Genomic DNA, 72,089 nt, shown 5'->3' with positions numbered 1-72,089 from the left:
CAAAGGTTAGTGGCTTATGGTCCACAAAGGCGGTGAAAGGACGCCCTTCCAGTAGGAACCGAACATGGCGGATGGCCAGAAAAAGGGCGAGCAACTCCCGGTCGAACGTGCTGTATGCTCTCTCGTTCTGCCGTAGTGGATGGCTGAAGAATGCCAATGGCTGCCACATCCCATTCACCCACTGCTGTTGCACGGCACCGACTGCGTAGACTGACGCGTCGGTGGTGAGGGCGATGGTGGCTCCTGGCAGCGGGTGCGCCAACATAGTTGCGTTGGCTAAGGCGCATTTGGTGTCGGCGAACGCTCGGGCCATGTCATCCGTCCAGTCTACCGGGTTCTTGCCAGTCTTGCCCTTGAGGGCCTCATACAGGGGCTGCATGAGTAGTGCCGCCTTAGGCACGAAACGGTGGTAAAAGTTTACCATGCCTAGGAATTCCTGCAGGGCCTTTATGTTCTGCGGGTGTGGAAAGGTTGTCACCGCCTCTACTTTTGAAGGTAAAGGAACCGCTCCCTCTGAGGTGATGCGATGCCCCAGGAAGTCAATTTGGTGCAGGCCAAACTGACACTTGGCCGGGTTGATAATCAGGCCGTGTTTACTGAGGCGTCAAAAAAGGATGCGTAGGTGACAGGTATGTTCTTCCTTAGTAGGACTGGCAATTAGAATATCGTCTAGGTAGACGAAGAGGAACTTGAGGTCCCGCAGCACGGAGTCCATCAGGCGTTGGAAAGCCTGGGCGGCATTCTTTAACCCAAACGGCATTCATAAAAACTCAAAGAGGCCGAATGGGGTGATGACTGCAGTCTTCTGGACGTCTTGTGGATGAACTGGAACCTGGTAGTAGCCCCGGATGAGGTTGACTTTTCAGAACACGGTGTTCCCTGCCAAATGGGCAGAGAAATCCTGAATGTGGGGGATCGGGTACCGATCAGAAGTGGTGGCGTCGTTTAGGCGTCGATAATCGCCGCATGGCCGCCATCTGCCGCCAGGCTTCGGGACAATATGGAGGGGTGAAGACCAGGGACTATTTGACCGGCGAATAATCCCTAACCGTCCCATGGTTGCGAACTCCACCTTTACGACCGCAAGCTTGCCAGGTTCCAGGCGCCGGGCCCATGTTTCGTGGCTGTAGAGGAGAATGTGGGTCTTGTCAGCTCCGGTGTCGCACAGAAAATGACGACCGGAGAGAGTATCAGTGATGCACAGCAATTTTCTCGCATTGCCGATCGCCATCGTGGCCACAGGGTGTCCGTTAGTCCCGTTCCTCGATCGTTGCAGTGTCCATTGTGGTTTGTTTTGTTGGGGAAAACTGCAGGGAGGGCGGCAACATTTCACCTTCACGCTGAAGTGCGCGTGGTAGAAACACAGCCCAGCAGGCTGACGAGCTGGGGCGGCGTCTGCGGGGGATGGGTGTCTCGTGGTGGCGCAGTGCCGCCGAGTTACAGCAAAACTTTTGTCAGCCTCCGCAGCGAGTGTTGCGCAGTCTTCAATTTCAGAACTGGCCAGGGCAGCTTGTATCTGTTCAGGCAGTTGGCTGAGGAAAATCTCGCGGAATAGGAAACATTCCTGTTCTGAGCCCAGGAGTGTGAGCATTTGGCTAATCAACTCTGAAGGCTTGGAGCCCCCGAGCTCGGGCATAGCGAGTAATCGACGGGCGTGCTCCGATTTTGTGAGCCCGAAAACCTGCAGTAACCGTGCTTTGAGGGTTTCATACTTGCGCTCCGTTGGGGGGTTATCGAGGAGGCTGATGATCCGAGAGGCGGCAGAGCTGTCGAGTGCGGAGACCACATAAAGATACTTGGTCTGATCCGCATCGATGTTCCTCAGGGTGAACTGGACTTCGACCTGGATAAACCACAAGGGCGCTTGCTGCTCCCAGAACTGCAGTAGCTTTAGCGAAACGGCGTTTGCTTCCATGCTGTGCTCTTCTTTTGTGAAAACGTTCACAAAAACGGGGTCATCAATGTAGGAATTAATGAATTCCTACGAATAACGGAGATCGATGCAAGAGAACAATTAAACAGGTCTTTAATCAACGGAGATGCCACGAGGACTGCCTGGGCAGCCCCGTTGTTTGCAATGTGACGTCATCACATTTACCTGCGTTTTCCCACGCTCTTAAAGGGGCCACGCCCCGTACATGTAAACTCTATCGGCTGAAAATTCAGTAGCCTTAGCGCCTCATTTGAGGCGCTAGAGGGCCTTGCGCCGGAGTTATGGCCAGTAGTGAAATTCCCTGGGGCCCTAAATCGGCATTGCTCCGGTAGCGCTGCGCCGGCACCGATGACGTCATCGGTGTGCGCAGCGTCCCGGTTGCCGTGGTCACCCGCCCGAACTCCGAAATTGAGTTGCGGCCGCCTCGCCCGTGTCAGCCGCAACCAGCGTTTTGTCAGAGGTGCCTTACTGCAGTTAACGCCGGCGCATTAAAGGCCCCGCGACGGCCGGCCGCTTTCCCGCCGGCCGCCTGCCCGCAGCTCCCTCCCCGGACTTCTCTCCCCCCCCCTCCCCGGAACAGATGCAAGCCTGGCAATTGTCCGAGGTGCCGGGCTCATTTTTAAGCAGATTTGCGCGGGCCGCGGCCGGGTGCACGCAGCTCCTCCTTAACGGAAGGAGGAGGCCTGCACTTCCCCAGCCTGCCGCACCACATCGGGTGCCGCAGCGCCGGAATTGCAGCGCGAAACGGCAGTTAGCGCCCTTTTCCAGGCACTAAGACCCTTCAGTAGCGCCGGCAGCCATTTGGGCGCGGCGCCACTGAATTTTTGGCGCGCGCAGGGGACTTAGCGCCGGCACTAATTTCCGGCGCTAAAGCCCTGGCTAAGCCAAAACCCAATTTCTAGGCCTATATACAAAACACAGTAATGCCTAACACAATGATACAGGTTTAGGCTGGTGTTCGAACATCGTTAAAGAGAATTATATACAGTTAGCCAGAGTCATTCAGTGGTTCTGCCACAATGTTCTATATTGAAGATACCAATAGTGTGTTCTATATTGAAGATACCAATAGTGTGTTCTATATTGAAGATACCAATAGTGTGTTCTATAATGAAGATACCAATAGTGTGTTCTATAATGAAGTTACCAATATTGTGTTCTATAATGAAGATACTAATAGTATGTTCTATAATGAAGATACCAATAGTATGTTTTATAAAGAAGATACCAATAGTGTGTTCTATATTGAAGATACCAATATTGTGTTTTATAATGAAGATACCAATAGTGTGTTCTATAATGAAGATACCAATAATGTGTTCTATAATGAAGAAAAAAATAGTATTTTCTATAATGAAGATAGAAATAATTTGTTCGATAATGAAGATACCAATAGTGTGTTCTATAATGAAGATAACAATAGTGTGTTCTATAATGAAGATACCAATGGTGTGTTCGATAATGAAGATACCAACAGTATGTTCTATAATGAAGATACCAATAGTATGTTCTATACTGAAGATACCAATAGTATGTTCTATAATGAAGAGACCAATAGTATGTTCTATAATGAAGATACCAATAGTGTGTTCTATAATTAAGATACCAATAGTGTGTACTATAATGAAGATACCAATAGTGTGTTCTTCAATGAAGATACCAGTAGTGTGTTCTATACTGAAGATACCAATAGTTTGTTCTTTCATGAAGATACCAATAGTATATTCTATAATGAAGATACCAATAGTGTGTCCTATAATGAAGATACCATTAGTGTGTTCTATAATGAAGATAGCAATAGTATGTTGTATAATGAAGATACCAATAGTGTGTTCTATAATGAAGATACCAATAGTATGTTCTTTAATGAAGATACCAATAGTATGTTCAATAATGAAGATACCAATAATGTGTTCTATAATGAATATACCAATAGTATGTTCTATAATGAAGATACCAATAGTTTGTTCGATAATGAAGATACCAATAGTGTGTTCTAAAATGAAGATACCAATAGTGTGTTCTATAATGACGATACCAATAGTATGTTCTTTAATGAAGATACAAATAGTATGTTCTACATTGAAGATACCAATAGTGTGTTCTGTAATGAAGATACCAATAGTTTGTTCTATAATGAAGATACCAATAGTATGTTTTAATGAAGATACAAATAGTATGTTCTATATTGAAGATACCAATAGTGTGTTCTATAATGGAGATAGCAATAGCATGTTCTATAATGAAGATACCAATAGCATGTTCTATAAGTAGTCCTGGGACTAGGGATAGGGTCACTGGCAAGGCTTGGAAGCTAAGCAAAGCCAGGCCTGGTTAGTATCGGGAGGGGTGACCATCAGCGAAGACCAGGTGTCGAAGGTCACGGAAGGAGCCCCAGGAGGGGCAGCTGGTGAGCAGGCCCAGGCGTTGGGCTGAAGATTGTCGGAATGGTGGAAATGGAATGGCGGCGCGCACAGACGCAGCGGCTTTGCTTCTCCCAGGACGGTGCTATTTACGTTAATGTTATTTGTACTGGACTCATGGGAGCTTGCAAGATCACATTTCGTTGTAATTGTGCAATGACAATAAAGTTAAATTATTATTAATGAAGAAACCAATATTGTGTTCTATAATGAAGATACCAATAGTGTGTTCTATAATGAAGATTCAATAGTGTGTTCTATAATGAAGATAAAAATAGTATTTTCTATAATGAAGATACCAATAGTGTGTTCTATATTGAAGATACCAATAGTATGTTCTATAATGAAGATAACAATAGTATGTTCTGTAATGAAGATACCAATAGTGTGTTCTTTATTGAAGATAACAGTAGTGTGTTCTATAATGAAGATACCAATAGTATGTTCTATAATGAAGATACCAATAGTATGTTGTAGGAATTAACAAATTCCTACGAATAACGGAGATCGACGCAAGAGAACAATTAAACAGGCCTTTACTCAACGGAGATGCCATGAGGACTGCCTGGGCAGCCCCGTGGTTTGCGACGTGACGTCATCGCGTTTACCCGCATTTTCCCGCGCTCTTAAAGTGGCCACGCCTTGTACATGCAAACTGTATATACAAAACACAGTAATGCCTAACACAATGGTACAGGTTTAGGCTGGTGTTAGAACATCGTTAAAGAGAATTATATACAGTTATCCAGAGTCATTCAGTGGTTCTGCCACATGCGCTCCCCAGAATTTGCTTTAACGGACAAAGTCAAATGGTGAGGGGGGTCTGACGAGCCTGTCAGAATGACTCCTCTACTCTCGAGGCGGAGGCTGCTGTCAGCAGGCGGTCTGGCCGGCGGTCTCACTTGGTCTGCCGTAACGGCGATGGGTGGCCGTCCCCGTCTCGCCAGTTGTGCTGTCTCGACGGGGCGGTTGAGGTCTAAATATGCTGGCATTAAGCGGTCAACCGAAATGTGGTCCGGTTTACCACCGACATCTACCGTGAAGGTTTTGTCCCCTGCTTCCAACACATGGAAGGGACTGGTATATGGGGCCTTCAGCGGATCCCTATGTGCATCATGGCGAATAAAAACGTATTCAGCCTTGTGAAGCTCCGTGGGAACGTGTGACCTCTGCAGCCCGTGGTGCAAAGTGGGCACCGGTGCGAAACATCTGGCCGCCTGTTGGTGGCTAGCAAGCTGGACAGACGTCGACCATGGCTCCGTCGATGTTGGTAGGAAGTCCCCTGGGACTCGCAGTGGCTGACCATACACAAGCTCCGCTGATGAAGAGTGAAGGTCTTCTTTGGGGGCCGTGCGAAGGCACAACAGGACCCACGGTAGCTTGTCTGCCCATCCAGCGTCCTGGAGGCTGGCCCTCAGGATGGCTTTTATTGACCGGTGGAAGCGTTCGCAGAGGCCATTCGCCCATGGGTGGTAGGCTCTGGTACGGTGCAATTTGACATCGAGTCCTTGGGCCACTGCATTCCAGATTTCGGAGGAAAACTGTCTGATGAAATATCTGCGGGCACTCTGAATCGTGCGATCCAGGAGGAAATGAACGCCCTGGCCACGTCCGCCGAAGTAGTGGATGACAGGGGGAATGCCTCCGGCCATCTGGTGGTGTGGTCAACCATGGTCAGGATGTGTGCAAAACCATGGGAGGGTGGGAGTGGTCCTACCAGGTCCACGTTGACATGGTCAAAACGTCGCTCCGGAACTGTGAAGGTGGCCAATGGAGCATTGATGTGGCGCTGTACCTTGGCCTTTTGGCAGACCACGCAGGTGTTGGCCCAGTCGCGGACATCTTTATGCATGCCATGCCATACAAATTTCACTGAAATCAGTTTCTGAGAGGCCTTCATTCCTGGGCGTGACAACCCATGTATGGCGTCGAACATTTTGCGGCACCAGACGACCGGCACGACAGGGCGAGGATCCTGTACGGAGACATCACACAACAGCGTGGTACCTGCCGAATGGAACTTGACGTCGGCCAACTGGAGGCCAGTGATGGCCGTTCGGTAAGCTTGGACTTCCGGGACTGAGGCTTGGTCCGCTGCCATGAGGGTGTAGTCGATGCCCAAATGAACCGTATTGACGATCGCGTGGGAGAGGCAGTCTGCCACCAGGTTATCCTTACCGGCCACGTGCTGTATATCTGTGGTGAATTTGGATATGTAGGTCAGTTGACGCTGCTATCGGGCTGACCACGGTTCGGCGGTCTTGGCCATTGCAAAGGTTAGTGGCTTATGGTCCACAAAGGCGGTGAAAAGACGCCCTTCCAGTAGGAACTGAAAATGGCGGATGGCCAGAAAAAGGGCGAGCAACTCCCAGTCGAACGTGCTGTATGCTCTCTCGTTCTGCCGTAGTGGACGGCTGAAGAATGCAAATGGCTGCCACGTCCCATTCACCCACTGCTGTTGCACGGCACCGACTGCGTAGTCTGACGCGTCAGTGGTGAGGGCGATGCTGGCTCCTGGCAGCGGGAGTGCCTACATAGTTGCGTTGGCTAAGGCACATTTGGTGTCGGCGAACGCTCAGGCCATGTCATCCGTCCAGTCTACCGGGTTCTTGCCAGTCTTGCCCTTGAGGGCCTCGTATAGGGGCTGCATGAGTAGTGCCGCCTTAGGCACGAAACGGTGGTAAAAGTTTACCATGCCTAGGAATTCCTGCAGGGGCTTTATGTTCTGTGGGCGTGGAAAGGATGTCACCGCCTCTACTTTTGAAGGTAAAGGAACCGCTCCCTCTGAGGTGATGCGATGCCCCAGGAAGTCAATTTGGTGCAGGCCAAACTGACACTTGGCCGGGTTGATAATCAGGCCGTGTTGGCTGAGGCGTCAAAAAAGGGTGCATAGGTGACAGGTGTGTTCTTCCTTAGTAGGACTGGCAATTAGAATATCGTCTAGGTAGACGAAGAGGAACTTGAGGTCCCGCAGCACGGAGTCCATCAGGCGTTGGAAAGCCTGGGCGGCATTCTTTAACCCAAACGGCATTCGTAAAAACGCAAAGAGGCCAAATGGGGTGATGACTGCGGTCTTCTGGATGTCTTGTGGATGAACTGGAACCTGGTGGTAGCCCCGGATGAGGTTGACTTTTCAGAACACGGTGTTCCCTGCCAAATGGGCAGAGAAATCCTGAATGTGGGGGATCGGGTACCGATCAGAAGTGGTGGCGTCGTTTAGGCGTCGATAATCGCCGCATGGCCACCATCCGCCGCCAGGCTTCAGGATGATATGGAGGGGTGAAGACCAGGGATTATTTGACCGGCGAATAATCCCTAACCATTCCATGGTTGCGAACTCCACCTTTGCGACCGCAAGCTTGCCAGGTTCCAGGCGCTGGGCCCATTTTTCATAGCTGTAGAGGAGAACGTGGGTCTTGTCAGCTCCGGTGTCACACAGAAAACGATGACCGGGGAGAGTATCAGTGATGAACAGCAATTTTCTTGCATTGCCGATCGCCATCGTGGCCGCAGTGTGCCCGTTAGACCCATTCCTCGATCGTCGCAGTGTCCTTTGTGGTTTGTTTTGTTGGGGAAAACTGCAGGGAGGGCGGCAACATTTCACCTTCACGCTGAAGTGCGCGTGGTAGAAACACAGCCCAGCAGGCTGACGAGCTGGGGCGGCATCTGCGGGGGATGGGTGCCTCGTGGTGGTGCAGTGCTGCCGAGTTACAGCAAAACTTTTGTCAGCCTCCGCAGCGAGTGTCGCGCATTCTTCAATTTCAGAACTGGCCAGGGCAGCTTGTACCTGTTCAGGCAGTTGGCTGAGGAAAATCACACGGAATAGGAAACATTCCCGTTCTGAGCCCAGGAGTGTGAGCATTTGGCTCATCAACTCTGAAGGCTTGGAGCCCCCGAGCCCGGGCACAGCGAGTAATCGACGGGCACGCTCCGATTTTGTGAGCCCGAAAACCTGCAGTAACCGTGCTTTGAGGGTTTCATACTTGCGCTCCGTTGGGGGGTTTTCAAGGAGGCTGATGATCCGAGAGGCGGCAGAGCTGTCGAGTGCGGAGACCACATAAAGATACTTGGTCTGATCCGCATCGATGTTCCTCAGGGCGAACTGGGCTTCCACCTGAATAAACCACGAGGGCGCTTGCTGCTCCCAGAACTGCGGCAGCTTTAGCGAAACGGCGTTTGCTTCCATGCTGCGCTCTTCTTTTGTGAAAACGTTCACAAAAACGGGGTCATCAATGTAGGAATTAATGAATTCCTACGAATAACGGAGATCGATGCAAGAGAACAATTAAACAGGTCTTTAATCAACGGAGATGCCACGAGGACTGCCTGGGCAGCCCCGTGGTTTGCGATGTGACATCATCTCATTTACCCGCGTTTTCCCATGCTCTTAAAGGGGCCACGCCCCGTACATGCAAACTCTATATACAAAACACAGTAATGCCTAACACAATGATACAGGTTTAGGCTGGTGTTAGAACATCGTTAAAGAGAATTATATACAGTTAGCCAGAGTCATTCAGTGGTTCTGCCACAATGTTCTATGTTGAAGATACCAATGGTGTGTTCTATGATGAAGATACCAATAGTGTGTTCTATATTGAAGATACCAATAGTGTGTTCTATAATGAAGATACCAATGGTATGCTCTATAATGAAGATACCAATAGTATGTTCTATAAGGAGGATACCAATACTGTGTTCTATAAGGAAGATACCAATGAAATGTTCTATAATGAGTTACCAATAGTGTGTTCTATAATGAAGATACCAATAGTATGTTCTATAATGAAGAAGCAAATAGTTTGTTCTATAATGAAGATACCAATATAGAGTGTTCGATAACGAAGATACCAATAGTATGTTCTATAATGAAGATACCAATAGTGTGTTCTATAATGATGATACCAATAGTGTGTTCTATAATGAAGATACCAATAGTATGTTCTATAATGAAGATACCAATAGTGTGTTCTATAAAGAAGATACCAATAGTGTGTTCTATGATGAAGATACCAAAAGTGTGTTCTATAATGAAGATACCAATAGTATGTTCTATAATGAAAATACCAATAGTATGTTCTATAATGAAGATACCAATAGTGTGTTCTATAATGAAGATACCAATAGTATGTTCTATAATGAAGTTACCAATAGTGTGTTTTATAATGAAGATACCAATAGTATGTTCTATAATGAAGAATCAAATAGTATGTTCTATAATGAAGATATCAATAGTGTGTTCTATAACGAAGATACCAATAGTATGTTCTCTAATGTAGATACAAATAGTATGTTCTATAATGAAGATACCAATAGTGTGTTCTATATTGAAGATACCAATAGTGTGTTCTATAATGAAGATACCAATAGTGTGTTCTATAATGAAGTTACCAATAGTGTGTTCTACAATGAAGATACCAATAGTATGTTCTATAATGAAGATACCAATAGTCTGTTCTATAATGAAGTTACCAATAGTGTGTTCTATAATGAAGATACCAATGGTATGTTCTATAATGAAGTTACCAATAGTGTGTTCTATAATGAAGATACCAATAGTATGTTCTATAATGAAGAAGCAAATAGTATGTTCTATAATGAAGATATCAATAGTGTGTTCTATAACGAAGATACCAATGGTATGTTCTCTAATGCAGATCCCAATAGCGTGTTCTATAATGAAGATACCAATAGTGTGTTCTATATTGAAGATACCAATAGTGTGTTCTATAATGAAGATACCAATAGTGTGTTCTCTAATGTAGATACAAATAGTATGTTCTATAATGAAGATACCAATAGTGTGTTCTATATTGAAGATACCAATTGTGTGTTCTATAATGAAGATACCAATAGTGTGTTCTATAATGAAGTTACCAATCGTGTGTTCTATAATGAAGATACCAATAGTATGTTCTATAATGAAGATACCAATAGTATGTTCTATAATGAAGATACCAATAGTGTGTTCTATAATGAAGATACCAATGGTATGTTCTATAATGAAGTTGCCAATATTGTGTTCTATAATGAAGATACCAATAGTATGTTCTATAATGAAGAAGCAAATAGTATGTTCTATAATGAAGATATCAATAGTGTGTTCTATAACGAAGATACCAATAGTATGTTCTCTAATGCAGATCCCAATAGCGTGTTCTATAATGAAGATACCAATAGTATGTTCTATAATGAAGAATCAAATAGTATGTTCTATAATTAAGATACAAATAGTGTATTCTATAATGAAGATACCAATAGAATGTTCTATAATGAAGATACAAATAGTATGTTCTATAATGAAGATACCAATAGTGTTTTCTATAATGAAGATACCAATAGTGTGTTCTATAATGAAGATACAAATAGTATGTTCTATAATGAAGATAACAATAGTGTGTTCTTTAATGAAGATACCAATAGTATGTTCTATAATGAAGATACCAATAGTGTGTTCTATAATGAAGATACCAGTAGTGTGTTCTATAATGAAGATACCAATAGTATGTTATATAATGAAGGTACCAATAGTATGTTCTATAATGAAGATACCAATAGTGTGTTCTATAATGAAGATACCAATAGTATGTTCTATTATGAAGTTACCAATAGAGTGTTCTTTAATGAAAATGCCAATAGTATGTTCTATAATGAAGAATCAAATAGTATGTTCTATAATGAAGATATCAATAGTGTGTTCTATAACGAAGATACCAATAGTATGTTCTATAATGAAGATACCAATAGTGTGTTCTATAATGAAGATACCAATAGTGTGTTCTATAATGAAGATACCAATAGTATGTTCTATAATGAAGATACCAATAGTGTGTTCTATAAAGAAGATACCAATAGTGTATTCTATAATGAAGATACCAAAAGTGTGTTCTATAATGAAGATACCAATAGTATGTTCTATAATGAAAATACCAATAATGTGTTCTATAATGAAGATACCAAAAGTGTGTTCTATAACGAAGATACCAATAGTATGTTCTCTAATGTAGATACAAATAGTATGTTCTATAATGAAGATACCAATAGTGTGTTCTATATTGAAGATACCAATAGTGTGTTCTATAATGAAGATACCAATAGTGTGTTCTATAATGAAGTTACCAATAGTGTGTTCTATAATGAAGATACCAATAGTATGTTCTATAATGAAGATACCAATAGTATGTTCTATAATGAAGATACCAATAGTGTGTTCTATAATGAAGATACCAATGGTATGTTCTATAATGAAGTTACCAATAGTGTGTTCTATAATGTAGATACCAATAGTATGTTCTATAATGAAGAAGCAAATAGTATGTTCTATAATGAAGATATCAATAGTGTGTTCTATAACGAAGACACCAATGGTATGTTCTCTAATGCAGATCCCAATAGCGTGTTCTATAATGAAGATACCAATAGTATGTTCTATATTGAAGATACCAATAGTGTGTTCTATAATGAAGATACCAATAGTGTGTTCTCTAATGTACATACAAATAGTATGTTCTATAATGAAGATACCAATAGTGTGTTCTATATTGAAGATACCAATTGTGTGTTCTATAATGAAGATACCAATAGTGTGTTCTATAATGAAGTTACCAATAGTGTGTTCTATAATGAAGATACCAATAGTATGTTCTATAATGAAGATACCAATAGTATGTTCTATAATGAAGATACCAATAGTGTGTTCTATAATGAAGATACCAATGGTATGTTCTATAATGAAGTTACCAATAGTGTGTTATATAATGAAGATACCAATAGTATGTTCTATAATGAAGAAGCAAATAGTATGTTCTATAATGAAGATATCAATAGTGTGTTCTATAACGAAGATACCAATAGTATGTTCTCTAATGCAGATCCCAATAGCGTGTTCTATAATGAAGATACCAATAGTATGTTCTATAATGAAGAATCAAATAGTATGTCCTATAATTAAGATACAAATAGTGTATTCTATAATGAAGATACCAATAGTATGTTCTATAATGAAGATACAAATAGTATGTTCTATAATGAAGATACCAATAGTGTTTTCTATAATGAAGATACCAATAGTGTGTTCTATAATGAAGATACAAATAGTATGTTCTATAATGAAGATACCAATAGTGTGTTCTTTAATGAAGATACCAATAGTATGTTCTATAATGAAGATACCAATAGTGTGTTCTATAATGAAGATACCAGTAGTGTGTTCTATAATGAAGATACCAATAGTATGTTATATAATGAAGGTACCAATAGTATGTTCTATAATGAAGATACCAATAGTGTGTTCTATAATGAAGATACCAATAGTATGTTCTATTATGAAGTTACCAATAGAGTGTTCTATAATGAAAATGCCAATAGTATGTTCTATAATGAAGAATCAAATAGTATGTTCTATAATGAAGATACAAATAGTATGTTCTATAATGAAGATACCAATAGTGTGTTCTATAATGAAGATACCAATAGTGTGTTCTATAATGAAGATACAAATAGTATGTTCTATAATGAAGATACCAATAGTGTGTTCTTTAATGAAGATACCAATAGTATGTTCTATATTGAAGTTACCAATAGTGTTTTCTTTAATGATGATTCCAATAGTGTGTTCTATAATATAGTTACCAATAGTATGCTCCATAATGAAGATACCAATAATGTGTTCTATAATGAAGATACCAATAGTATGTTCTATAATGAAGATACCAATAGTGTGTTCTATAATGAAGATACCAATAGTGTCTTCTATAATGAAGATGCCAATCATATGTTCTATAATCAAGATACAAATAGTATGTTCTATAATGCAGATACCAATCGTGTTTTCTATAATGAAGATACCAATAGTGTCTTCTGTAATGAAGATGCCAATCGCATGTTCTATAATCAAGATACCAATAGTAATGTTCTATAATCAAGATACCAATAGTGTGTTCTATAATGATGATACCAATAGTATTTTCTATAATGAAGATACCAATAGTATTTTCTCTAATGATCGTGGTAGCTGCAAGAGCCTCATTGTAGCTGTGTTCTCTGTCTGTTTGTGATCGCCACATTAATCAGGATCGAAAATGGCAGCCTTGGTCTCTGATGAGCCGCCCTGCAGTGTCACTTCATCTTCAAATAAGCCTGGCACCAATGATTGTCAACAACAACAACTTGGTTTAGTATAGCGCCTTTAACGTGGGGAAGAGCAAAACTGGAGGCCATCTATATAAGATATTCACCAAGAAATCCAATAGGGAATTCAGTAGAAACATCTTTACCCAGAGGGTGGTGAGAATGTGGAACTCGTTACCACAGGGAGTGGTTGAACTGAATAGTACAGGTAGATTTAAGGGGAGGCTAGATAAGCATATGAGGGAGAAGGGAATAGAGGGTTAGATGAGGAATGATGGGAGGAGGCTCGAGTGTTGCATAAACAGTAGGGACTGGTTGTGCCGAATGGCCTGTTTCTGTGCTGTATATCCTATGTAATTATAGTAATCTCGGATGTAATGCTTAAGTTATCCACCAGAGGGAGATGAATATTAAGGGTTCATTTACCAGTGTTTTAAGGTAATGTTGCATTGTGGGTATGACTCATAGGATCCTCCATCTTAAATGCATCGTGCAGTAAGAATTAGAAGTGCATGCCTGTAGCTGTAAGAGCTCTGCTCTCTCCTAAACTGTGTAATTAAAAAGTTAAGTTTTGGGTTCCTGAAGTCTCACTCCTCTCAGTTATTAGACCTTACCACTTGGATATAACATTTGGCGACGAGAATAAACAGATCTCATCTTGAAGAAGGGAAAATAGAAGAAAAGCACTGAATCAAGAAATCATGGCTGCTATGGTAGGACAGATCTCTGCTTTTGATGTTCAGACACAACTCTGGAGCGAATACTGTGAGTTACTAGAGCATTTCTTTGTGGCAAATGATATAGTTGATGTTGGAAAAAGGAGAGCTATTTTGCTCACTTCTGTGGGAAGTCTGAAGTACAGTTTACTGAGAAACTTATGCAGTCCTGAAAAGCCTGGAGACGTAACATTTGCTAACTTAGTGGCCTTGCTGAAGCATCATTTCAATCCCAGACCGAGTGAGATTGTATAGTGCTTCAAATTCAATTCGCGGAACAGGAACCCAGGAGAGTCTGTATTGGATTATGTAACGGTGTTGAGAAAACTGGCACATGAATGCAATTACGGGAACAGTTTGAAAGACATGCTGAGAGATAGGCTGGTTTGCGGAATAATGGATGCTCGAATGCAGAGGAGATTATTGTCCGAGACTGGGCTTACGTATGAAAAAGCGTTGGAACTTGCTCAATTAATAGAGACAGCTAACCGTGATGTACAAGAAATACAAGGTTCAGGCTGGTCTACTACGAAGCAAGTTGCAGGTCAGATGGTTGTGCACAAGTTAAATATGGGTCCGAAATCACAACGTGAGCATGTAAAAGCATGTTATAGATGCATTGGAGATCACCTGGCAAGGGAATGCAGGTTCCTGGAGGAAAAGTGCCACACGTGTGGGAAAAAAGGACATATAAAAGGTGCATGCAGAGCAAAAGCTACCCTGGGGGTATACAAACCTAAAGGGGGAAAAAAGAAAAACCTGGTAAGAGAAGTGAAAAAACAGGGAGCACATTACATCAGTGGAGAAGCTGAGAAAGAAGACGACGTGTTCTAAATGCATAGTATGGTAGAGGACATTCCTAAAGTGGATCCTATCACTTTGCAACTGATAGTAAATGACACTAAGGTCAACTTTGAGGTGGATACTGGATGTGGCGTTACCATAATGAACAGGGCGGAATACTCAAAATTGTGGAACCGTGCAAAAGTTCCAGAGTTAAAGTTTTGCTCTATGAAGCTTAAAACCTATACCGGTGAACGAGTGGTAACATTGGGTACAGCTATTGTAACTGTGAAACACAGGGACACCGTGGAACAGCTACCTGTAGTTGTAGTATCGGGTTCTGGACCAAACTTGTTAGGTCAGGGCTGGATACGAGAACTTAAATTAGATTGGGGAGCAATAAATCAAATGGAGAGAGGCAAACAATTGTCTTTGCAAGATGTGTTGATTGAACATGAGAATGTGTTCAAGGAAGAACTTGGAACATTTAATGGGCCCCCAGCTAAGATTTATGTCGACAAAGCGGGCAAGTACCATGGGAACGCAGGTGCCTTGAGCTATCTTTCACTACCAGGTACACCTATCCGTGCAGCTCCAGAAGACAGAGTTTTGATGTTGGAGGAAACGGACACGGTAATTGTGACCGCAGAACAAGTAAGGACTTGGACTGGTAAGGATCCAGTACTGTCTAGAGTCCGAGAATATGTAATGAGGGGTTGGCCACAACATCCGGAAGGGACTGATTTCACACCTTACAGTGTCAGGAAGACAGAGCTGAGTGTGCAGGATGGTTGAGTGTTGTGGGGAACTCGAGTGATTATTGCACAGCCAGCACGACAGTCTATCCTAGTGCAACTACATCAGTGTCATCCTGGGGTTTTGCATATGGAAGCATTGGCAAAGAGTTACTTGTGGTGGCCAAAGCTAGATGAGGAGATAGAACATCTAGTCAAGGCATGCAGCACTTTTCAAGAACACAGGAAGGCACCAGCAGCAGCTCCACTCCACCCCTGGGAGTGGCCGGATAAACCATGGAGAAGATTACATGTTGATTATGCGGGTCCATTCATGGGAAAGATGTTCCTCATAATCATTGATGCACATTCCAAATGGATGGATGTGTATCCTGTAAATTCTGCTTCATCTACTGTTACTATAGACTGCCTGCGTAGGAGTTTTAGTAATCAAGGGATACCGGAGATCGTAGTAAGTGACAATGCCACATGTTTTGTGAGTACAGAAACAAAAGAGTTCATGAGAAACAATGGCATAGTGCACGTGACTTCAGCTCCATATCATCCGTCTTCAAATGGACTTGCAGAGAGAACCGTACAAACATTTAAGGAGATGATGAAAAAAAGTGCAGAAGGGAGTTTGACAGCAAAGGTGTCACGAGTTCTGTTCAGCTACAGAATAACACCTCAATCTACCACAGGACTCTCTCCTGCTGAGTTATTGTTAGGACGTCGACTAGGCTCCACTCTTGACCTGGTTCACCCAGATCTAAAAAGGAAGGTGGAAAACCAACAAATCAAAGAAAAGGAGAACCATGACAGAAGGACAAAGAGCCGCAGTTTTGGAGAAGGAGATGCGGTCCTTACCAGAAATTTCAGTTATGGTCCAAAATGGATTCCTGGCGTCATAGACTCAATGACCGGTCCAGTTTCATATACGGTCATGTTGGGAACTGGTCAGGTAGTACGCAGACATATGGATCAGATACTGACCAGACAAAGGGAAATCGAACTGGAGGTTCCAGAGGAAATGTTGGAGGACAAGTTGGTCCCCAGTTATCCAAATGCCTTGGTGGTACCAACACCACGAACAGAGACAGTTATACCTGGACCCCTTCATCAAGAGGAAACCATCATAGCAGAGTCAGATACTCTGAGTACTGCTCAGGAGCAGCAGGTGGCTCTACCACAACCAAGCAGGGACTTGACTGTAAGACGTTCAACAAGGACTCACAAGCTGCCAGAGAGATTGATCATGACCTGCTAGATTCGTTCAGGATGGACTATCATTAAAGGAGTTTGCTTATGGACTTTTTAAGAATGTTGTTAAGAATTGTTGTAACTTAAGAGGGGGGGATATAGTAATCTCGGATGTAATGCTTAAGTTATCCACCAGAGGGAGACAAATATTAAGGGTTCATTTACCAGTGTTTTAAGGTAATGTTGCATTGTGGGTATGACTCATAGGATCCTCCATCTTAAATGCATCGTGCAGTAAGAATTAGAAGTGCATGCCTGTAGCTGTAAGAGCTCTGTTCTCTCCTAAACTGTGTAATTAAAAAGTTAAGTTTTGGGTTCCTGAAGTCTCACTCCTCTCAGTTATTAGACCTTACCACTTGGATATAACAGTAATCTGATGTAAAATGTCCCACGGCACCTCACAGGAGCGTTATCATAAAAAATTGACAATGAACCACATAAGGAGATATTAGGACAGGTGACAAAAGTCTTGGTGAAAGAGATAGGATTTAAGCAGTGACTTAAAGGAAGAGAGAGAGGTAGAGAGATGGAGAGGTTTAGGAAGGGAATTCCAGAGCTTTAGGGCCTAGACTGCTGAAGGCATGATGGAGCGATTAAAATCAGCAATGCACAAGAGGCCAGAATTAGACGAGCACAGAGATCTCAGATATACAGATATCCTTGGATGCCAGGATGTAGAGACACTAGCAAAGGTGCAAAAAAGATTTACAAGGATGACACCAGAACTAAGACGATATACCTATCATGAAAGACTGAACAGGCTGAGGCTCTTTTCTCTAGAAAAGAGAAGGCTGAGGGGTGATCTGAGAGGTCCTTAAAATTATGAAGGGGTTTGATAGGGTAGACGTATAGAAGATGTTTCTGCTTGTGGGGGAGACCAAAACTTGGGACCATAAATCTAAGATAGTCACTAATAAATCCAATAGGGAATTCAGGAGAAACTTCTTTACCCAGAGAGCGGTGAGAATGTGGAACTCGCTACCGCAGGGAGTGGTTGAGGTGAATAGCACCGATACATTCAAGGGGAGGCTAGATAAACACCTGAAGGAAATGAGTAGAAGGATATGCTGATAGGGTGAGATGAAGAAGAGTGGGAGGAGGCTCATGTGGAGCATAAACCCCGGCATGGACCTGTTGTCTGAATGGCCTGTTTCTGTGCTGTAAATTCTAAGTGATTTAAGAAGCCTATCCGTGGCCTTTGGAAAAGACCAAATTGAGACACTGTAGGATTTTCCTGAATCCATCCCAAGAAGCCCTCCTGCCGTTCGTGTGTGTGGCTTTGATTTTCCAATTTCAATATGCACGTTTACATTAACTCAGTGACTAATACAGACATTCCACAGATTTGTTTAGTTGACCCTGGCAGAACTCCAATGAGAGCTGCACCAGACATCTGAACCCACAAATGCCAGTCATTAAAATCTTCTGATACTTTTCATTTATTTGCAGCCCTGTAGTGTTACACAAATGTTACACAAGTCACACACCATCTCGACTTGCACATATATCGGCCAATCCTTCATCATCGCTGGGTCAAAATCCTGGAACTCCCTCCCTAACAGCACTGTGGGAGCACCTTCACCACAGCAGCTCAACAACACCTTCTCAAGGGCACCTAGGGATGAGCAATAAACGCTGACATTGCCAGCAATGCCCACATCCCGAGAATGAATAATAAAAAATAAAGAGGTCATTAACTCCTATGGTGGAAGCACAAGAGCAAAAAATCAATGGATGAACTGAACATGATCATGAAGAAATAACAACAGAAAATGCTGGAAAAACTCAGCAGGTCAGGCAACATCCGCGGAGAGGAATTTGAGTTGACGTTTCGGGTCGAACCCTTCTTCAAAACTGGAAAGAAAAGAAAATAGATCGAAGGCAGGGCTGCGATCGGACAAAAGAAATGAAAGAAACAAAAGAAGTAAAAGAGACAAATAAAAGGTATTAGAAGCTAGACGAGATGGTAATAGGCTGAGATTAGGTGTAAAGTGTTCTGGCAGGGCAAGAGATAGCTGCCAGGTGTGAGAGAGAAACAAAAGGAAAGCGGGGGGAAAGGAGTGGAAAAATTACAATGAAAAATATAATAGGGGCCGAGGTTATGATCTGAAATTGTTGAACTCGATATTGAGTCCGGAAGGCTGTAAAGTGCCTAATCGGAAGATGAGGTGCTGTTCCTCGAGTTTACGTTGAGCTTCCGTGGAACAATACAAGAGGCCAAGGACGGTGAGGTCCGAGTGGGAATGGAGTGGTGAATTAAAATGACAGGTGACCGGAAGCTCGGGGTCCCCCTTACGGACTGAACGGAGGCGTTCCGCAAAGCGGTCACCCAATCTGCGTTTGGGTCAGAGTTAGGAAAAGACAAGAGCAATACTTCAAAGGCTGCTCAGAAATGTGGAAAATCAGGATCTGACAGAAGAGATTCTGTGAGGGAAACGACAGATGCAGAATGTCCATCAAGGCAGTGAAGATTTCCCCAGAGAGTCACAAGCAATCTGCGGAGGTGCAGGGATTCTGTGAGGAGAGGAAGATGGCAGAAGAAAAGATGGAAGATCCAGCACAATAGATTGTTTGTACCACACGCTTTCCGTCAAGGACACGGCCACACATACGCCCACAGACACAAACATGCACATACACACACATAAACATACAACCAGACACACAGGCCTACACCAACACCCACATACACATGCACACACCCAGAAGCACCCCCCTAGACACACACACACACACACACACACACACACAAAGATGTTATTAACATTGCACAGTTTGATTTTCAACCCTTCCTCTTTAATCTCGGTCCTCACATGGCTAAACTCAGTACATATATGAGGTTTTCAACCAACAAACTAAGCTGGCCTTGAACCTAGGGCCCAAAACTGAAAGGGTGTCAGTCTGTGAGTGACAGACTGTGGGTGTCAGTCTGTGGGTGATGGACTGTGGGTTTCAGAATGTGGGTGTCAGAATGTGGGTGTCATTCTGTGGGTGTCATTCTGTGGGTGTCAGTCTGTGGGTGTCAGTCTGTGGGTGTCAGTCTGTGGGTGTCATTCTGTGGGTGACAGAATGTGGGTGTCATTCTGTGGGTGTCATTCAGTGGGTGTCAGACTGTGGGTGTCAGACTGTGGGTGTCATTTTGTGGGTGTTAGTCTGTGCGTGTCAGTCTGTGGGTGACAGACTGTGCATGATAGACTGTGGGTGTCAAACTGTGGGTGACAGACCGTGGGTGACAGACTCTGGGTGTTAGTCTGTGGGAGTCAGTCTGTGGGTGTCATAATGTGGGTGGCATAATGTGGGTGTCAGACTGTGAGTGACAGACTGTGGGTGTCAGTCTGTGGGTGACATTCTGTGGGTGACATTCTATGGGTGACAGACTGTGGGTGTTAGTCTGTGGGTGTCATTCTGTGGGTGACAGACTGTGGGTGCCAGTTTGTGGGTGTCATTCTGTGGGTGTCAGTCTGTGGGTGAATGACTGTGGGTGACAGACTGTGGGTGACAGTCTGTGGGTTTCAGTCTCTGGGTGAATGACTGTGGGTGACAGACTGTTGGTGTCATTATGTGGGTGTCAAACTGTGGGTGACAATCTGTGGGTGGCATAATGTGGGTGTCAGACTGTGAGTGACAGACTGTGGGTGTCAGTCTGTGGGTGTCAGTCTGTGGGTGTCAGTCTGTGGGTGTCAGACTGTGGGTGTCAGCCTGTGGGTGTCATTTTGTGGGTGACAGACTGTGGGTGTTAGTCTGTGGGTATCATTCTTTGGGTTCCAGTCTGTGGGTGTCATTCTGTCGGTGACAGACTGTGGGTGTCATTCTGTGGGTGTCATTCTGTGGGTGTCAGTATGTGGGTGACAGACTGCGGGTGTTAGTCTGTGGGTGTCATTCTGTGGGTGTCATTCTGTGTGTGTCATTCTGTGGGTGACAGACTCTGGGTGTCAGTCTGTGGGTGTAAGTCTGTGGGTGACATTCTGTGGGTGACAGACTGTGGGTGTCATAATGTGGGTGTCATAATGTGGGTGTCAGACTGTGAGTGACAGACTGTGGGTGTCAGTCTGTGGGTGACATTCTGTGGGTGTCATTCTGTGGGTGACAGACTGTGGGTGTTAGTCTGTGGGTGTCATTCTGTGGGTGACAGACTGTGGGTGACAGACTGTGGGTGACAGTCTGTGGGTGACATTCTGCGGGTGAAAGACTGTGGGTGTCAGTCTGTGGGTTTCAGTCTCTGGTTGTCAGAATGTGGGTGACAGACTTTGGGTGTCATTCTGTGGGTGTCAAACTGTGGGTGACAGTCTGTGGGTGTCAGTCTGTGGGTGTCAGACTGTGGGTGTCAGCCTGTGGGTGTCATTCTCTGGGTGACAGACTGTGGGTGTTAGTCTGTTGGTATCATTCTGTGGGTGCCAGTCTGTGGGTGTCATTCTGTCGGTGACAGACTGTGGGTGTCATTCTGTGGGTGTCATTCTGTGGGAGCCAGTCTGTGGGTGACAGACTGTGGGTGACAGACTGTGGGTGTCAGTCTGTGGGTGTCATTCTGTGGGTGTGATTCTGTGGGTGTCATTCTGTGGGTGTCAGTCTGTGGGTGACAGACTGTGGGTGACAGACTGTGGGTGTCATTCTGTGGGTGTCATTCTGTGGGTGTCAGTCTGTGGGTGTCATTCTGTGGGTGTCATTCTGTGGGTGTCAGTCTGTGGGTGACAGACTGTGGGTGACAGACTGTGGGTGCCAATCTGTGGGTAACATTCTGTGGGTGTCATTCTGTGGGTTACAGACTGTGGGTGACAGACTGTGGGTGTCAGTCTGTGGGTGTCAGTCTGTGGGTGACAGACTGTGGGTGTCATTCTGTGGGTGTCATTCTGTGGGTGACTGACTGGATGTCAGACTGTGGCTGCCAGACTGTGGTTGTCATTCTGTGGGTGTCAGTCTGTGGGTGACAGGCTGTGGGTGTCATTCTGTGGGTGACAGACTGTGGGTGACAGACTGTGCATGATAGACTGTGGGTGTCAGCCTGTGGGTGTCATTATGTGGGTGACAGACTGTGGGTGTTAGTCTGTGGGTACCATTCTGTGGGTGCCAGTCTGTGGGTGTCATTCTGTCGGTGACAGAGTGTGGGTGTCATTCTGTGGGTGTCATTCTGTGGGTGTCAGTCTGTGGGTGACAGACTGTGGGTGTCAGTCTGTGGGTGTCATTCTGTGGGTGTCATTCTGTGGGTGACAGACTCTGTGTGTCAGTCTGTGGGTGTCAGTCTGTGGGTCACATTATGTGGGTGACAGACTGTGGGTGTCATAATGTGGGTGTCATAATGTGGGTGTCAGACTGTGAGTGACAGACTGTGGGTGTCATTCTGTGGGTGACATTCTGTGGGTGTCATTCTGTGGGTGTCAGTCTGTGGGTGACATTCTGTGGGTGACATTCCATGGGTGACAGACTGTGGGTGTTAGTCTGTGGGTGTCATTCTGTGGGTGTCAGTCTGTGGGTGACAGACTGTGGGTGACAGACTGTGGGTGTCATTCTGTGGGTGTCAAACTGTGGGTGATGGACTGTGGGTCACATTCTGTGGGTGACAGACTGTGGGTGTCAGTCTGTGGGTTTCAGTCTCTGGGTGTCAGAATGTGGGTGACAGACTGTGGGTGTCATTCTGTGGGTGTCAAACTGTGGGTGCCAGTCTGTGGGTGTCAGTCTGTGGGTGTCAGACTGTGAGTGTCATTCTCTGGGTGACAGACTGTGGGTGCCAGTCTGTGTGTGTCATTCTGTCGGTGATAGACTGTGGGTGTCATTCTGTGGGTGTCATTCTGTGGGTGTCAGTCTGTGGGTGATAGACTGTGGGTGACAGACTGTGGGTGTCATTCTGTGGGTGTCATTCTGTGGGTGTCATTCTGTGGGTGTCAGTCTGTGGGTGATAGACTGTGGGTGACAGACTGTGGGTGTCATTCTGTGGGTGTCATTCTGTGGGTGTCAGTCTGTGGGTGTCATTCTGTGGGTGTCATTCTGTGGGTGTCATTCTGTGGGTGTCAGTCTGTGGGTGACAGACTGTGGGTGGCAGACTGTGGGTGTTAGTCTGTGGGTGTCATTCTGTGGGTGTCATTCTGTGGGTTACAGACTGTGGGTGACAGACTGTGGGTGTCAGTCTGTGGGTGTCAGTCTGTGGGTGACAGACTGTGGGTGTCATTCTGTTGGTGTCATTCTGTGGGTGACTGACTGGGTGTCAGACTGTGGCTGTCAGACTGTGGTTGTCATTCTGCGGGTGTCAGTCTGTGGGTGACAGGCTGTGGGTATCATTCTGTGGGTGACAGACTGTGCATGATAGACTGTGGGTGTCATTCTGTGGGTGTCATTCTGTGGGTGTCAGTCTGTGGGTGACATTCTGTGGGTGACAGACTGTGCATGATAGACTGTGGGTGTCAAACTGTGGGTGACAGACCGTGGGTGACAGACTCTGGGTGTCAGTCTGTGGGTGTCAGTCTATGGGTGACTTTCTGTGGGTGACAGACTGTGGGTGTCAGTCTGTGGGTGACATTCTGTGGGTGACATTCTGTGGGTGTCAGTCTGTGGGTGACATTCTGTGGGTGACATTCTATGGGTGACAGACTATGGGTGTTAGTCTGTGGGTGTCATTCTGTGGGTGACAGACTGCGGGTGCCAGTTTGTGGGTGTCATTCTGTGGGTGTCAGTCTGTGGGTGACAGATGTGGGTGACAGACTGTGGGTGTCAGTCTGTGGGTTTCAGTCTCTGGTTGTCAGAATGTGGGTGAGAGACTCTGGGCGTCATTCTGTGGGTGTCAAACTGTGGGTGACAGTCTGTGGGTGTCAATCTGTGGGTGTCAGACTGTGGGTGTCAGCCTGTGGGTGTCATTATGTGGGTGACAGACTGTGGGTGTTAGTCTGTGGGTATCATTCTGTGGGTGCCAGTCTGTGGGTGTCATTCTGTCGGTGACAGACTGTGGGTGTCATTCTGTGGGAGCCAGTCTGTGGGTGACAGACTGTGGGTGACAGACTGTGGGTGTCAGTCTGTGGGTGTCATTCTGTGGGTGACATTCTGTGGGTGTCATTCTGTGGGTATCAGTCTGTGGGTGACAGACAGTGGGTGACAGACTGTGGGTGTCATTCTGTGGGTGATGGACTGTGGGTGTAATTCTGTGGGTGTCATTCTGTGGGTTTCATTCTGTGGGTGTCAGCCTGTGGGTGACAGACTGTGGGTGACAGACTGTGGGTGTTAGTCTGTGGGTGTCATTCTGTGGGTGTCATTCTGTGGGTGTCATTCTGTGGGTGTCAGTCTGTGGGTGATAGACTGTGGGTGACAGACTGTGGGTGTCATTCTGTGGGTGTCATTCTGTGGGTGTCAGTCTGTGGGTGTCATTCTGTGGGTGTCATTCTGTGGGTGTCATTCTGTGGGTGTCAGTCTGTGGGTGACTGACTGTGGGTGACAGACTGTGGGTGTTAGTCTGTGGGTGTCATTCTGTGGGTGTCATTCTGTGGGTTACAGACTGTGGGTGACAGACTGTGGGTGTCAGTCTGTGGGTGTCAGTCTGTGGGTGACAGACTGTGGGTGTCATTCTGTTGGTGTCATTCTGTGGGTGACTGACTGGGTGTCAGACTGTGGCTGTCAGACTGTGGTTGTCATTCTGCGGGTGTCAGTCTGTGGGTGACAGGCTGTGGGTATCATTCTGTGGGTGACAGACTGTGCATGATAGACTGTGGGTGTCATTCTGTGGGTGTCATTCTGTGGGTGTCAGTCTGTGGGTGACATTCTGTGGGTGACAGACTGTGCATGATAGACTGTGGGTGTCAAACTGTGGGTGACAGACCGTGGGTGACAGACTCTGGGTGTCAGTCTGTGGGTGTCAGTCTATGGGTGACTTTCTGTGGGTGACAGACTGTGGGTGTCAGTCTGTGGGTGACATTCTGTGGGTGACATTCTGTGGGTGTCAGTCTGTGGGTGACATTCTGTGGGTGACATTCTATGGGTGACAGACTATGGGTGTTAGTCTGTGGGTGTCATTCTGTGGGTGACAGACTGTGGGTGCCAGTTTGTGGGTGTCATTCTGTGGGTGTCAGTCTGTGGGTGACAGATGTGGGTGACAGACTGTGGGTGTCAGTCTGTGGGTTTCAGTCTCTGGTTGTCAGAATGTGGGTGAGAGACTGTGGGTGTTAGTCTGTGGGTGTCATTCTGTGGGTGTCATTCTGTGGGTTACAGACTGTGTGTGACAGACTGTGGGTGTCAATCTGTGGGTGTCAGTCTGTGGGTGACAGACTGTGGGTGTTAGTCTGTGGGTGTCATTCTGTGGGTGTCATTCTGTGGGTTACAGACTGTGTGTGACAGACTGTTGGTGTCAGTCTGTGGGTGTCAGACTGTGGGTGTCAGACTGTGGTTGTCATTCTGTGGGTGTCAGTCTGTAGGTGACAGGCTGTGGGTATCATTCTGTGGGTGACAGACTGTGCATGATAGACTGTGGGTTTCATTCTGTGGGTGATAGACCGTGGGTGACAGACTCTGGGTGTCAGTCTGTGGGTGTCAGTCTGTGGGTGACATTCTGTGGGTGACAGACTGTGGGTGTCATAATGTGGGTGTCATAATGTGGGTGTCAGACTGTGAGTGACAGACTGTGGGTGTCAGTCTGTGGGTGTCAGTCTGTGTTTGACTTTCTGTGGGTGACAGACTGTGGGTGACAGACTGTGAGTGTCAGTCTGTGGGTGACATTCTGTGGGTGACATTCTATGGGTGACAGACTATGGGTGTTAATCTGTGGGTGTCATTCTGTGGGTGACAGACTGTGGGTGCCAGTTTGTGGGTGTCATTCTGTGGGTGTCAATCTGTGGGTGACAGACTGTGGGTGACAGACTGTGGGTGACATTCTGTGGGTGACATTCTGTGGGTGACAGACTGTGGGTGTCAGTCTGTGGGTTTCAGTCTCTGGGTGTCAGAATGTGGGTGACAGACTCTGGGTGTCATTCTGTGGGTGTCAAACTGTGGGTGACAGTTTGTGGGTGTCAGTCTGTGGGTGTCAGACTGTGTGTGTCAGCCTGTGGGTGTCATTCTGTGGGTGACAGACTGTGGGTGTCATTCTGTGGGTGACAGACTGTGCATGATAGACTGTGTGTGTCAGACTGTGGGTGTCAGTCTGTGGGTATCATTCTGTGGGTGCCAGTCTGTGGGTGTCATTCTGTCAGTGACAGACTGTGGGTGTCATTCTGTGGGTGTCATTCTGTGGGTGTCAGTCTGTGGGTGACAGACTGTGCATGATAGACTGTGGGTGTCATTCTGTGGGTGTCATTCTGTGGGTGTCAGTCTGTGGGTGACATTCTGTGGGTGACAGACTGTGCATGATAGACTGTGGGTGTCAGACTGTGGGTGTCAGTCTGTGGGTTTCAGTCTCTGGGTGTCAGAATGTGGGTGACAGACTCTGGGTGTCATTCTGTGGGTGTCAAACTGTGGGTGACAGTCTGTGGGTGTCAGTTTGTGGGTGTCAGACTGTGTGTGTCAGCCTGTGGGTGTCATTCTGTGGGTGACAGACTGTGGGTGTTAGTCTGTGGGTGTCATTCTGTGGGTGACAGACTGTGGGTTGGGTGTCATTCTGTGGGTGTCAGTCTGTGGGTGTGAGTCTGTGGGTGACAGACTGTGGGTGTCAGTCTGTGGGTGTCATTCTGTGGGTGACAGACTGTGGGTGTTAGTCTGTGGGTATCATTCTGTGTGTGACAGACTGTGGTGTCAGACTGTGGGTGACATCCTGTGGGTGTCAATCTGTGGGTGTGAGTCTGTGGGTGACAGACTGTGGGTGTCAGTCTGTGGGTGTCAGTCTATGGGTGTCAGAAGGTGGGTGTCAGACTGTGGGTGTCAGTCTGTGGGTGACATACTGTGGGTGACAGATTGTGGGTGTCAGTCTGTGGGTGTCTTTCTGTGGGTGTCATTCTGTGTGTGTCATTCTGTGCGTGACAGACTGTGGGTGTCAGTCTGTGGGTGTCATTCTGTGGGTGAGAGTCTGTGGGTGTCAGTCTGTGGGTGTCATTCTGTGGGTGACAGTCTGTGGGTGGCAGTCTGTGGGTGATAGAATGTGGGTGTCATTCTGTGGATGTCATTCTGTGGTTGACAGACTGTGGGTGTCATCCTGTGGGTGACATTCTGTGGGTGTCAGTCTGTGGGTGACAGATTGTGGGTGACATTCTGTGGGTGTCATTATGTGGGTGACAGACTGTGGGTGATGGACTGTGGGTCACATTCTGTGGGTGTCATCCTGTGGGTGTCAGTCTGTGGGTATCATTCTGTGTGTGACAGACTGTGGGTGTCAGACTGTGGGTGACATTCTGTGGGTGTCAATCTGTGGGTGTCAGTCTGTGGGTGACAGACTGTGGGTGACAGACTGTGGGTGTCAGTTTGTGGGTGTCATTCTGTGGGTGACAGACTGTAGTTGTCATTCTCTGGGTGACAGACTGTGGGTGTCATTCTGTGGGTGTCATTCTGTGGGTGACAGACTGTAGGTGTCATTATGTGGGTGACAGACTGTGGGTGTCATAGAAACAGCGCCAGGGACCCAGGTTCGAATCCGGCCTCGGGCGACTGTCTGTGTGGAGTTTGCACATTCTCCCCGTGTTTGCGTTGGTTTCCTCCGGGTGCTCCGGTTTCCTCCCACAGTCCAAAGATGTGCGAGTTAGGTTGATTGGCTATGATAAATTGACCCTTAGTGTTAGGGGGATTAAATATGTGGGGTTACGGGGATAGGGTGGGATATGTGTTGGTGTAGGGGATACGGGGATCGGGTGGGATATGTGTCGGTCCAGGCTCGATGGGCCGAAATGGCCTCTATCTGCACTGTGGGTTTTCTGTGATTCTGTGATAGTAGCAGGAGTAGGCCATTCGGCCCCTCGAGCCTGCTCCGCCATTCAATGCGATCATGGCTGATCATCCAAATTCAGTACCCTGTCCCTGCTTTCTCCCCATACCCCTTGATCCCTTCAGCCTCAAGAAATATATCCAACTCCTTCTTGAATATATTTAATGAATTGGCCTCCACCGCCCTCTGTGGTAGAGAATTCCATAGGTTCACCACTCTCTGGGTGACGAAATTCCTCCTAATTTCTGTTCTAAATGGCCTACCCTTTATCCTTAGACTGTGTCCCCTGGTTCTGGACTCCCCGACCATCGGGAACATCCTTCCTGCATCTAGTCTGTCCAGTCCTGTCAGAATTTTATAAGTGTCAATGAGATCCCCTCTCATTCTTCTAAACTCCAGCGAGTACAAGCCCAATCGACCCAATCTCTCCTCATAAGTCATTCCTGCCATCCCAGGTATCAGCCTGGTGAATCTTCGCTGAACTCCTTCCATGGCAAGAACATCCTTCCTCAGATAAGGCGGCCAAAACTGCACACAATACTCAAGATGTGGTCTCACCAAGGCCCTGTACAACTGCAGCAAGACCACCTTGTTCCTGTACTCAAACCCTCTCGCTACGAAGGCCAAGATACCATTTGCCTTCTTAACCGCCTGCTACACCTGCATGCTTACCTTCAGCGACTGGTGCACAAGGACACCCAGGTCTCGTTGCACTTCCCCTTCTCCCAATCTATTGCCATTTAGATAATAATCTGCCTTCCTGTTTTTGCCACCAAAGTGGACAACCTCACATTTATCCACGTTATATTGCATCTGCCATGTTTCTGCCCAATCACCCAACATGTCCAAATCATCCTGGAGTTTCTCGACATCCTCCTCACAGCACACACGCCCACCCAGCTTTGTGTCGTCTGCAAATTTGGAGATGTTACATCTGGTTCCCTTGTCTAGATCATTAATATATATTGTGAATAGCTGGGGTCGGAGGACCGATCCTTGCGGTACCCCACTAGTCACTGCCTGCCACTCGGAAAAGGACCCATTTATTCCAACTCTTTGCTTTCTGTCTGCCAACCAGTTCACTATCCAAGTCAATTCCTTGCCCCCAATCCCATGTGCCTTAACTTTACACGCTAATCTCTTATGCGGGACCTTATCGAAGGCCTTCTAAAGGTCCAGATACACCACATCCACTGGTTCTCCCTTATCTATTTTACCAGTTACCAGTTACATCCTCAAAAAATTCCAGTAGATTATTCAAGCACGATTTACCTTTTGTGAATCTATGTTGACTTTGTTCAATCCTGTCACTGTTTTCCAAGTGCGCTGCTATTACATCTTTTATAATGGACTCTAGCATTTTCCCCACTACCGATGTAATTCCCCATTTTCTCTCTACCACTTTTTTTGAATAGTGGAGTAACATTAGCTACCCTCCAATCCATGGGTACTGTTCCAGATTCCATCGAATGTTGGAAGATGATCAGCAATGCATCTACTATTTCTAGGGCCACTTCCTTAATACCCTAGGATGTAGATTATCAGGCCCTGGGGATATATCGGCCTTCAATCCCATCAATTTCCCTAACACCATTTCCCTACAAATACTGATTTCTTTCAGTTCCTCCCTTTCATCAGACCCTATGTTCCCCGGCATCTCTGGGAGATTATTTGTGTCCTCCTTTGTGAAGACAGAACCAAAATATGTATTTAGTTGGTCTGCCACTTTTTTGTTCCCCATTATAAATTCCCCTGATTCTGACTGCAAGGGACCTACGCTTGACTTCACCAATCTTTTTCTCTTCACATATCTATAAAAGATTTTAGTCAGTTTTTATGTTCCCTGCAAGCTTACTCTCATATTCTATTTTCCCCTTCTTAATTAATCCCTTTGTCCTCCTTTGTTGAATCCTAAATTGCTCCCAATCCTCAGGATTATTGCTTTTTCTGGCCAATTTATATGTCGTCTCCTTGGATCTTATGCTATCCCTAATTTCACTTGTTAGCCACAGTTGAGTCACCTTTTTTGTTTTATTTTTGTGCCAAACTGGGATGAACAAATTCTGTAGTTCATCCATGCGGTCTTTCAATGTTTGCCATTGCCTATCCACCGGCAACCCTTTGAGTGACATTCCCCAGTCAATCCTACCCAACGCGCGCCTCAGACCATTGTAGTTTCCTTTATTTAAATTTAGGACCCTAGTCTCTGAGTCAACTACTTCATTCTCCATCTTAATGAAGAATTCGATCATATTATGATCGCTCCGACCTAAAGGGCCTCATACAACAAGATTGCTAATTAATCCTTTCTCGTTACATAATACCCAGTCTAAGATGGCCTGATCTCTGGTTGGTTCCTCAACATATTGGTCCAGGAAACCATCCTGTAAACACTCCAGGAATTGCTCCTCCACAGTATTGTTACTAATTTGGTTAGCCCAATCTATATGTAGATTAAAGTCACCCATGATGACTGCTGTGCCCTTATTGCACGCTTCTTTAATTTCCCTTTTAATGCCATCCCCAACCTCCGCCTTACTGTTTGGAGGTCTATATACCACTCCCACTAACGTTTTCTGCCCCTTGGTATTTCTCAATTCTACCCATACAGATTCCACATCATCAGAGCTAATATCCTTCCTTACAATTGTGTTAATCCCTTCTTTAACCAGTAATGCTACCCCACCTCCTTTTCCTTTTTGCCCATCTTTCCTGAATATCAAATACCCCTGGATGTTGAATTCCCAGCCTTGGCCATCCTTGAGCCACGTTTTCGTAATCCCAACCAAATCATATTCGTTTACCACTATTTGCGCAGCCAATTCATCCACCTTATTACGAATGCTCCTCGCATTAAGACACAAACCCTTCAGGCTTATTTTTTTAACGCTCTTAGACCTATTAGAATTATTATTTACTGTGGCCATGTTTGATTTAAACAGTTGATTTCTCTGACTGCCACTTTTGTTTTTCTCCTTCCTTTCTTTTGCTTTTATCCTTGTTTCCCTTTCCTCTGTCCCCCTGCTCAGGTTCCCAATCCCCTGCCACCTTAGTTTAAACCCTCCCCCAGAGCACGAGCAAACACGCCCCCTCGGACATCGGTTCCAGCCCTGCCCCGGTGCAAACTGTCCGGTTTGAACTGGTCCCACCTCCGCCAGAACCGGTTCCAGTGTCAGTCTGTGGGTGACAGACTGCAGGTGTCAGTCTGTGGGTGTCAGCCTGTGGGTGTCAGTCTGTGGGTGTCAGTCAAGTCTGTGGGTGTCAGTCTGTGGGTGACATTCTGTGGGTGACAGACTATGGGTGTCAGTCTGTGGGTGTCAGTCTGTGGGTGTCAGTCTGTGGGTGTCAGACAGTGGGTGTCATTCTGTGGGTGTCATTCTGTGGGTGACAGACAGTGGGTGTCAGTCTGTGGGTGACAGACTGTGGGTGTCAGACTGTGGGTGACAGACAGTGGGTGTCAGTCTGTGGGTGTCAGACTGTGGGTGTTAGTCTGTGGGTGTCAGAATGTGGGTGTCAGTCTGTGGGTGTCAGTCTGTGGGTGACAGACTGTGGGTGTCAGTCTGTGGGTTTCAGTCTGTGGGTGTCAGACTGCGGATGACAGACTGCGGATGACAGACTGCGGGTGTCAGACTGCGGATGACAGACTGTGGGTGTCAGTCTGCGGGTGACAGACTGTGGGTGACAGTCTGTGGGTGACAGACTGTGGGTGTCAAACTGTGGGTGTCAGACTGTGGGTGACAGGCTGTGGGTGTCAGTCTGCGGGTGTCAGTCTGTGGGTGACAGACTGTGGGTGTCAAACTGTGGGTGTCAGACTGTGGGTGACAGGCTGTGGGTGTCAGACTGTGGGTGTCAGACTGTGGGTGACAGACTGTGTGTGTCAGTCTGCGGGTGTCAGTCTGCGTGTGTCAGTCTGTGGGTGTCAGTCTGTGGGTGTCAGTCTGTGGGTGACAGACTGTGGGTGTCAGTCTGTGGGTGTCAGTCTGTGGGTGACAGTCTGTGGGTGTCAATCTGTGGGTGTCAGACTGTGGGTGTCAGACTATGGGTGTCAGTCTGTGGGTGTCAGTCTGTGGGTGTCAGACTGTGTGTGTCAGTCTGCGGATGACAGACTGCGGATGACAGACTGCGGGTGTCAGTCTGTGGGTGTCAGTCTGTGGGTGACAGACTGTGGGTGTCAGACTGTGGGTGACAGACAGTGGGTGTCAGTCTGTGGGTGTCAGACTGTGGGTGTTAGTCTGTGGGTGTCAGAATGTGGGTGTCAGTCTGTGGGTGTCAGTCTGTGGGTGACAGACTGTGGGTGTCAGTCTGTGGGTGTCAGTCTGTGGGTGTCAGACTGCGGATGACAGACTGCGGATGACAGACTGCGGGTGTCAGACTGCGGATGACAGACTGTGGGTGTCAGTCTGCGGGTGACAGACTGTGGATGACAGACTGTGGGTATCAGTCTGTGGGTGACAGTCTGTGGGTGACAGACTGTGGGTGTCAAACTGTGGGTGTCAGACTGTGGGTGACAGGCTGTGGGTGTCAGTCTGCGGGTGTCAATCTGTGGGTGACAGACTGTGGGTGTCAAACTGTGGGTGTCAGACTGTGGGTGACAGGCTGTGGGTGTCAGACTGTGGGTGTCAGACTGTGGGTGACAGACTGTGTGTGTCAGTCTGCGGGTGTCAGTCTGCGTGTGTCAGTCTGTGGGTGTCAGTCTGTGGGTGACAGTCTGTGGGTGTCAGACTGTGGGTGTCAGTCTGTGGGTGTCAGACTGTGGGTGTCAGTCTGTGGGTGTCAGTCTGTGGGTGTCAGACTGTGGGTGACATTCTGTGGGTGACAGACTGTGGGTGTCAGTCTGTGGGTGTCAGACTGTGGGTGACAGACTGTGGGTGTCAGTCTGTGGCTATCAGTCTGTGGGTGTCAGACTGTGGGTGTCAGTCTGTGGGTATCAGTCTGTGGGTGTCAGACTGTGGGTGATAGACTGTGGGTGTCAGTCTGTGGGTGTCAGACTGTGGGTGTCAGACTGTGGGTGATAGACTGTGGGTGTCAGTCTGTGGGTGACAGACTGTGGGTGTCAGTCTGTGGGTGTCAGTCTGTGAGTGACAGACTGTGGGTGTCAGTCTGTGGGTGTCAGTCTGTGGGTGACAGACTGTGGGTGTCAGTCTGTGGGTGTCAGTCTGTGGGTGACAGTCTGTGGGTGACAGACTGTGGGTGACAGACTGTGGGTGTCAGTCTGTGGGTGTCAATCTGTGGGTGTCAGTCTGTGGGTGTCAGACTGTGGGTGTCAGACTGTGGATGACAGACTGTGGGTGTCAGTCTGTGGGTGTCAGTCTGTGGGTGTCAGTCTGTGGGTGTCAGTCTGTGGGTGGCAGACTGTGGGTGTCAGACTGTGGGTGACAGACTGTGGGTGTCATTCTGTGGGTGACAGACTGTGCGTGTCAGTCTGTGGGTGTCAGACTGTGGGTGTCAGACTGTTGGTGTCAGACTGTGGGTGTCAGACTGTGGGTGTCAGACTGTGGGTGACAGACTGTGGGTGACAGACTGTTGGTGTCAGACTGTGGGTGTCAGTCTGTGGGTGTCAGTCTGTGGGTGTCAGTCTGTGGGTGTCAGTCTGTGGGTGTCAGACTGTTGGTGTCAGACTGTGGGTGTCAGACTGTGGGTGACAGACTGTGGGTGACAGACTGTGGGTGTCAGTCTGTGGGTGTCAGTCTGTGGGTGACAGACTGTGGGTGTCAGACTGTGGGTGTCAGTCTGTGGGTGTCAGAATCTGGTTGCCAATATTCATCCCTGCCATAGGCTTTCAATGTAATCGTGCACTTTTCTCTCCATCTCTGTCTTTGCTCCAGAGCTCATTTTTCTGGGATATGTCTGTGGGCTGCTAATGTTTTCCCACATGCCTTTGGCTGATCCACATTTATTTTCCTAGCTGGCTGCTGCATAGCTGCTGCCTGCCTTACCTTCTCAAGTATAATACAAGGGTCAACTAAAGTCTTTCTGATAGTGGTTCATCTCCCAGGCCAACTGAGCCGCAGTCAAATGTAATTTTATCAAGTAGTAGGGAACTGTAACAAAATCTTCCACAGGGTCTCCCGCCTCCTATTTTCTGTGTTATAATTTTGCTCTCTCAAAAATTACATTTCTACCCACCTTTAAATCCCTCTCAAATCGTTCCACAGTTGTCTTGTATCCCTCAGCTTGAACAAGCTAAGCATATCTGCTGCTCTTCCCTTACTGCCTATATCAGCAAGGGTATCTGAATCAACGATGTTGAGCTCTTTTTCCGCCGCCTTCGTCTCCGTGCCCACTTCTCTGGCCAGCAGTCTTCCCCCCGCACGGCTGACCCTTTCTCCCGCTTTCAGAATTCCCGTTCTACCTGGACCCCTCCCCCTGGCCTCTTACCCTCTCTAGATCTTTTCATTGCTAACTGCCGCCGTGACATCGGCCGTCTCCATTTCTCTGCTCCCCTCACTCACTCCAACCTACCTCCCTCTGAACTTGCAGCACTCCATTCTCTTAGATCCAACCCTGACATTGTCATTAAACCCGCTGACAAGGGTGGTGCTGTTGTTGTTTGGCGCACCGACCTCTACCTAGCGGAAGCTGAATGTCAACTCTCCGACACCTCCTCCTATCTCCACCTGGACCATGACCCCACTACCGAACATCAAACCACCGTTTCCAATACGGTCCTCTGGAGATCTTCCCCCCGCGGCCACCAACCTCATAGTTCCCCAACACTGCACAGCCCGCTTCTACCTCCTTCCCAAGATCCACAAACAGGACTGCCCTGGTAGACCCATCGTTTCAGCCTGTTCTTGCCCCACAGAGCTTATCTCTTCCTATTTCAACTCTGTCTTTTCTCCCCTTGTCCAGTCTCTTCCCACCTACATCCGCGACTCTTCGAACGCCCTCCGCCAATTTAACAGTTTCCAGTTTCCTGGCCCCAGCCGCCTCCTTTTCACCATGGATGTACAATCCCTCTACACCTCCATCCCCCACCAGGATGGCCTGAGGGCGCTCCACTTCTTCCTTGAACAGAGGCCCGACCAGTCCCCATCCACCACTACCCTCCTCCACCTGGCTGAACTTGTTCTCACATTGAACAACTTCTCCTTTAACTCCACTCATTTCCTCCAAATCAAAGGTGTTGCTATGGGTACCTGCATGGGTCCAAGTAATGCCTGCCTTTTCGTGGGATATGTGGAACACTCTTTGTTCCAGTCCTACTCGGGTCTCCTCCCTCACCTCTTTTTCCGGTACATTGATGACTGTATCGGTGCCGTTTCCTGCTCTCGCCCTGAACTAGACAATTTCATTCACATTGCCTCCAATTTCCACCCTTCCCTCACCTTCACATGGTCCATCTCCGACTCTTCCCCTCCCTTCCTCGACTTCTCCATCTCCATCTCTGGGGATACGTTATTGACCAACATTCACTACAAGCCCACTGACTCCCACAGCTACCTGGACTACACTTCCTCCCACCCCGCCTCCTGTAAGGACTCTATTCCATTCTCCCAGTTTCTCTGTCTCCGCCGCATCTGCTCCGACGATGCCACCTTCCACACCAGTACTTCCGACATGTCTTCCTTTTTCCTCAACCGAGGATTCCCCTCTACCGTGGTTGACACGGCTCGGCCGTGTCCGTTCTATCTCCCGCACTTCTGCCCTCACCCCTGCCCCTCCCTCCCGGAACCATGATAGGGTTCCCCTTGTCCTCACCTTTCACCCCACCAGCCTCCACATTCAACGGATCATCCTCCGCCATTTCCGCCACCTCCAAAGTGATCCCACCACCAAACACATCTTCCCCTCCCCTCCCCTTTCAGCATTCCATAGGGACCGCTCCCTCCGAGACACACTAGTCCACTCCTCTATCACCCCAGCACCCCTTCCCCTTCGCCTGGCACCTTCCCGTGCAAGTGCAGGAGATGCAACACCTGCCCTTATACCTCCCCCCTTCCCACTGTCCAGGGCCCCAAACACCCCTTCCAGGTGAAACAGCGATTTACTTGTACTTCTTGCAATCTAGTATACTGTATTCGCTGCTCACGTAAGTCCGTAAGGGTGACCCCGAGCTTCCGGTCGCCTGTCATTTTAATTCACCGCCCCATTCCCACTCAGACCTCACTGTACTCAGGCTCTTGCATTGTTCTACGGAAGCTCACCGTAAGCTCAAGGAACAGCACCTCATCTTCCGATTAGGCACTTTACAGCCTTCCAGACTCAATATCGAGTTCAACAATTTCAGACCATAACCTCGGCCCCTATTACATTTTTACTTATTTTTTATCCACACCTTTGTTTTGGTCCTTTCCCCCCCACTTTTTTTCTCTCCCACATGGCAGCTGTCTCTCATTCTGCCAGTGCATTTCACATCTAATCTAGAGCTGTCTTTTGTCTCCACTCGTCCTATCACCATCTCGTCTGGTTTTGAATACCTCTTAATGTCTCTTCACTTCTCTCTTGTTCTCTCCCAGTCTGGCCTTTTAATCTATTTCATTTCCTGTGCTTTTCCAGTCTTGACAAAGTGTTTGCCCCGAAACGTTGACTTTATTTTCTCTCCACGGATGTTACCTGGCCTGCTGAGTTTTTCCTGCATTTTCTGTTGTTATTTCGGATTTCCAGCATCTGCAGTATTTTGCTATCGTATCTGAATCTTCTAACCTTTTTCACAGAAACCGGCAGCTTTTCTGTATCACTCAGATCTTTAAACAAACTTATTCTGGCTCTCAGGTTTTTTAAAATGAAGAAAAAAATTCTATCAATTGGCTATTAATAGGTAGAAAATATTATTTCTCTGTTGAACATGAGCAAACCAATCAGTGTGAATAAACAGGTGGTGCCATTAATTAACCCAAAATGACCCATTTCAGCTTCTGAATTCCTACTTCTGGTTTCTGTTTGGCTCATGTCACATCACTAATCAATCATGAGAGAGGAACTTGGCTTGGGCAACGGGGAGATGATGCATTGTAAAGTTGTTCTACTCAGACAATGGTTTCTATGTAAGTGGATTGGGAGTCAAAGCATAATGAATGAATTGGGATTCAATCAATTCAATCACATACTCTCACGTAAGTCAATGTTTTTTTCAGTGTATATTTATTACCTGCTTTTGTCACCAACTCATAGATAGACATGCCATCTGCCTGATAAATTATAGGGACTAACAGAGCAACTACAGCTGAGTATGAGATGTGTTGGTCATGGAGTCATTCTGATACACTGGGCAATGCAGACACTGAGGGGGTGAGATACTCCACCACAATTAAACATCACACCTTACCCCACTGTTTGCCTTGGCAAGTCATGCAATAAGACTTGCAACACTTGGTTAACTAAGGAAAATAAATATTTTTCCTACAGCATCTGTGTACTCATATTATTTAGAGACATATCCTTCACCGTGTACTCATAGTTCCTATTTTAGTATTATCATGCGCATAAACTCAGACTGTCACGATTAAATGTTATTTTGCCTGTCGTTTGCCCATTATCTTTACTGGTCTTTGGAAGCCCTTCAGCGATCTCCCCTCAGCCTTGATGACTGATGGTGAAATGTCTGGAAGAACTGTGACATACAGAATGGATTCCTTATAGAGGACCCCACAGTACAACCTGAAGGATCAAACCTTCCTCGCAAACAGTGGACAACCATCAACTGCCTCAGAACTAGTCATGGTTGATGCTGCCACCTTCTCCATAGATGGAAGATTAAAGCATCCCCATCATGAGACTGTGGAGCTCCTGATCAGATCCTGGAGCACATCATTGAGAACTGCCCTCAGAGGAAATTGGCAGGCATCCTACAAGATATCCACACTGTTACACCAGAAGCTTTGGCCTGGATATCAGACTTAGATACTGACATTTGATTTGCTTTGCTACTACCATACGGAAGAAGACAAAGATGAAGTGGTCTTTGAACTTTACAGCTCTCTTGAGGACATGCAATTTGGTGCCATCTCATAATGTAGTCATTGTTCTTGCAAATCAGGAAGCACCTTTTCATACAAAGGGTAGTAGATGCCTGAAACCCTCCCACTCAAAAGGCTGTGGAAGCTGGGGGTCAATTGGAGCTTCCAGATCAGTGATGAACAGCTTTTTGTTGGGTAAGGGTGTCAAGGAAGAGGAGCAAAGGCAGGTAAATAGAGTTGAGGGAGAGATCAGCCTTGATCTAACTGAATGGTGGAACAGGCTTGAGATGCTGAATGGCCTCCTCCTGTTCTTATATTCCAGTTCAGGGGTTGGTGATGATCTTGGTGGGATTCCATTGATTATCATATTGGGATTAGACAACAGGATATCTGCTACCCTTTCAATCCCACTTGTTATTCAGCATGATATGGTAAGGTAGCTGTTAAGTATGTGTATTGTATTGAACAATTAACACAAAGACTTAAACGTATAACTCAAACAGGTCTTTACTGGTTGGAGGTAGGGACTATACATAGGTCTTTACTTCATGCCCACAGGCGGGAACTGAGGGGGATCAGTACCCACAGTACTATTTATACCCCTATGGCCAGGAGTGGTACTGCGTATCACTACGCCCAACAAGTAGTGCAGTCCTGTCCATAGGTTCAAAGTAGCACACATATTACATACACAACATTCCTCCCTTCCTAGCTTTACAGTCATCTCCCCATTTAACATAACGTAATAACATATATACATATATAACTTCAGGTTTACATAACAGAATAACATAGATAACTTCATGTCAAAACAGATCACAGATTCAGTCTCTGCGGAAACAGTTCACAGATTCAATCTCTGTGGTGGAGTCGGTTCACGTTGCTGGAGTGACTCATTCAATAGTCCTTCCATGGATTTAACAGTTTGAACTTCCGAACTGAATTGGCTCCGTTCGGAGGGACCACGTGTGTGATCTGGTAGAGGTAATAATGGTTCAGATGGGTCATCTTCTGTTTCGACTTTTCCTTTTCTGCTTCTTGGAGACTCTCTGGGCTCCACTGTCAGCTGCCAGCTGCATGCGCAGTTCCTCCTTCTCTCCCTCCTTTTTCCGTAGTAGAGCCACCTTCTCCCGATGTTCTGTAGACTTTCGGTGCTCCTCCATGATTTCTGTATGGTGGGAGTCAAAGTTACAAGTTGGGCAGGACAGGACATAGTAATATTCGGTGTCGTCCTGATCTAGGCCAGCGAGAGGGTCTTCTATTTCCTCCATACCCAGCTGGGCGTTAGCCAGCTTTTGTTCCAAGTCCAGACATCTTTCCTGAAGAGACTTCTTCATGCGTACCTCTTCATCCAGCTTTTTCTGGGCTTTCAGCAAGTCGTTTACTAATGACCTCATTTGAGATTTTACTACTTCAACTTCTTTTGGAGATTGATTGATCGGACTATTCAATCCCTCTACCGGAGCAGCTGTTTCAGCGGTCTGTTGTTCTACGTTGACGTGAGTCAGCGTACTTTTGGCATCCAAGGGCTGCTCTGTTGCAGTCATCTCAGTCTGTGTTGCCACCTCAGCTCTTCCAATAACCTTTGATAGCTCCGAACCCCTTTCCTTTGAATATTGAAGTTCGTGTTCAAGTTTTTCCCATTTCAGAGTCCTGTCCTTCAGCATATGCAGGAGTTGGCTGACCGTTAACTCCTCTGACATCAGACGTTTTGTGTGCTCCTGCTCCATTTTCTCCATCAGCTGCTTCTGTTGTCTTTCCAGATTCTCCAACTCTATATCAAAGAACTCTTTCGTTGCATTCAACTCTTGCTCACAACGGCGAAGCATTTGTTCTAATTGCTGTTGTAGTTTGAAATGGAGTTGAGTTCGAGCCCGGTGTCCCTCAGAAATGGGCACATCAGTAGACTTGCCAGACTCAGAATCCACAGTTAAACCATGTTGTTGTTGCTCAGTGGAATTCTGTGCTGAAACTTTGTCTTTTGCACCTGAGTTGGGCTTACCATCATCCGTTCCAGAGTCTGGGCCGACTATCTTCACCGAGTTCTCACTCGTTATTGTTTGTAGGAAATGCCAGTCCATATTCATTTTCCTAATCCACTCCCGTCCTAGTAGTGGAGAACCTCCTTCAGATATCACATATAAGTCCATTATTTGACTGTCTTCGCCCTTGTGGACCACTGCAACCTCTATTTTCCCAATGGGGTACACTCTTTGCCCCGTGTATGTTTTCAATATAATCCCCGTATCCTGTAGGGGAACATGTTGGAATAACTTTCCGTAATCTTTCTTATTTATGACCGTCAATGCCGATCCAGTGTCCAATTCCAGTTTTACTTGGACTCCTTCTATCTGAAGAGTGACCCAAATTGTCTGGAGGTCTGCACCCTTACCAGCGTTGAGTACTCTTAAGCTAGCCAGTTCATTACTGCTAGCGTCTGAATCGGACTCCTGTTCGGTCACCTTGTGTACCTTTGGGTATTTTCCTTGCGGTGACTTCTTGTTGCTGGTCTTCTTCCCTGACCTGCATACTCTAGCTATATGTCCAAGCCTACCACAAGTTCTACATTCTTGGTTTTTAAACCAACACTGGTTCTGATCATGCGTTGTCTTTCCACAACGACAACATTTGCCAGAACTCACACCCAATTTGTGTGCACTGAGCTCCGGTGACCGTAGCTGCATTACTGCCGTGCCTCTCGCTGCGGCTTCGTGTGCTGCTGCCATAGTGACCGCCTTCTCAAGCGTCAGCTCATTCTCCTCGAGCAGTCGCTTTTGTGTATCCTGTTTAAATAAACCACACACAAATTTGTCTCGAAGTGCCTCTGTCAGTCCCGTTCCAAACTGGCAATATTTCGCTAATTTACGCAATTCCAGCAAATAATCAGCATTGCTTTCATGCTGTAGCTGCCTTCTGTCGTAAAATTTAAATCGTTCCGCTAGCATCAGCGGCGTGGGGTTTAGATGATCTTTCAGGACAGTAACAATCTCATCGAACGTCTTATCCGCCGGTTCATCTGGTGATAACAGGTGTTTCAATTGCCCGTATGTCTTCGCACCCATTAAATTTAATAATGTTAGAGCTTTATCTTGGTCATGAATTTTATTGGCCTTACAATAATTTTTTACTCTTTCAACATATATGGCCCAATCTTCGAGGTCACTATCAAAGGTGCTAATATTCCCGTGTTTAGGCATTGTAGATTTGCAATTTCTCAGATTTTATTTTGTTTACTTGTTATCAAAGATGGCGGCTTCCCGCTCTTGCCGTCGTCCTCCGCCCACAAAATGGCGGTTTTCCCGCTTCTGCCTTCTTCCCCAGCGGTTTTCCCGTGAAAAATGGCGGCTTTCCCGCGCTTCTCGCTCTCCCCGCCCACTTCAATGGCGGTTTTCCTGCGCTTCTCGTCGCTGACTTTCAGCCCGACTGCGGCTCTTATCTCCTGTGCGATCGCTGGTGCGCCGCCCGCCCGAAACGGTTCTCAGCCCTTATCACCGGTGCGATCGCTGGCCCGCTAAGCGCCTCCCGCTTGAAGCGGCTCCCGGCCTCTGGCTCACCCGCTCGGCAGCTCTTGCTCGCTCCCTCCCGGGCTCTGGCTTACCCGCTCGCGCCCTCCCGGGCTCTGGCTTACCCACGAGGTTATGGAGGCTTCAGGGTCCTAATGCCTGTCGCTTCCAGTCGCTGGAAGCTGTCAGGATTTCTGCTGCCCTTCAGTTTTCAGTGGGGTGTTGAGGATTGGAACCTCTCTTCAACGTCCTGTCTTTGGACGAAGCCGCTGTGGAATAACTGCCGCAGGGTTCGAACCGACTCGTCGCCAGTGTTAAGTATGTGTATTGTATTGAACAATTAACACAAAGACTTAAACGTATAACTCAAACAGGTCTTTACTGGTTGGAGGTAGGGACTATACATAGGTCTTTACTTCATGCCCACAGGCGGGAACTGAGGGGGATCAGTACCCACAGTACTATTTATACCCCTATGGCCAGGAGTGGTACTGCGTATCACTACGCCCAACAAGTAGTGCAGTCCTGTCCATAGGTTCAAAGTAGCACACATATTACATACACAACAGTAGCAGGAGTGCTATTCTGCTTGATGTTTGTTTAAAGAAATCAGAGTTGATTTTCCCCAGATACCTTAGGCTCTAAAGTGCCTCCGAGGTGGCCAAGATGCGGTCTTAAACTGAAACGCTGGTTTAGCCAGTGTTTAGCACAAGACGCCATCTTGGTAAAGGGCTTGAAGCTTGCGCAAGGAACGGCCGCCCAGAGGATCATTAAGCAGCTGATTGCCACTTAAATTGCCTGCTAGCGCTCATTAATGAGGCTGCGTGGCATTTTGGTGGCTAGCACTTGACCTAATGCCCTCTCCCTCTCTTTTCATTGGACCCAAAAAAAGAAACAATTTCACAAATAAGGTGACAACAACCCAATTACCCTTTTAAATAACCCTCCACCAATCAAATTAAAATTTGGTTGTCCCGATTAACAATGCACTCCAGTCCCCGCGGCGCCCACCGGTCACGAAAGAGCTCGAGCGTGCAATGCCCTCTCCCAATAGCGACCAGCTGATTGGGGTAAACTGGTCGTTGCTGAGGATTTCGAGCGCTATTTAAAGCTGTATCACCTTCTACTGTTCACTTGCTGCTGGAGGTTTGAAGAGGATTTTTGAAACACATCGGGAGACTTTCTGGGACACTTTGTCAAGATTTCACCAACACTCGAGCAACAATTATTCTGGAAATTCTCTCAGGACTTCAGCTAAAAAGAGTGCGTGCTGTGCTACTCCACCTTACTGAACACCTTATAGGAGTCACCAGGAGAAAGGGAGTGCTTGGTCACCCGCATCTTGCTAGGGTTCTCCCTTGGTCTACAGGAGGAATAGGAGGAGGACATGAGGCCAGGCAGGGCAGCACCAGCTGCTGCAGGAGAGGGAGAGGAGGGACAAGAGGACGAGAAGGACTTCTTCCCCCTGTGCGTACAGAACATCCCATCTCCTCTGGGCCTCCTCCACCAGGACCGCCAGTGCCACGTCCGAGAACCTGTGCGCCCTCTTACTCGGTCCCTGAGCCCTCCTGAAACCCGCCACTGTGTCAGCCAGCCACAGCACTCCACACCGTCAGTGGAAGTGGGTGAGTGGAGCCCACATATACTGCTCCAGGAAAATTCCATCTAATCAGCGCTTGAGTGTTAAACCTGCAGGTGTCTCTGGCTCAGCTCCTCCAGGCAAGTACAAATTATGTTAATCAGCAATTAGGACCAAAATTGCATGCCAGAAGCAGACTTTCTAAAAGGCATGTCTTATTAGCACAGTGCCCATTTAGTGGCCATTTCCACCCTTTCACCACAATAACCCCCCAGGTATTTAAAAGTGAGTGATGACCCGCGTTCTTTCAATGTAGGATCAGGAGAAACGTTCGTGCTCCTCCCGGCTCCACATTCAGGTAACTATAGTTTTAAAACTTACCTTGTAGACGCTGACTTCCTCAAAGCCAACCAATCTTGCCGTGGGGACCTCAAACCGGCGGTAGGCGCCTTATTTACGTATGTAAAGTGCCTAATTCCTGTTTCATGTGTGGAGGCAGCATGATGATATTTTTGTCCTTTACCCGTATGGCAAGTGGTGCAAGACTGGTTGAAAATATGCTTGTGGTTCCTGTCTTCCATATTGGGTCCTTAGTAGGCCCGTTAGCGCTCGAAATACGGGTGCTGCATCACCGCATTTCTAGGCGGATATGTTGTACCTTTGCTTCCTTTGATCAAGCAATTTGGTTGTATTGAGCTGAGTTTTGTTCCCCGACAATTACTCTACAGTTCAGCCCTTAACCTTACCCACAGCAGCTCTCCAGGGCTCCACACTAAAAATGTAGCTCAGAGCAGTTTCAATTTGGACCAACGCTACAATTCTAGTGTAAATGCAGCCTGAATTGACAGTCAGAAGCTGACCTGCCTCTGCCGGGAAGAGCAGTGAGGTTTTGTTCAGTGTCAGTTCAGCCCTTGACAGGGATTATATAAACCATTGCTAAACCTGTAATGTGATTACAGCTTAAGGAGTTCACAACCAGGGGCCATCAATATAAGATAGTCACTAATAAATCAAATACGGAATTCAGGAGAAACTTTATCCAGAAAGTGGTGAGAATGTGGAACTCGCTACCACAGGGAGTGGTTGAGGTGAATAGTATAGATGTAATTAAGGGGACGCTGGATAAACCAGCATGGAGAAAGGAATAGAAGGATATGCTGATAGGGTGAGATGAAGTGGCTGGGAGGAGGCTCGAGTGGAGCATAAACATAGACTGGGTGGGCCGAATGGCCTGTTTCTGTGCTGTAAAAGCTAAGTTTTTATATTCATTCATGGGATGTGGGCATCGCTGGAAAAGCCAGCATTTATTGCCCATCCCTAATTGCCCTAAGAAAATGGTGGTAAGCCACCTTCTTGAACCGCTGCAGTCCATGTGATGAAGATGTTCCCACAGTGCTGTTCGCTAGGAAGTTCCAGGATTTTGACCCAGCGATGGTGAAGGAATGGTGATATATTTGGTGTGTGACTTGGAGGGTAACTTGCAGGTGATGGTGTTCCCACACGCCTGTTGCCCTTGTCCTTCTAGATGGTATAGTTTGTGGATTTGGGAGGTGCTGTCGAAGAAGCCTTGGCGAGTTGCTGCAGTGCATCTTGTAGATGGTACACACTGTAGCCACGGTGCGCTGGTGGTGGAGGGAGTGAATGTTTAAGGTGGTGGATGGGGTGCCAATCATGCTGGCTGCTTTGTACTGGATGGTGTCGAGCTTCTTGAGTGTTGTTGGAATACTCTCCACTTGCCTGGATGAGTGTAGCTCCATCACACTCCTGGCTTGTGCCTTGTAGATGGTGGAAAGAGTTTGGGGAGTCAGGAGGTGAATCACTCGCTCTTGTAGTCACTCTATTTATCTGGCTGGTCCAGTTAAGTTTCTGGTCAATGGTAATCCTCAGGATGTTGATGGTGGGGGATTCAAGATGGTAATGCCATTGAATGTCAAGGGGAAGTGTTTTTTTTAAATTCATTGATGGGATGTGGGCGTCGCTGGCTAGGCCTGCATTTATTGTCCATCCCTAATTGCCCTTGAGAAGATGGTGGTGAGCCGCCTTCTTGAACCGCTGCAGTCCATATGGTGTAGGTACACCCACAATACTGTTAGGAAGGGAGTTCCAGGATTTTGGCCCAGCGACAGTGAAGGAACGGCAATACAGGTCCAAGTCAGGATGGTGTGTGGCTTGGAGGGGAACTTGTAGGTGGTGATGTTCCCATGCGTCTGCTGCCCTTGTCCTTCTAAGTGGTAGAGGTCGCAGGTTTGGAAGGTGCTGTTGAAGGAGCTTTGGCAAGTTGCTGCAGTGCATCTTGTAGATGGTACACACTGCAGCCACAGTGTGCCGGTGGTGGAGGGAGTGAATGTTGAAGGTGGTGGATGGAGTGCCAATCAAGCGGGCTGCTTTATCTTGAATGGTGTCGAGCTTCTTGAGTGTTGTTGGAGCTGCACTCATCCAGGCAAGTGGAGAGTATTCCATCACACTCCTGACTTGTGCCTTGTAGATGGTGGAAAGGCTTTGGAGCATCAGGAGGTGAGACACTCGCTGCAGAATTCCCAGCCTCTGGCCTGCTCTTGTAGCCACAGTATTTATATGGCTGGTCCAGTTCAGTTTCTGATCAATGGTAACCCCCAGGACGTTGATAGTGGGGGATTCAGCGATGGTAATGCCATTGAATGTCAAGGGGAGATGGTCAGAGTCTCGCTTGTTGGAGATGGTCATTGCCTGGCACTTGTGTGGTGCGAATGTTACTTGCCACTTGTCAGCCCAAGTCTGAATGTTGTCCAGGTCTTGCTGCATATGGACACGGACTGCGTCAGTATCTGATGAGTCTCGAATGGTGCTGAACAGTGTGCAATCATCAGCGAACATCCCCACTTCTGACGTTATGATGGAGGGAAGGTCATTGATGAAACAGCTGAAGATGGTTGGGCCTAGGACACTGCCCTGAGGAACTCCTGCAGTGATGTCATGTGATTGAGATGAATGACCTCCAACAACCACAGCCAACTTCCTTTGTGCTAGGTATGATTCCAACCAATGGAGAGTTTTCCCCTTGATTCCCATTGACTTCAGTTTTGCTAAGGCTCCTTGATGCCACACTCGATCAAATGCTGCCTTGATGTCAAGGGCAGTCACTCTCTCCTCACCTCTTGAGTTCAGCTCTTTTGTCCATGTTTGGACCAAGGCTGTAATGAGGTCAGGAGCTGAGTGGCCCTGGCGGAACCCAAACTGGGCGTCAGTTAGCAGGTTATTGCTGAGTAAGTGCCGCTTGATAGCACTGTCGACGACACCTTCCATCACTTTGCTGATGATTGAGAGTAGACTGATGGGACGGTAATTGGCCGGGTCGGATTTGTCCTGCTTTTTGTAGACAGGACATACTTTGGCATCTACCCGGCAATGTAGAAAATTGCCCGTGTTGTAGCTGTACTGGAACAGCTTGGCTAGGGGCGCAGCTAGTTCTGGAGCACAAGTCTTCAGTACTATTGCCGGAATGTTGTCAGGGCCCATAGCCTTTGCAGTATCCAGTGTCTTCAGCCGTTTCTTGACATCACGTGGAGTGAATTGAATGGGCTGAAGACTGGCATCTGTGATGCTGCGGACCTCAGGAGGAGGCCAAGATGGATCATCCACTTGGCACTTCTGGCTGAAGATAGTTGCAAGTGCTTCAGCCTTGTCTTTTGCACTCGCGTGCTGGGCTCTACCATCATTGAGGATGGGGATATTTTTGGAGCCTCCTCCTCCTGTTAACTGTTTAATTGTCTCTCTTGTTGGAGATAGTCATTGCCTGGCACTTGAGTGGTGCAAAAGTTACTTGCCACTTATCAGTCCAAGCCTAAATGTTGTCCAGGTCTTGCTGCATGCGGGCATGGACTGCTTCATTATCTGAGGAGTTGCGAATGGAACTGAACACTGTACAATCATCAGCGAACATCCCCACTTCTGACCTTCTGATGAACAGAAGGTCATTGATGAAGCAGCTGAAAGATGGTTGTGCCTAGGACATGTAATTCTGTGCAACACATTCTGACAAGTGAACATAATGTAGGAGAGTCTCCCATTGAATTGAGAGCTGGCTCTGGATGCACTGAAGGAAGAAGAGTCTGATCCTGTGTAGGGGGTGACGTGCGTCCAGTCAGCTTCACCTCTGACTGACTCTGAGCGGTTCGAATCACTCCCACACCCTGGGTCCTGGACACTGGACTTAGGTACAGGCGGTGATACAGAAAGTCGAGTAGACAAGTGGTTTGGTGTAAGAAAACCAAAATTTTATTAAAAGCAGAATAAAACACAATTTTATTGAGAATTACTGATATAGTTACAGGCATAAACAATTACACTTATATGGGAATGGGGAACACACGGCACATCGAGGGAAACAGATACATTAAAAATCCCCTTATCCTTATCCCACCCCCTATACCTAACTAGATTAAGCTATGAGGGGTCAGGAATTCATGCTCACCAACCCTTTTGCTTTAACTGGTGGGGTTTTAAGGTCCGCTCTTTCTGTCCTTTGGGGTATCCCATCGCCACGTGGTCTCAGGGCGACGGGATACCCCAAAGTTGTTTGTGCGAAGCACCCTCCTTTTCCTCAGCTAACGTCGTCGTCGAATCGCGATGGGTCTTCTTCTTCTTCCTCGGGCGGTCGTCGACGGTATTGCTGCGGTTGGGGGTCTTTACCGTTTAATGATTTTCCTACCCAAGCTTCGAACAATAGCTTATTCTTAAACTGGACTATTATTGTCCATTGATTTTGCTACCCAAGCTTCGAACAACAGCTTATTCTTAAACTGGGCTATTATTGTCCATTGATTTTGCTACCCATCCTTTGAACGGCAGCTTATTCTTAAACTGGGCTATTATTGTCCATTGATTTTGCTACCCATCCTTTGAACGGCAGCTTATTCTTAAACTGGGCTATGATCCTGGGTTTTTACTGTCCATGCATGTAACGCCAACTTATTCTTCAAATGCCAGCTTATAACTAGGCATTTGTCCCCCAACGCGTCTTTCCGCTGCTCTTCTCTGCCCTTATCGGTTTACCGTATTTTTCGTCTCATCTCGTCTCGTCTGCCCGTTTGTGGCCTGTGTGTCCTGTGTGCTTTCGAATCGGGTTCTGTTCTCCTCCCGCGTTTGGCCCCGGTGTAATGGGCGTCCTTGGTGTTGAGCGGCACGGGGAGCGAGAAGCGAGCCCGCCACAAGGCCAGGGCATGAGAATGAGAGGCAGGAGGCCAAGGCCACAAGCAAGAGAGTAAGAGAGCAATCACCACTGATGGGCCTACAATTATACCCATTCTTCACCCCCTTATCTGCGCACCAAATCAGGTCAGTCCTTTGTCTAACTTTTGGCGGGCTTGTTTAAAATGATTACAGCCATTTACTTTAACGACTTCTGGAGTGGTTGTCTCCGTGCTTAATGGTCTCGATGTCCTGGCTGTTTGTCATTTATGTAACTTAATTGTCCCCATCCTGACTTGATGGCTACTGTGAGCTGTTACCGATTTAAATATGCAGAAACCTAATGGCCTCGATTTAGGCCCATTCTAACTTGATCTGTTTCAAGGTGAATGAATGCATATTCTGTGTTTGCTTTAGCTGTCTGGCTCCACAAAGTCTCTTCACAGATTCATGCATTTTAATTTCATTTCAGGTTTGAAAAAGTGCCTGCCTTTTCTGCAGGGCCTTGCTTTTAAAATCCTGTACTTTTGGTCACGAGGTTGCAGAAGCCATTTTGGGTACGCTGTTTTTAATAACTTGTCCATACAGGGTCCCTTTATCCATAACTTTGGGGAATGTGGGAATTTTGAGAACCCTACACCTGGATGCACATATACGGCCGCATATTGAAAGCTAGCTGAGGCGGGTAGGTGAGTTGCCGTGCATTCCAGGCAGCCAGATTTCACAACCTCAGCCTCAAATTCATTGAAAGCGAATGGTTCCTGCCTGCCTCTGAAGTAGCATCACAAAGACCAGGCAGTGGGTCACTTGCCTTTTCTCTGGCATGGAGAATCAGTGAATGAAAAGTCACAACAAACTCAGAGAAAGAAATCTAAACTAAGAACTGTAGCAAGAATGAAATTTATGGTTGGATTCAAATATGCCACGCAAATCAAATCAATAAATGTGGGGCATCTTTCCGCTGTTGGTAAAAGGCAACAACAGCACAGACGCGACAGAAAACCAAAATGCAGTACGTACTATCTGCAGGCTGAACTCACCAAAGTGACTTCAACAGCACCTCCCATCCCCTGTGACCTCCACCACCTAGCAGGACAAGAGCAGCATTGTCATGGGCGCACCATCACTGCTTCAAGTCATGCACCATTGTGAGTTGGACATATATCGCCATTTCTTCATCATCACTAGGTGAACACCCTGGAATTTGTTACGTAACACCATCCTTGGAACACCAACAGCACATGGGCTGCAACGATTCAAGAAGAAGTCCCACCACCACCTTCTCAGGGCTAATAGAGATAGACAATAAATATCAGCCTTGCCACATTCCTGTGAGCAAAACTTTAAAAAAGATAAGCTGAAGCTGGCTGTTCCTCTTTTTCTGTGCTACTCCGTCCCACAACGGGCAAAATTGGTAATGATGTTTTATTGAAAACTTTGCTGTTTGCTAAGCCCCCAGTTAATACTTCTGTAATGAGTTCACAGAGAAAGGTGGCAGTTTTCAGCTCATCCACTGAATTCAGCTAACTCAACCCTGGGGTTAAAATCTTTGGATTTTGCTGCAATTGTTATCTTAATTGGTTCAGTACTTCCATGGGTAGGAGAATGCTGCTGGGCAGCGTAGGCTTCCCCAGAGACTGAGCATCACCCACCAACTACCATCAGGTGATTAAAACTACAGGGGTGTCTACGCATAGGTGGGTACTATGTATCCTTGGGCCATATATAAAATTTAGAGCCAAGCTCCATTAATTCCTATAAATCTCTAGCTGCTGGTACGAACAGATCCTGCTGCTTTGATTTAGGATTTGTCCGTCAATAAGGCAACAGTACTAAGAACAGCCCTGACCACCAGACCCACAGAATTCAAGCAGAGTAAACCAGCGAGTAGGTAATATAAGGGAAAATAGAACTGAGCAGCCTGGACTTTGAGTGCTTGATTTACAAAATTTAGGAGCCACATATGGCCAATGGGTTGCCATTGGAAACACCCCTGGTCTATAGCAACACACTCACTGGTACTTTAATGTATCGGAGTATGAGCAAAAAAATCATCAAACTCATGAGGAGCCTTTGAAAGAGACTCAATTCAAACTAATGAGGAATCCTGGTAAACAGCATCAAGGCCACGTCGAACCTCGGGAATAGATGCTGAAATTTGATTGCTAAAGACGCATCCTTAAGTGTAGAAGACAGGGATTGCCTCTGACTATAGGCATCGAGAGGGCGAAATTGGGCTCAGTAGCACTGGCTTTTTTGGGCACTGCGAGGTCCCTTAAGGTTCCAAAATGGCATCCGTGGCGTGTGCGCACACTTCTGATGCGAAGTGTGCCAGGCGCCATATTGGTAGAGGGGTTAACGCGTGCGCGCCTAATGTCCGCCGGCAACATGCAGAGCCAGCAGGTCATGACATCAATCAGCGTGCAACACTGATTTGACGCCAGCGCTGCCATTTTGGAACTCAACACTCCAGCCTGCGCCCTCTCTTAACATCGCACAGCTGAACACGATGTTAAGCAGCACGAAGGACCCCCACCAGTGCTATTTAAAGGGATTATCAACTACTTACAGGTTCATAGAAAGTTGCAGCACGGAAGGAGGCCATTTTCATCCATTGTGTCCGTGCCAGCCAACAAAGAATTATCCAGCCTAATCCCACTTCCCAGCTCTTGGTCCGTAGCCCTGCAGGTTACAGCATCCCAAGTGCACATCCAAGTACTTTTTAAATGTGGTTAGGGTTCCTGCCTCTACCACCCTTTCAGGCAGTGAGTTCCAGACCCCCACAACCCTCTGGGTGAAGAAATTTCCCCTCAAATCCCCTCTAAACCTTCCACCAATTACTTTAAATCTGTGCCCCCTGGTTTTTGACCCCTCTGCTTAGGGAAATAGGTCCTTTCTAGCCACTTTATCGAGGCCCCTCATAATTTTATACACCTCAATAAGGTCTCCCCTCAGCCTCCTCTGTTCCAAGGAAAACAGACCCAGCCTACCCAGTCTTTCCTCATAGCTAAGATTCTCTACTCCCAGCAACATCCTTGTAAATCTCCTCTGTACCCTCTCTAGTGCAATCACATCTTTCCTGTAATGTGGTGACCAGAACTGCACGCAATACTCTAGCTGAGGCCTAACTAGTGTTTTATACAGTTGAAGCATAACCCCCCCTGCTCTTATATTCTATGCCACGGCTAATAAAGGCAAGCATTCTGTATGCCTTCTTAACCACCATATCTACCTGGCCTGCTACCTTCAGGGATCTGTGAACATGCACTACAAGGTCCCTTTGTTCCTCTACACTACTCAGTGTCCTACCATTTAATGTGTACCTTTCCTTGTTAGCCCTCCCCAAATGCATTACCTCACACTTCTCCGGATTGAATTCCATTTGCCACTGTTCTGCCCACCTGACCAATTTATTGATATCTTCCTGCAGTCTACAGCTTCCTTCTTCAGTTTCAACCTCACAGCCAATTTTAGTATCATCTGCAAACTTCTTAATCATACCCCCTATATTCAAGTCTGGATCATTGATATATACACCACAAAAAGCAAGGGACCTAGTACTGAGCCCTGTGGAACCCCACTGGAAACCGCCTTCCAGTCACAAAAACACCCATCAACCATTACCCTCTGTTCCCTGTCTCCGAGCCAGTTTTGAATCCAACTTGACACTTTGCCCTGGATCCCATGGGCTTTTAACTTCGTGACCAGTCTGCCATGTGGAACCTTATCAAAAGCCTTGCTAAAGTCCATATAAACTACATCAAACACACTACCCTCATCTGCCCTCCTTGTTACCTCCTCAAAAAATTCAATCAAGTTTGTCAGACACGACCTTCCTTTAACAAATCCGTGCTGGTTTATTTCTTCTGGATGTTGCGACACTTCTACACATTTGGTGTGCTTCCCATAGTTGATAAAGCTACAAGGGCTATCCGCTGACAACATGGCTCATGACTCCAGTCTGCAACCCACGCACACGTGTGCAACAGGCATACAACGCGAGCCATGCTGCCACAAGAAATCTGATAGTGCAGACCATTGGCGCCCTGAAGCAATGATTCCGCTGCCTGGACCCCTCTGGAGGAGCCCTGTAGTACTCGGCTGAGCAGGTCTCAAGATTTGTGGTAGTATACTGCATGCTGTACAACCTGGCCATCAAGAGGGAACAGCCCTTGCCACCAACTATCAGACAAGAAGATGCAGAGCAGGAGCACGGGGAGGAGGAGGTGGAAGAGGAGGAAGAGGAAGGGATGCTGGAACCAAGACTGTGACGAGTGGCACTGGGTGAACCCAACTGCAGGGAGGCAAACTGAGGCAGAGGATAGGTTGCAAACACAAAGATAGACTTTACTAGAAACAAACAAAATAACAACAGCACAGATACAGGCTAGCAGGCCGGCAAGAGGATCACAAGGCAGTGTGAAACTCAAGACTGAGCACCGGACATAAAACTATGCACCACTTAAATAGCAGGCATATAACCATGCACAGGTGAGTACGATTAGGAAGAAAGAAGGAAACAATTGGTGCCCTCTGATGGCGAGGTGAGCCAGAACCTGGGTCATTCCTGACAGGACCCCCCCCCCCACTAGGAACGGCCCCCGACGTGCCCCCAGAAGGTCCATGGCGATGATGAAGAAAGTCCTGCAACAAGTCGCGATCCAGGATGTTCCGGTCTGGGACCCAGGAGCATTCCTCCAGACCATATCCCTCCCAGTCCACCAGGAACTGGAGGCACCCGTGAACCCGGCGAGAGTCCATCAGGCGACAGGCCGTGTAGGCAGGCTGGCCGTCGATGATGTGGGGAGCAGGGGGAGGCCTCGTGGCGGGCGCCAGGGAACTGATGGCCACTGGCCGGAGCCGGGAGATGTGGAAGGTGGGATGAATCCGCATGGAGTGAGGCAGCTGGAGATGGTAGGACACTGGGTTGACCTTCCTCAACACCGTGAAGGGACCGATGAAACGGGGCGCCAGCTTGCGGGACTCCACCCACAGCGGGAGATCCTGAGTAGAAAGCCAGACCCTCTGACCAGGACGGAATGAAGGAGCCGGTCTGCGCCGCTTGTTGGCCTGGATCCGTTGTTGCCAAGAAGCTCGTTGTAAAGCCAGCTGCGCTCTCCTCCAGGTCCGTCGACAGCGCTGGACAAACCTCTCCGCGGAGGGAACCCCCACCTCGAGCTCCTGCTCCTGGAACAGTGGAGGCTGAAACCCGAACTGGCACTCGAATGGCAATATTCCTGTGGAGGAGCAGCGCAAGGTGTTGTGCGCGTACTCAGCCCAGACGATGTGACGGCTCCAGGTCGCAGGGTTAGCGGACACGAGACACCTCAGGGTCATCTCCAGGTCTTGATTGATCCATTCCATTTGACCGTTAGACTGAGGGTGGAAACCCAAGGAAAGGCTGACAGTAGCTCCAATGAGCTTGTAGAAAGCTCTCCAAAACCGGCAGGCGAATTGTGGACCATGGTCAGAGACGATGTCAAGAGGCAAATCGAACAACCTGAAAACATGCTGGACCATGAGCTCGGCTGTCTCTTGGGCTGAGGGAAGCTTGGGCAAGGGTAGAAAGTGACAGGCTTTGGAGAAGCGATCCACGATGACCAGAATGACAGTGTTGCCTTGAGATGGTGGAAGGCCTGTGATGAAATCCACAGAGAGGTGTGACCAGGGACGGGTGGGAATGGGGAGAGGATGCAGCAAACACTGGGGGTGAGATCGAGGGTTCTTGTTTCATGCACAAGTAGCACAAGCTGCCACGAACGCCTTTACGTCTCTCTCCATGGTGGGCCACCAGAACCTTCTGCGAAGAAACTCCAGCGTCCTGGATGTGCCTGGATGACCGGTGAGTCGAGACGAATGCCCCCACTGCAGAACTTGTGAGCGTGCCATGTTGGAAACAAAAAGGCAACCTGGTGGGCCGTTGCCAGGGTCTTCCTCCCTCTGTTGTGCCTTTCTGACCAGCGTCTCGATCCCCCAGCGAACCGGTGCTACAATTCGAGAAGTTGGAAGAATAGGTTCTGGTTGTCTCTCCCAATCAGGTGGCTCAACTTGCCTGGAGAGAGCATCAGGCTTGAGATTCTTGGATCCTGGACGATATGACAGGACAAAGTCAAAATGATTGAAAAACAGTGCCCAGCGAGCTTGACGGGAGTTAAGCCGTTTGGCCTCCTGGATATAGGCCAGATTCTTATGGTCTGTCCAGACAATGAACGGGTGTTTAGACCCCTCCAACCAATGTCTCCACTCCTCCAGTGCCAACTTAACTGCTAGTAGTTCCCTGTTTCCAATATCATAGTTTCGCTCTGCAGGAGTGAGTCGGCGAGAAAAGAAGGCGCAAGGGTGCAGTTTGTTGTCGTTAGACCGCTGGGACAAAACGGCACCCACTCCTATATCAGAGGCATCCACCTCTACAATGAAGGGGAGTGAGGGATCCGGAATCACGAGGACAGGAACGGATGTGAAGCACCGCTTGAGATCCTCGAAAGCCTGTGCAGCCTCAGCGGACCAACTGAACCGGGTGGAAGCGGTTTTGGTGAGGGCGTTGAGAGGGGCAGCAATGGTGCCGAAGTTCCTGATGAATCTCCGATAGAAATGAGCAAACCCCAAGAAACGTTGCACCTGTTTGAGAGAGGTGGGTGGTGGCCAATCTCGGACAGCTTGGGTCTTGCCAGGGTCCATTTGGATGTTGCCGCTGGAGATGATGCAGCCCAGGAATGAAACCGTGGAAACGTGAAACTCACACTTCTCAGCCTTGACAAACAAGAGGTTGTTAAGCAGACGTTGCAGGACTTGCCTTACATGCTGGACATGATCGTGAAGAGTTTTGGAGAAAATGAGAGTCATCCAGGTAGACAAAGACAAAGCGATTCAGCATGTCTCGGAGGACGTCGTTGATGAGCGCCTGGAACACAGCAGGGGCGTTGGTCAATCCCAAAGGCATGACCAGGTTCTCATAGTGCCCGGTAGGTGTGTTGAATGCCGTTTTCCACTCGTCCCCTTCGCGGACACGGATGAGGTTGTAGGCGTTGCGGAGATCCAATTTTGTGAAGACTGTGGCTCCCTGTAGTAGCTCGAAGGCTGTCGACATGAGCGGAAGAGGATAACGGTTCTTTATAGTAATCTTGTTAAGGCCACGGTAGTCGATGCAGGGGCGGAGACCTCCATCTTTCTTACTCACGAAGAAAAAACCGGCACCAGCAGGAGAGGTGGACGGATGGATGAAGCCAGCGGCGAGGGCGTCATGGATGTAATCCTCCATGGCGGCAGCCTCAGGAGCAGAAAGAGAGAAGATCCTACCCCTAGGTGGGCATGTCCCAGGCAGGAGGTCAATGGCACAGTCATATGGCCTATGAGGGGGAAGTGATGTGGCTCGAACCTTTCTAAAAACCTCTCTTAAATCCTCATACTCGGGAGGCACTCGGGACAATTCGGAGTGAGATGGGGGCTCCTGGGGCTGGGAAGGAGGCTTGGAGTGAAGACGGGTGGTGTGGCAGGCGGAGCCCCATTCCGTAAGCCGGCCGATGGCCTAATCCATGCGTGAATTATGGCAGGCCAGCCAAGGGTAACGCAGAACAAATGGAAACTCGGGAGAGTGGATAAGGGAGAATTGGATGGTCTCGAAATGTTGTCCTTCCACGCCCAAACACAGGGGGGCAGTAAGATGGTGAATAGTTCCAGAGCCCAGGGGTCTTCCATCCAGGGCAATGACAGTGAGGGGGTGATCTGGATGGGTCAGGGGAATCTTGAGCTGTTTAGCTAAACCCAGGTCCATGAAGTTACCATCAGCCCCAGAATCCACCAGGGCCTTAAGATCATGTTGTTGATTGCCCCAGAAAAGGGAGGATACCAGCAGGACCCGAGAAACAGTGGGACCGGGAGGGACGGTTACGCTCATCTCAGGCCCCTCCATCCTGGACGAGCCCTGGCTTTTCCCACCAACTCTGGACAAGAAGAGCGAAAGTGGCCCGGTTCCCCACAATAGAGGCAAGATCCCTCTCTCATCACGCTCAGGCTGTGAGAGATGAGCTACTCCCAACTGCATGGGCTCCTCTGGAGGAGTCAAAGATGGACTTGGGATGGCTCGGAGACTCTCGGATGGCTTCGAAGCAGGGAAGGCTCTTGTTTCCGGAAGTGGGGTGAAAAAGGAGCGGCGTTCTCTTCGCCTCTCACGGAGACGATTATCCACTCGAATGGACATATCAAAGAGAGACTCCAAGTCACTCACCGAATCTCTGGAAGCCAGTTCGTCCTTGATTTCATCTGTAAGACTGTGGCGAAAAGTGGCGATGAGTGCCTCCGAATTCCATTGGCTCTCCACCGCGAGAGGGCGAAACTCAATGGCGAAGTCCACAATGCTACGAGCCCCCTGGCGAAGCTGAAGCAGTTTGTTAGATGCCTCTCTCCCACTGACAGGATGATCAAAGACCTTTCTCATTTCCTCAGTGAAAAGTTGGTAGTTTGAACATGCTGGAGTTTGCTGTTCCCAGACGGCCATAGCCCAGGTAAGTGCTTTGCCGGTGAGTAGCGAAACGATGTAGGCTACTCGGGAACGGTCAGTGGGAAACAATGAACCTTGCAGCTCGAAAGCCAGGGAACACTGGGTTAGAAAGCCTCGACATCCTCCCGGGTTACCGTCATTGCGCTCGGGTGCAGGTAATCGGGGTTCTTTCAGAGGGGGAAGCGAAACTGAAGGAGCAGGTAACGATGCTGGAGTAGCTTGGGTCACCTGACTCTGGCTTTGATGGAAAGCAATGATGAGGGCTTCCAGCTGTTTCTGGCTTCAGGAGAACGATGTGGCGAAGCACCGCAGTTCGTCCAAGATCAGTTGTAGATGTTCAAAGACTCGTCGTGGCCATTGGTCCCTCTCTGCTGGGTCCATGTTTGGCTCAGTCTTGCTGTGACGAGTGGCACTGGGTGAACCCAACTGCAGGAAGGCAAACTGAGGCAGAGGATAGGTTGCAAACACAAAGATAGACTTTACTAGAAACAAACAAAATAACAACAGCACAGATACAGGCTAGCAGGCCGGCAAGAGGATCACAAGGCAGTGTGAAACTCAAGACTGAGCACCGGACATAAAACTAAGCACCACGTAAATAGCAGGCATATAACCATGCACAGGTGAGTATGATTAGGAAGAAAGAAGGAAACAATTAAGAGTTCATGGTGCCCTCTGGTGGCGAGGCGAGGCAGAACCTGGGTCATTCCTGACAAAGACAGCCCCTTTCTGCCTGGGCTCTATGTGATCAATTAATTAATGAGCGATACCAGTAACCTCAAGCACAACTCCCCATTCACCAACAGTCCTACACTCATTACCTTTCCTCTGTTACTGACCATCACATCGTCCTCTTGCCCACAATGCAAAAATAAAAGCCAGCACAAATTACACATTCCAATCCAAATTTATAAATTAAACCATGCCATATTGCATACAAAAATAAACTAATCACCCTTGTGCATTCCCTTAGTGCCTCTTCCATGGGCCTTTGCCTGTCCTAGTGCTCCTACAATGTGCTACCCCAGTGGCTGCAGCATGGCTGGTGGAAGGCTGCTGGCTTTCAGTGGAGGAGACCGCAGATGGCCTTGGAGGATGACCTCGAGCAGCCCTGGGTCTAGAATGCCCGGCTTAAGCCTGCACCATCTCAGCCTGGGCAGCAGCATTCATAGCATACAATCATAGAATGGTTACAGCATAGCGGGAGGCCATTCGGCCCGTCGAGCCCATGCCGACTCTCTGCAACAGCACTTCAGCTAGCCCCATTCCCTCACCCTTTCCCTGTAGCCCTGCAAAATGTTTTCCTTCAGGTACTTATCCAATTCCCTTTTGAAAGCCACAATTGAATCTGCCTCCACCACCCTTTCAGGCAGTGCATTCCAGATCTTAACCACTCGCTGCGTAAAAAAGATTTTCCTCATGTCGCCTTTGGTTCTTCTGCCAAGCACCTTAAATCTGTGTCCTCTGGTTCTCGACCCTTCCGCCAATGGGAACAGTTTCCCTCTATCTACTCTTAGAAACATAGAAGATAGGAGCACGCCATTCGGCCCCTCGAACCTACTCCGCCATTCAATAAGATCATGGCTGATCATCCAAATTCAGTACCCTGTCCCTGCTTTCTCCCCATATCCCTTGATCCCTTTAGCCTTAAGAAATATATCTAACTCCTTCTTGAATATACTTAATGAATTGGCCTCAACTGCCTTCTGTGGTAGAGAATTCCACAGGTTCACCACTCTCTGGGTGAAGAAATTCCTCCTTATCTCTGCCTAAATGGCTTGCCCCTTATCCTTAGACTGTGACCCCAGGTTCTGGACTCCCCGGCCATCGGGAATATCCTTCCTGCATCTAGTCTGTCTAGTCCTGTTAGAATTTTATACGTTTCAATGAGATCCCCTCTCATTCTTCTAAACTGCAGTGAGTATAAGCTTAATCGACCCAATCTCTCCTCATACGTCATTCCTGCCATCCCAGGTATCAGTCTGGTGAAACTTCGCTGCACTCCCTCCATGGCAAGAACATCCTTTCTCAGATAAGGCGACCAAAACTGCACACAATACTCAAGGAGTGGTCTCACCAAGGCCCTGTACAACTGCAGCAAGACATCCTTGTTCCTGTACTCGAACCCTCTCGCTACGAAGGCCAACATACCATTTGCCTTCTTAACCGCCTGCTGCATCTGCATGCTTACCTTCAGCGACTGGTGCACAAGGACACCCAGGTCTCGTTGCACTTCCCCTTCTCCCAATCTATTGCCGTTGAGATAATAGTCTGCCTTTCTGTTTTTGCCACCAAAGTGGATAACCTCGCATTTATCCACATTATACTGCATCTGCCATGCATCCGCCCAATAACCCAACCTGTCCAAATCATACTGGAATTTCTCGGCATCCTCCTCGCAGCACACACGCCCACCCAGCTTTGTGTCATCTGCAAACTTGGAGATATTACATCTAGTTCCCTCGTCCAGATCATTAATATATATTGTGAATAGCTGGGGTCCTAGCATCAATCCCTGCGGTACCCCACTAGTCACAGCCTGCCACTCGGAAAAAGACCCGTTTATTCCAACTCTTTGCTTCCTGTCTGCCAACCAGTTCTCTATCCAAGTCAGTACCTTACCCCCAATCCCATATCGAAAGTCTTTTGAAAGTCCAAATATACCACATCCACTGGTTCTCCCTTATCTATTCTACCAGTTACATCCTCAAAAAATTCCAGTAGATTAGTCAAGCACGATTTACCTTTTGTAAAGTTAAATGTAAATCCATGTTGACTTTGTCCGATCCTGTCACTGTTTTCCAAGTGCTCTGCTATTACATCTTTTATAATGGACTCTAGCATTTTCCCCACTACCGATGTCAGGCTTACTGCTCTATAATTCCACGTTTTCTCTCTACCACCTTTTTTAAATAGTGGGGTAACATTAGCTACCCTCCAATCCATGGGAACTGTTCCAGAGTCTGTAGAATTTTGGAAGATGACCAGCAATTCATTTATTATTTCTAGGGCCACTTCCTTAAGTACCCTGGGATGTAGATTAGCAGGCCCTGGGGCTTTATCGGCCTTCAATCCCGTCAATTTCCCTAACACCATTTCCCTACAAATACTGATTTCATTCAATTCCTCCCTCTCATTAGACCCTATGTTCCCCGACATCTTTGGGAGGTTATTTGTGTCCTCCTTTGTGAAGACAGAACCAAAGTATGTATTTAATTGGTCAGCCATTTCTTTGTTCCCATTATAAATTCCCCTGATTCTGACTGCAAGGGACCTACGCTTGACTTCAACAATCTTTTTCTCTTCACATATCTATAGAAGCTTTTACAGGCAGTTTTTATGTTCCCTGCAAGCTTACTCTTATAATCTATTTTCCCCCTCTTAGTTAATCCCTTTGTCCTCCTTTGCTGAATCCTAAACTGCTACCAATCCTCAGGTTTGCTGCTTTTTCTGGCCAAATTATATGTCCTCTCCTTGGATCTTATGCTATCCCTAATTTCCCTTGTTATCACGGTTGAGTCACCTTTTTTGTTTTATTTTTATGCCAAACAGGGATGAACAAATTCTGTAGTTCATCCATGCGATCTTTAAATGTTTGCCATTGCCTATCCACCGTCAACCCTTTAAGTAATGTTCCCCAATCCACCCTAGCCAACTCGTGCCTCATACCATTGTAGTTTCCTTTATTTAAATTCAGGACACTAGTCTCTGAGTCAACTACTTCACTCTCCATTTTAATGAAGAATTCTATTATATTATGATCGCTCCTCCCCAAGGGGCCTCGCACAAGATTGCTAATTAATCCTTTCTCATTACATAATACCCAGTCTAAGATTGCCTGATCTCTAGTTAGTTCCTCGACATATTGGTCCAGGAAACCATCCCGTATACACTCTAGGAATTCCTCCTCCACAGTATTGTTACTAATTTGGTTATCCCAATCTATATGCAGATTAAATTCACCCATGATAACTGCAGTGACCTTATTGCACGCCTCTCTAATTTCCCATTTAATGCCATCCCCAACCTCAGCATTACTGTTTGGGGGTCTGTATACAACTCCCACTAACGTTTTCTGCCCCTTGGTATTTCTCAGCTCTGCCCATACAGATTCCACATCATCAGAGCTAATATCCTTCCTTACTATTGTGTTAATCTCCTCTTTAACCAGCAATGCTACCCCACCTCCTTTTCCTTTTTTCCTGTCCTTCCTGAATTTAGAATACCCCTGGATGTTGACTTCCCAGTCTTGGTCACCCTGGAGCCATGTCTCCGTAATCCCAATTATATCGTATCCATTTACATCTATTTGCGCAGCTAATTCATCCACCTTATTACGAATGCTCCTCGCATTAAGACACAAAGCCTTCAGGCTTGATTTTTTAACACTCTTATTCCTTTTAGAATTATTATTTACTGTGAACCTGTTTGATTTACACCCTTGATTTCTTTGCCTTCCACTTTTGCTTTTCTCCTTCCTATCTTTTGTTTCTATCCTTGCAGCGTTGGGGATGAGAGATGGGAGCCCATCCACAGGGGATCGGGATTGACTCCTGGTCAATGCAGCTACTCCTAATGCTACACATTACACCCGGACTGAATTGTATCGTCATCAACAGCAGGAGTCTGCAGTGCCCTTACCATATCTCACAACCTTTTTTGGATTAAGGCAGGAGACATTTGTCCATTTCTTGAGCTCCGTATTTAAATATACAATGCAGCCACGAGCGAAATTCACTTGGTTTCGTCTCTATATTCATGTCACAGTACTGGAGATAAACTTGCATGTATTTTGCATACATAGTCCACTAGGGGTCATACAAGTCCCATTTTTGTAGAGTCCACAGAGATTTGGTTGGAGACATTTCATTCGGTATGTAATTGGTTCCAATCTTTCCACATGAGGTAACATCGCAATCACCTCCACTTCATCTCCTGGGTTGTCAGAGTACCACACCCCTCACATTATTATTGATATGCACTGGAGAGGTACCACCAATGCTGCCTCCGCAAGATCCTGCAAATCCATTGGCAGGATAGGCGCACCAACGTCAGTGTTCTCGCTCAGGCCAACATCCCCAGCATCGAAGCTTTGACCACGCTCAATCAGCATCGAAGCTTTGACCACGCTCAATCAGCTCCGATGGACGGGTCACATTGTCTGCATGCCCGATACGAGACTCCCAAAACAAGCGCTCTACTCGGAGCTCCGGCACGGCAAGAGAGCCCCAGGTGGGCAGAGGAAACGCTTCAAGGACACCCTCAAAGCATCCTTGAAAAAGTGCAACATCCCCACCGACACCTGGGAATCCCTGGCCCAAGACCGCACAAAGTGGAGGAGAAGCATCCGGGAAGGCACCGAACACCTCGAGTCTCTTCGCCGGGAGCAAGCGGAAGCCAAGCGCAAGGAGCGCACGTCAACCCAAGCACCCCACCCACCCGCCCCTTCAACCACCGTCTGCCCCACCTGTGACAGAGACTGTAGGTCCCACATCGGACTCACCAGTCACCTGAGAACTCATTTTTAATGTGGAAGCAAGTCATCCTCAGTTCCGAGGGACTGCCTAAGATTATTGATATGCTATATGATTCCTGCCTATTATTGATGTTCTATATGATTCCTGCAAATTATTGGCGTGAAATGTGGCTCCAGTCTTTTATTGGTAATATATAGGATTCCCGTCTCTGATGTTCATATTGGTGCACTGTATGATTCTTCTGTATTGCCTGCTGTGAATTCTGTACATTACTGATGTATTATACACTTCCTCCACTACTTGCTTCTTCCCTTTGCACCTATAAATTAAACCAAGAAGCCGTTTCCCTTTCTAATGCTGAATCCACTTTTCACCTTATTTTATCAAGAATCTCCTCCCTGCCCTTCTGCAAGCTCATCTCATCCCTGAGACTTTCCTCCTACATTTTCCAACTAAACCCCTCACCACCCAACTTTTCTTCCTGGTCCCTATGCTAGCTGACATTGTAAATTATTCCCTTCCCTCAGACACAGTGGGGGGGGATTTTAACCCCAACAAACGGGTGGGTTGGGGTCGGGTGGGAGGTTAAAGAGTTAAAATCTGAATCTCGACACCAACCCGCCTCCAACACACCCACTTTCGGTTTTAACAGAGGTGGGACGGGGGAGGGGGGAGGGTGGGGGGGTGGGTGGTGGGGGTTGTGGGGCAGACAGCCAGCCCACTCCTAGGAGGCGGGTTGGCACTTTCAATATTATAATGAGGCTCCATGCCTCATTTGGAAGCTCCATTTTAAATTGAACACCTAATGGAAGGCGGGGACTGCTGGATCCAGCATCCCTGCCTCTGACCCCTCCAACGATCTCCAGCCCCCGATCCCCCCTCCAACAATCTCCAGCCCCCGACGCCCCCTCCAACAATACACAGCCCCCGGCCCCCCCTCCAACAATCTCCAGCCCCGGCCCCCGCCCAAACGATCCACAGCCCCCGACATCCCCTCCAACAATCTCCAGCCCCCGAACCCCCCAACAATCCACAGCCACTGACACCCCCTCCAAAAATCCACAGCCCCCGATCCCCCCTCCAACAATCCACAGCCCCGACCCCCCTCCAACAATCCACAGCCCCCGACCCCCCCTTCAACAATCCACAGCCCCCGACCCCCCCTCCAACAATCCACAGCCCCCTACCCCCCAACGATCCACAGGCCCCGACCCCCTCTCCAACAATCCACAGCCCCCTACCCCCCAACGATCCACAGGCCCCGACCCCCTCTCCAACAATCCACAGCCCCCGACCCCCCAATGATCCACAGCCCCCAAGCCCCCCTCCAATGATCCACAGCCCCCGACCCCCCCTCCAACAATCTCCAGCCCCCGACCTCCCCCAACAATCTCCAGCCCCCGACCACCCCCTCCAACAATACCCAGCCCCCGACCCCCCTCCAACAATCCACAGCCCCTGAACCCCCCTCCAACAATCCACAGCCCTGACCCACCCTCCAATAATTCAGCCACCGACCCCCCCTAACAATCCACAGCCCCCAACCCTCCCTCCAACAATCTCCAGCCCCCGACCCCCCGCCCCCCAACAATCTCCAGTCCCGATAGATAGGTACTGGAGAAATATGTACTAGACAGATATGTGCTGGACAGATAGGTACTGGACAGATAGGTACTGGACAGATAGGTACTGGAGAGATAGGCACTGGATAGATAGGTACTGGATAGATAGGTACTAGAGTGATAGGTACTGGATTGATGGGTACTGGATAGATAGGTACTGGATAAAAAGTTACTGGATAGATAGGTACTGGATAGATAGATACTGGACAGCTAGGTACTGGGCAGATAGGTACTTGACAGATAGTTACTAGACAGATAGGTACTGGACAGATAGGTACCAGACAGATATGTGCTGGACAGATAGGTACTGGACAGATAGGTACTGGAGAGATAGGTACTGGAGAGATAGGCACTGGATAGATAGGTACTGGATAGATAGGTACTGGATAGATAGGTACTGGATAGATAGGTACTGGATAAATAGGTACTGGACAGATAGATACTGGACAGCTAGGTACTGGGCAGATAGGTACTTGACAGATAGTTACTAGACAGATAGGTACTAGACAGATAGCTCCTGGACAGATAGGTACTGGATAGATAGGCACTGGACAAAGAGTTACTGGATAGATAGGTACTGGACAGGTAGGTACTGGATAGATAGGTACTGGACAAAGAGTTACTGGATAGATAGGTACTGGACAGGTAGTTACTGGATAGATAGGTTCTGGGTAGATAGGTACTAGAGCGTTAGGTACTGGATAGATATGTACTGGACAAATAGGTACTGGATAGATAGGTACTGGTCAGATAGGTGCTGGATAGACAGGTACTGGTCAGATAGGTACTAGACAGATAGGTACTAGATAGATAGGTACTGGATAAATAGGTACTGGACTGTCAGGGTTGCTGTCACGGGGCCGTGTAGACACGGGGCCGTGCTGTCCGGGCGAGGCCGGTTCTGGACCCAAGTGCAGACAGAGGCGAGAAGCAGATATGCAGTCTTAAATAACAGTACTTTACTAGAATCACACAGGTTAAACAGTTACAAAACATAGGAGCTCAGGACAAGCTACCACATAGGCAAACGGCTAGTCAAGATAGGAACTCAAGACAAGCTACCATGAGGCAACTGGCTTGTCAAGACTGAGCTCAAGACAAGCTACCTCAGGGCAATCGGCTTGTCAAGATAGGAACTCAAGACAAGCTACCGTGAGGCAACCGGCTTGTCAAGACTGAGCTCAAGACAAGCTACCACAGGGCAACAGGCTTGTCCAAACTGAGCACCTTATCAAGACTAAGCAACTTGTCAGCACCTTGTCAAGACCGAGAACAAAGGGAAGAACCACAGAACTTAAACACAAGCAGAAACATAACACAGATAAACAGTTATAGACATAGGAGCTCAAGACAAGCAACCACTAAGGCAAACGGCTTGTCAAGACTTAGCCCAAGACAAGCTATCCCTAGGCAACCGGCTTGTCAAGGCAAGCTACCATAGGGCAACAGGCTCGTCAAGACTGAACACCTCGTCAAGACAGAGCACCTAGTCAAGACTAACTCCCTTGTCAGGACTGAGCCCAGAGGGAAGAAACCACAGAACTTAAATACAAGCAAAAACAGGTGAAACCAATGAACCTGATAAAAGGCAGTTAAGTAAATAAGTAACAATTTAGCAAAGGGAAACCAACCAGTGAAGGTGCCATCTAGAGGTGACAGAAGGAACTGACTGGCACCCTCACACTCATTCTGGACCTTGCTCTCTGTGGAGCAGGTTGTGCTGCAGCAGCTGTGTGGGAAGTGGTGGTCGCCTTGACCTGGGAGTGGAGGGGAAGGAGAGACCCCAGGCCACCACCACCATCAACCACCATCAACCAACTTTATCCACCGAGGTGCCTGGGAAGAGAGGAGGAGGGGGAAAAAGGAGGCCAGCATCTACAGCTGGAGAGGCTTTTACATCCCTGCCTCCCCAATTTGGCCACCAGTCCAGGAGAGGGAGAGAGGAGAGGAGCGGCCTTCAACACCCACTACTTGGAAGGAGGGTAGGAGCAACTTTTCTATTTGAACTTCTGCAGGGGGGTGTCGTTCGTGCATTCCCCAAAGACTTTGTATTGTGGGTAGGGGGAGGAAAGAAGACCGGGCCGGAAGACCAAGGGGTGTCAAAAGCCCCTTCCATTGCCTGGCCTGGGTTAGCTGGAGCTGCCCAGGTGAAGCCTTCATAACGAAGACCTGGTGTGGGGCTGAGCCTGGGCTTTTCTCCAGCTTCCCAGGCGAAGACATCTTCTCCCCCTGCCTGAAGACCATCCGCAGAGACTTTATTTATTTTTCCATCGGGGAGTGCACCCCCTGCCGACGCCCACCCACCGTCTACCATCCTTGAGTGGGGAACCTGCCTTTGCGGCCCCCCCCTCCTTCCCACCCCCGCTCTCTCTCTCTCTTTGTCCTCTCTCTGCCTCTCCAAAAGGCACCTCCCTTCTTCTTATTTATTTTTACCAATTGAGCAGAGGGAAGGAAGGGCCCCCTCCCAATTTATTCCATCAAGGGGAGAGGTGGCCCAGTACATTTACACTCCCTCTGCTCAGGGCTCTTTTTCCGAGGCCATTAAAAACCTCCAGGCCTGCGACAAAGTTGGGGTGTGTGTAGCTCTTTTTTAAGAACAACCCCATGATGGCCAGTACTTCTTCGGCGGTGACGGGGCCAGCGATGACCTATGCGGCGGCGACGGCCAAAGCCTCGGCTGCTCCCGCTGCTGCTGCTGCCCCATCGCCGTTCCGGCTGATGACCATGAAGCTCGGGGTGAAGAGCTACACTCACCCCGACATGACTATTGAGGCGTGCGTGAAGGCTATGGCCGGGGTTGTCGGCCCTCCGGCCATAGTCGCCACCTCAAAAATGTACGGGAAGGCTGTCTTCTTCCTGGAGTCCGAGCGGGCGGTGGCCCTGGCCATCGCCCAGGGGCTCACCATGGGCGGGACTTTCCTGCCGGTGGACCCGCTGGAGGCCACCGCGCAGAGGGTTGTCCTGTCGAATGTCCCGCCCTATATCGCCGGTGAGCTCCTCCTCCCCCACCTTCGTCAACTTGGGGAGGTGAGGTCGGGGATTTCCCCGATCCCGCTCGGGCTCCGGGAAAGCAGCCTTCGCCATGTCTTCTCCTTCCGGCGCCAGGCCTTTGTCCAGCTGGCGCAGGAGGGGGAGACGGACGGGGCTTTCACGGTCCTCCATGGGGGGACCCCGTACCGCATCTTTTGGACCACGGACGGCGTGCGGTGCCACGCCTGTAGGGAGGTGGGGCACGTTCGGAAAAACTGCCCCACCTCCAAAGCCGCCAGGGTGACTGGCGCGACCAAGGCTGGCGCCGCCGCCGCTCCTCCCTCCGGGTCTAGCCGCGCCCCCTCCCGAACAAAAGCTAACGGGGCACGGTCGTCGTCGGAGGCCAACGTCATCCAGGCCTCCGGCGGGGGGGAGGAGGGAGGTCCGTTCGGTAGGAAGGCGCTGGGCAAGAACAAACACCGTAGGGTGGGTCCCCCCGTGGAGGGCGAACCCTTTGATATGGACCCCCTGACGCCCGAGAGCATCGCGGCATTGTTCGTGGAGTGCGGAGCTGGGGGGGACCCCGTGCCTGAGCCCGTGGCCGCGACCGCCGAGGCGGGACCACCAGAACCTGCGGCCGGGCTTGGGTCCGGGGGACCCAAAGAACTCGCTCCTCTGGAGGGAGCAGGGGAGGCCCCTGAAGACATGGAGGCCTCCCTCTACCCCTCCGCACTCAAGCGAAGGCGCGACTCCCGGGACGAGGGGGGGACCGGGAGGTGGAAGGTCCCTCCGGTCAGGGGGAGTCGTCGCCCGCCGCGGGCGCTGCGCCCCACCCCACCGCTATCACCATCGCGAGCGAATGGCAGGGGTCGCCTGTCCCCGGGGAGGCTGAGGCAGAACCGTCTGCCCAGCTCGTGCCTCCCGGGGACGGGGACGAGACCCTGCCCGTGGGGGGGGTCGCGGAACAGCCCGCGGCAGGGATTGACCCTCTAATGGTGGCTTTACCCCTCGACGGGTCGGGCGGCCAGGGGACCGGGCCGGGCGAGTCATCCGATGATGAGCTCGCCCAGAGCGGCCCGGACCTTTCCCAGGTGCTGCTCGACTTCGTCGAGGTCTGTGGGAAAATCACCCCATCTGCTGGGTCGGAGGCCGGTGGCGTAGCAGAGGAGGGCCCTCTGTCTGTGTCTCCGGCGCCGGGCGACTTGGAGAAGATCGGTTGCACGTATTCTCCCGTCTCTCCGGTCTCTCCGGTCGTTCCGGCGCCTGGGGCGGAAGGGGTCTCCGAACCGCCGCCGCCTTCTGGCCCGGCCCCCCTAGAGGAGCCCGGGGGGGAATCCTCCGCTACCGATCCTGGGGGTGGGATCCAGGCGGAGGCGGGGCCGGCTGTCGTGGCCGAGCCGCCCGATGCGCACTGCGTGGCGGACGGTTCGGCCGCCAGTGGCGACCCCCCGGAGGAGGACGGGGACTCGGTGGTGGGGGCGGAGGAAGACTTAGAATCCATCGCCGATGAGGCGATGGATGACCTCGCGCCCCTCGCCGGGACCCCCCTCGTTCTTATTCCCATCAAGGAGCTCCGGGAATTTGTGGCCACGAGCCAGGGTCGCCGCAGGACCCAGCAGGCCCTCGACAGATGGTCGGGGCTGGCGCTGCTCATCGGTTCGGCCCGCGTCGCCTATAAGACCATGGGTGCGGACGCGGGCGTGAGCCCGTCCGAGCTGCGTCGGTTCCGGACATTCTTCACCGGGCTGCTAAGGGAGTGGCGGTTGACTAGCGGCCGCCCTCCCTTCCCCTGTTAGGTTTAAGTAGGGGTTGGTTGTGCTTCTGAAATGAAGATAACCATAGCCAGCCTCAACGTCAACGGCAGCAGGGAAGCTAGCCGCAGATTTAATAACTTTTCGGTCCTTCGGGACGGGAAGTATGCGGTGTGCTTCCTGCAAGAAACCCACACCGTTCTGGGAGACGAGGCCACGTGGCTCCTGGAGTGGCAAGGAGGGGTCAACATGAGTCACCTCTCCAGTGTTTCCAGGGGGTGGCTATCTTGTTGGCCCCGCATTTTCAGCCGGAGATCTTGGGGGTCAAGGAGCTGGTGCCGGGCCGCTTGCTCCAGGTCACCGTTCGCCTGGGGGGCGTGCCGCTCCATTTAGTGAATGTGTACGCCCCTCGGGCCGGTGCACAGCAAGCGCGCTTCTTTGAAGAAGTGTCCACTCTTTTGGGCTCCATCGACGCGGGCGAGTGCGTCATCCTCGGGGGGGATTTTAATTGTACCCTCGAGGCGAGGGACCGCACGGGTACCCAGCCGAGCCCGGCGTCGGTGGGGAAGTTGAGGGACCTGGTCGGGTCCCTCGACTTGGTGGACGTCTGGCGTAATCTCCATCCCAACTCCAGCGCCTTCACTTTTGTGAGGTCTGGGGGAGGAGCGTCCAGGATCGACCGCCTCTACATTTCCCGGGCATACGTCTCCTGCGTTCCGACGGCTTCCATGCGGCCGGTGCCATGCACGGACCACCACCTGGTGTGGGCGGAGCTCGTGCCGCTGCGCGCCGGGGGGGGTCCGCGTACTGGCACTTTAACAACCTGCTGCTGGAGGACGCGCGGTTCCGGGATTCGTTCGGTCGGTTCTGGGCCGGCTGGAGAAGGAAGCAGGGGGGCTTCCCCTCCTTGAGGCTATGGTGGGATGTGGGCAAGGCTCACATCCGTCTCTTCTGTCAGGAGTACGCGAAGGGGTCGACCAAGAGGCGGGAGGCCCGGGTCGGGCAGTTGGAGAAGGAGGTGCTCGACCTGGAGTCCCGTCTCGGTCAAGTCGCCGAGGACCCGGCCCTGCAGCTGGCGTATGAAGAGAAGAAGGGCGCGCTGAAGGACCTGCAGCTCGTCGGGTCCCGAGGCGCGTACGTGAGGTCGCGGATCCAGTTCCTGCGGGACCTGGACCGTGGCTCCCCCTTCTTCTACTCGCTGGAAAAAAGACGGGGGGTCCGTAAGCAGCTTTTGGAGCTGCTGGCCGACGACGGATCTCCGGTCTCGGATCCGGAGGGAATCCGCGCGGAGACCCGCGCCTATTACGGGGCTCTGTTCTCTCCGGATCCGTCCAGCGAGGACGCGCGCAGAGTTTTGTGGGAGGACCTGCCGAAGGTCGGCCTGGAGGGCGCCGAAAAATTGGACGCTCCTCTGAGTTTGGAGGAGCTGTCCGGCGCCCTCCGCCAGCTCTCTAGGGGGAAGTCCCCGGGGCTGGACGGGCTGACCGTGGAGTTCCACAGGGCGTTCTGGGGCGTCCTGGGGGGCGACTACGTGCGGGTCCTGGGGGAATGTTTGGTGACCGGGGAGATGCCCCTCTCGTGGCGCAGGGCGGTGATCGTCCTGCTGCCTAAGAGGGGTGATCTCCGCCTCCTTAAGAACTGGCGCCCGGTCTCCCTCCTCAGCACGGATTACAAAATCTTTGCCAGGGCCATGTCTGTTCGCCTTGGCACCGTGCTGGCCCACATCATCCATCCCGACCAGTCCTACACGGTCCCGGGCCGGACCATTCACGATAACATCCATCTGGTCCGGGACCTGGTCCATCATTCCCAGAGGGCTGGTCTGTCGGTCGCCTTCCTTTCCCTGGATCAGGAGAAGGCGTTCGACAGGGTGGATCACGAGTATCTTTTCGGGACTCTGCGCGCTTTCGGGTTCGGGACGCATTTTGTCGCCCGGATCCGACTTCTGTACGCTGCCGCGGAGTGTCTGATTAAAGTTAACGGGTCCTTGACGGCGCCCCTTCGCTTCGGGAGGGGGGTGCGTCAGGGATGCCCCATGTCCGGCCAGTTATATGCCATTTGCGTGGAGCCTTTCCTGCGCCTCTTGCGGAAGAGGTTGGCGGGATTGGCTCTGCAAGGGCCGGGCGTGGAGGTGGTCCTCTTGGCTTATGCCGATGACGTGCTCCTCATGGTCACAGATCCCGTTGACTTGCGGAGGATGCGGGAATGCCAGCAGATTTACTCGGACGCATCCTCCGCCAGGATCAACTGGGGGAAATGTTCTGGACTCCTGGTGGGTCAGTGGCAGGTGGACTCTCTGCCGGAGGAGTTCAGGCCCTTCGCCTGGAGTACAACGCACCTCCTCTACTTGGGAGTCTACCTCAGCCCGGCTGAGGAAGCCTGGCCGGCGAACTGGCACGAGCTGGAGGCCAAAGTCACTGCTCGCTTAGGACGCTGGACAGGATTGCTCCGAGTGTTGTCCTACAGGGGTAGGGCGTTGGTCATAAACCAACTGGTGGCCGCCATGTTGTGGTACCGGTTGGTTACTCTGATCCCCCCCCCTGCGTTTGTCGCCAAGATACAGAAGAAGCTCATCGACTTCTTCTGGAACAACAGGATACACTGGGTCGCTGCCGCGGTTCTGAGTCTCCCGCTTAGGGAGGGCGGTCAGGCGTTGGTGTGCCTCCGCACCCAGGCTGCGACTTTCCGTCTTCGGACGCTGCAGAGATACCTGTACGTCGAGAATCCTCCAAGATGGTGTGCGCTGGCGACGTATTTTTTCCGCCAGCTGCACGGCCTCAATTACGACACGCAGCTCCTGTTTTTGGAGGGGAGCGGCAGGCGTGAGAGCCTGCGGGAGCTGCCTGTCTTTTACCAGGAACTACTATGGGTTTGGAATCACGTCGCCTCCAGGCGGAGCTCTCCCCCGTCAGGAGCGGCGGCTGTCCTCCGGGAGCCGCTGTTCAGGAATCCGCACCTCCACGTCCGCGAGTTCGGGTGGCTGGCGGAACGCAGGGCTGTGCCTGGCAGGGTGACTAGAGTCGGGGACCTACTCGATGGTGGAGGAGCGGGCTGGATGGCGCCAGAGGAGCTGGCGCGGCGCATGTCGTGGGACGACGTCCGGCTCGCGGTCGATGCCATCGGGGCGGTGAAAGCGATGCTGCCCCCCGGTGCCACGAGGTGCGTCGAGGCGGCTCGGGCACGTGGGGAGATCCCGTCCGAGCTTACTCCCGTTCGGATGGAATTCCTTATCGGCGCCTTGCCCCGAAACTCCCCTCGGGGATCGGTGCTTCACAACTTGAGCCGTCTCGAGGAAATACCCTCCGTGCTTTTTCATTCTGCGCGGAGGGGTTTCCTGTACGGGCTGCTCTTGCACACCTTCCACTTTGCCATCTTCGCCTGCCGTCCGGACACGCCGTGGCGTGCCGTTTTACCTCCGGACGGAGACGGAGGTCCCCAATGGGGGGCTCTCTATGCGGGAGTCCTCCCTTGTTCTATCGGGGATTTGGCCTGGAGGGTGTTGCACAGAGCAGTTCCGTGCAATAGATTTTTAAGTAGGTTTACGGACTCCCAGACCTCCTGTTTGTTTTGCGGTCTGGAGGAGTCCGTCTTTCACGTTTACACGGGGTGTGAGAGGTTGCAGCCCCTCTTCCATTTTTTGAGGGGGCTGCTCCTCAAATTTTGGTTGCACTTCAGTCCCACGCTCCTGATCTACGGTCACCCCGTGCGGAGGGGGGCGGGCGGGTCGGAGGACCTCCTCGTGGGCCTGCTCCTGGGCCTGGCCAAGAAAGCCATTAATTGGTCCAGGCAGCGGGCGAGCGAGGGGGTCGTCCGACCGGATTGCCTCCCCCT

Source organism: Somniosus microcephalus, chromosome 24, assembly GCF_052327205.1.
Source record: "Somniosus microcephalus isolate GS21.2 chromosome 24, FLI_Smic_1.0, whole genome shotgun sequence".
Taxonomy (NCBI): Eukaryota; Metazoa; Chordata; class Chondrichthyes; order Squaliformes; family Somniosidae; genus Somniosus; species Somniosus microcephalus.
This window is presented reverse-complemented; position numbering follows the sequence as displayed.